The sequence below is a fragment of the Triticum dicoccoides genome, chromosome 5B (assembly GCF_002162155.2).
Source record: "Triticum dicoccoides isolate Atlit2015 ecotype Zavitan chromosome 5B, WEW_v2.0, whole genome shotgun sequence".
NCBI classification, from domain to species: Eukaryota; Viridiplantae; Streptophyta; class Magnoliopsida; order Poales; family Poaceae; genus Triticum; species Triticum dicoccoides.
The window spans coordinates 254,935,595-255,007,683 of record NC_041389.1 but is presented as its reverse complement, the minus strand read 5'-3'; the positions used below and the strand labels follow the sequence as shown (position 1 = coordinate 255,007,683).

General features: G+C 44.9%; 4 protein-coding genes across 5 annotated transcripts; 1 reads left to right on the top strand and 3 right to left on the bottom strand.

The window, feature by feature from the left end:
• Positions 1 to 45,569: 45,569 nt before the first annotated feature.
• On the top strand, positions 45,570 to 46,967 carry LOC119308279. Its single transcript, XM_037584380.1, has one exon. The coding sequence runs from the start codon at positions 45,879 to 45,881 to the stop codon at positions 46,830 to 46,832; it is 954 nt and encodes a 317-aa protein (XP_037440277.1). The 5' UTR covers positions 45,570 to 45,878; the 3' UTR covers positions 46,833 to 46,967.
• Positions 46,968 to 51,107: 4,140 nt separating this feature from the next.
• Positions 51,108 to 55,216, bottom strand: LOC119305378 (stress-response A/B barrel domain-containing protein At5g22580-like). Of its 2 annotated transcripts, XM_037581903.1 has the most exons (3): positions 55,161 to 55,216; positions 51,753 to 51,862; positions 51,108 to 51,523 (listed from the first exon to the last, which is right to left on the bottom strand). In XM_037581903.1, the coding sequence occupies exons 1-3, from the start codon at positions 55,167 to 55,169 to the stop codon at positions 51,316 to 51,318; spliced, it is 327 nt and encodes a 108-aa protein (XP_037437800.1). In that variant the 5' UTR covers positions 55,170 to 55,216; the 3' UTR covers positions 51,108 to 51,315. The 2 variants fall into 2 exon arrangements, with proteins under 2 accessions (XP_037437800.1, XP_037437799.1); XM_037581902.1 differs by lacking the exon at positions 55,161 to 55,216 and having other exon boundaries at positions 51,753 to 51,871.
• Positions 55,217 to 57,376: 2,160 nt separating this feature from the next.
• On the bottom strand, positions 57,377 to 58,382 carry LOC119308278 (stress-response A/B barrel domain-containing protein At5g22580-like). The gene is made up of 2 exons (XM_037584379.1): positions 58,129 to 58,382; positions 57,377 to 57,848 (listed from the first exon to the last, which is right to left on the bottom strand). The coding sequence occupies exons 1-2, from the start codon at positions 58,242 to 58,244 to the stop codon at positions 57,635 to 57,637; spliced, it is 330 nt and encodes a 109-aa protein (XP_037440276.1). The 5' UTR covers positions 58,245 to 58,382; the 3' UTR covers positions 57,377 to 57,634.
• Positions 58,383 to 58,974: 592 nt separating this feature from the next.
• Positions 58,975 to 61,829, bottom strand: LOC119308277 (RING-H2 finger protein ATL67-like). Its single transcript, XM_037584378.1, has 2 exons — positions 61,391 to 61,829; positions 58,975 to 59,735 (listed from the first exon to the last, which is right to left on the bottom strand). The coding sequence occupies exons 1-2, from the start codon at positions 61,804 to 61,806 to the stop codon at positions 59,324 to 59,326; spliced, it is 828 nt and encodes a 275-aa protein (XP_037440275.1). The 5' UTR covers positions 61,807 to 61,829; the 3' UTR covers positions 58,975 to 59,323.
• Positions 61,830 to 72,089: the final 10,260 nt, after the last annotated feature.

The window sequence follows — 72,089 nt, the reverse complement described above, 5'->3', positions numbered from 1 at the left end:
AAACCCCATCTTTTTATCCTCAATGGCAACAATACAATACGTGCCTTGCTGCCCCTGCTGTCACTGGGAAAGGACACCGCAAGATTGAACCCAAAGCTAAGCACTTCTCCCATTGCAAGAAAGATCAATCTAGTAGGCCAAACCAAACTGATAATTCGAAGAGACTTGCAAAGATAACCAATCATACATAAAATAATTCAGAGGAGATTCAAATATTTCTCATAGATAAACTTGATCATAAACCCACAATTCATCGGATCTCGACAAACACACCGCAAAAAGAGTTACATCGAATAGATCTCCAAGAAGATCGAGGAGAACTTTGTATTGAGATTCAAAGAGAGAGAAGAAGCCATCTAGCTAATAACTGTGGACCCGAAGGTCTGTGGTAAACTACTCACAACTCTTCGGAGAGGCCTTGGAGATGATGTAGAGGCCCTCTGTGGTCGATTCCCCCTCCGGCGGAGCGCCGGCAAAGGCTCCAAGATGGGATCTCGCGGATACAGAAGGTTGTGGCGGTGGAATTAGGTTTTCGTGGTGCTCCTCGATGTTTTCAGGGTACGGGAGTATATATAGGCGAAGGAAGTACGTCGGTGGAGCAACAGGGGGCCCACGAGGGTGGGGGCACGCCGGGCACCCTCGTGGCCGCCTCGTTTGTTGCTTGGCGTCCACTCCAAGTCTCCTGGTTTGCATTTGTTCCAAAAAGGTCGCTCTCAAAGGTTTCATCCCGTTTGGACTCTGTTTGATATTCCTTTTCTTCGAAACACTGAAATAGGCAAAAAAAGCTATTCGTGTTGGGCCTCCGGTTAGTAGGTTAGTCCCAAAAATGATATAAGAGTGTAAATTAAAGCCCATAAACATTCAAAACGGGTAATATAATAGCATGGAACAATAAAAAATTATAGATACATTGGAGACGTATCAAGCCCTCGACGGCGGACACCTTAGCCTTCATATCAACGGGCGTGGAAGTAGGCTTGCAATTAAGCATGCCGGCTCGCCCCAGAAGCTCGTAGGCATACTTCTGCTGGTGTAGAAAGAAGCCAGTGGCACGACAAACGACCTCGATGTGGAGGAAGTAGTGGAGAGCCCCCAAGTCCTTGAGGGTGAACTCGGTGCCAATATGAGCGGTGATCTGCTGAAGTAGCGCTGGCGAGGATGCAGTCAAGATGATGTCGTCGATGTACAGGAGAAGGTACAAGGTAGCGGTGCCCTAGTGATAAACAAACAGGGAGGCATCATACCGTGTGGACCAGAACCCATGCTGCTAAAGGAAGGTTGCAATCCGCTGGTACCAGGCCCGAGGTGCCTGCTTCAACCTGTAAAGGTAACAGGAGAGCAAGCACATGTGGTCCCGATAGGCGGTGTCGATGAAACCAGTGGGCTGCTAAAAAAACACCTGCTCGTCGAGATGACCATGCAAGAAAGCATTGGACACGTTGAGCTGGTGAACTGGCTAGGAGCGAGAGACAGCCAGCTGAAGAACAGCGCGAATCGTGCCCGGTTTGACAACCGGGGTGAAAGTGTCGGTGAAGTCCATGCTGGCGCGCTGCCGGAAACCGCGCACCACCCAATGCGCCTTATAGCACTCAAGTGAACCGTTGGGGCGAGTCTTGTGGCGGAAAACCCACTTGCTAGTGATAACATTGGCACGGGGAGGCCGCGGGACAAGTTGCCACATACGGTTACGCCGCAGGGCGTCGAACTCCTCACGCAACACAGCAAGCCAGTCCGGATCCCGAAGGGCTACGCGAGCAGAGGTGGGCAGGGGAGACAGGGCCGAGGTAGACACGGCACGCGTACTCTGATACATCTCCATTATGTGTACTTTTCCAAATTCTTTTGCCCTTGTTTTGGACTCTAACTTGCATGATTTGAATGGAACTAACCCGGACTGATACTATTTTCAGCAGAATTGCCATGGTGTTATTTTTTGCAGAAATAAAAGTTCTCGGAATGACCTAAAACTTCACGGAGATGATTTTTGGAATTAATAAAAAATATTGGCGAAAGAATCAAGTGAAGGGGGCCCACACCCTGGCCACAAGGGTGGGGGGCACTCCCAACCCCCTAGGGCGCGCCCTCCGTCCTTGTGGGCTCCCTGGACCTCCACCGGCCTCAACTCCAATTCCATATATTCACGTTCAGGAAGAAAAAGAAGGGAGAGAAGGATTCGCTGCATTTTACGATACGGAGCCGCCGCCAAGCCCTGTTCTTCCTCGGGAGGGGAGATCTGGAATCCGTTCGGGGCTCCGGAGAGGGAATCCGTCGCCATCGTCATCATCAACCATCCTTCATCACCAATTTCATGATGCTCACAGCCATGTGTGAGTAATCCCATCGTAGGCTTGCTAGACGGTGATGGGTTGGATGAGATTTACCATGTAATCGAGTTTGTTTTGTTAGCGTTTGATCCCTAGTATCCACTATGTTCTAAGGTTGATGGTACTATGACTTTGCTATGCCTAATGCTTGTCACTAGGGCCCGAGTTCCATGATTTCAGATCTGAACCTATTATGTTTTCATGAATATATTTGTGTTCTTGATCCTATCTTGCAAGTTATAATCATCTACTACATGTTATGATCCGACAACCCTGGAGGGACAATAGTCGGGACACTTCCCGGTGATGACCGTAGTTTCAGGAGTTCATGTATTCACTAAGTGCTAATACTTTGGTCCAGTACTCTATTAAATGGAGGCCTTAATATCCCTTAGTTTCCAATAGGACCCCGCTGCCACGGGATGGTAGGACAAAAGATGTCATGCAAGTTCTTTTCCATAAGCATGTATGACTATATTCTGAATACATGCCTACATTATATTGATGAACTGGAGCTAGTTCTGTGTGACCTGATGTCTACTACACAACCTTCTTCTTGTAGACGTTGTTGGGCCTGCAAGTGCACAGGTTTGTAGGACAGTAGCAAATTTCCCTCAAGTGGATGACCTAAGGTTTATCAATCCGTAGGAGGCGTAGGATGAAGATGGTCTCTCTCAAGCAACCCTGCAACCAAATAACAAAGAGTCTCTTGTGTCCCCAACACAACCAATACAATGGTAAATTGTATAGGTGCACTAGTTCGGCGAAGAGATGGTGATACAAGTGCAAAATAGATAGTAGATATAGGTTTTTGTAATCTGAAATAATAAAAACAGCAAGGTAACTAAAGATAAAAGTGAGCGTAAACGGTATTGCAATGATAGGAAACAAGGCCTAGGGTTCATACTTTCACTAGTGCAAGTTCTCTCAACAATAATAACATAGATAGATAATATAACAAGCCCTCAACATGCAACAAAGAGTCACTCCGAAGCCACTAATAGCGGAGAACAAACGTAGGGATTATGGTAGGGTACGAAACCACCTCAAAGTTATTCTTTCGGATCAATCTATAAAAGAGTTCGTACTAGAATAACACCTTAAGACACAAATCAACCAAAACCCTAATGTCACCTAGATACTCCATTGTCACCTCAAGTATCCATGGGCATGATTATACGATATGCATCACACAATCTCAGATTCATCCAACCAACACAAAGTACTTCAAAGAGTGCCCCAAAGTTTCTACCGGAGAGTCAAGAACGTGTGCCAACCCCTATGCATAGGTTCCCAATGTCACGAAACCCGCAAGTTGATAACCAAAACATACATCAAGTGGCACATGATATCCCATTGTCACCACAGATAATCACGGCAAGACATACATCAAGTGTTCTCCTAAAATACTCAATTCGATAAGATAACTTCAAAGGGGAAACTCAATTTATCACAAGAGAGTAGAGGGGGAGAAACATCATAAGATCCAACTACAATAGCAAAGCTCGGGATACATCAAGATCGTGCCATAGAGGGAACACGAGAGAGAACATGAGTGAGAGAGAGAGAGAGAGAGAGAGAGAGAGAGAGAGAGAGATCAAACTCATAGCTACTGGTACATACCCTCAGCCCCGAGGGTGAACTACTCCCTCCTCGTCATGGATAGCGTCGGGATGATGAAGATGGCCACCGGTGATGGGATCCCCCTCTGGCAGGGCGCCGGAACGGGCTCCCGAGAGGTTTTTGGTGGCTACAGAGGCTTGCAACGGCGGAACTCCTGATCTCTCTTCTTTTCTGGAAGTTTTAGGGTACAAGAGTATATATGGGTGCAGGGGGTACGTCGGAGGAGCTACGGGGGCCCTACGAGGCAAGGGGCATTCCCGGGGGGTGGGCGCGCCCCCCACCCTCGTGAGCACCTCCCATATCTTCTGACGTGGGGTCCAAGTCCATTAGGTGGGTTTCCTTCCAAAAATAAGTTCTCTAGTTGATTTCGTTCCGTTTTGACTCCATTTGATATTCCTTTTCCTCGAAACACTGAAATAGGCATAAAACAGCAAATCTGGGCTGGGCCTCCGGTTAATAGGTTAGTCCCAAAAATAATATAAAAGTGGATAATGAAGCCCAATATTGCCTAAAACAGTAGATAAAGTAGCATGGAGCAATCAAAAATTATAGATACGTTGGAGACGTATCAAGCATCCCCAAGCTTAATTCCTGCTCGTCCCCGAGTAGGTAAATGATAAAAAAAGAATTTTTGATGCGGAGGGCTAGTTGGCATAATTTCAATGTAAATCTTCTTACATGTGATATGAATATTCAGATCCGAAAGATTCAAGACAAAAGTTCATATTGACATAAAAATAATAATACTTCAAGCATACTAGCAAAGCAATCATGTATTCTCAAAATAACATGGCCAAAGAAAGTTATCCCTACAAAATCATATAGTCTGGCTATGCTCTATCTTCACCACACAAAGTATTTAAATCATGCACAACCCCGATGACAAGCCAAGCAATTGTTTCATACTTTAACATTTTCAAAACTTTTTCGATCTTCACGCAATACATGAGTGTGAGCCATGGATATAGCACTATATGTGGAATAGAATGGTGGTTGTGGAGAAGACAAAAAGAGGGGAAGATAGTCTCACATCAACTAGGCGTATCAACTGGCTATGGAGATGCCCATCAATAGATATCAATGTGAGTGAGTAGGGACTGCCATGCAACGGATGCACTAGAGCTATAAGCATATGAAAGCTCAACAAAAGAAACTAAGTGGGCGTGCATCCAACTCGCTTGCTCATGAAGACCAAGGGCATTTTGAGGAAGCCCATCATTGGAATATACTAGCCAAGTTCTATAATGAAAAATTCCCACTAGTATATGAAAGTGACAAAATGAGAGACTCTCTATCATGAAGATCATGGTGCTACTTTGAAGCACAAGTGTGGTAAAAGGATAGTAACATTGGCCCTTCTCTCTTTTTCTCTCATTTTTTATTTTTTTTATTTGGGCCTTTTCTCTTTTTTTATGGCCTCTTTTTTCTCTCTCTTTTTTTTCATCCGGAGTCTCATCCCGACTTATGGGGGAATCATAGTTTCCATCATCCTTTCCTCACTGGGACAATGCTCTAATAATGATGATCATCACACTTTTATTTTCTTACAACTCAAACAATTACAACTCGATACTTAGAACAAAATATGACTCTATATGAATGCCTCCGGCGGTGTACCGGGATGTGCGACATGTATGAAAGAATTATGAACGGTGGCTTTGCCAAAATACGATGTCAACTACATGATCATGCAAAGCAATATGATAATGATAAAGCATGTCATAAGAACGGAACGGTGGAAAGTTGCATGGCAATATATCTCGGAATGGCTATGGAAATGCCATGATAGGTAGGTATGGTGGCTGTTTTGAGGAAGATATATGGTGGGTGTATGATACCGGCGAAAAGGTGCGCGGAGGCTAGCAATGGTGGCAGGATGGGAAAAAGTGCGTATAATCCATGGACTCAACATTAGTCATAAAGAACTCATATACTTATTGCAAAAATTTAGAAGTTATCGAAGCAAAGTATTACACGCATGCTCCTAGGGGGATAGATTGGTAGGAAAATACCATCGCTCATCCCCGACCGCCACTCATAAGGAAGACAATCAATAAATAAAGCATGCTCCGACTTCATCACATAACGGTTCACCATACGTGCATGCTACGGGAATCACAAACTTCAACACAAGTATTCTTTAAATTCACAACTACTCAACTAGCATGACTCTAATATCACCATCTTCATATCTCAAAACAATTATCAAGCATCAAACTTATCTTAGTATTCAACGCACTCATAAGAATTCTTACAAATCTTGTATGCTTAGCATATTAGGATTATTTAAGCAAATTACCATGCTATTTAAGACTCTCAAAATATTATAAGTGAAGCATTAGAGTTCACCTATTTCTCCAAAATAAAACTACCACCATGCTCTAAAAGATATAAGTGAAGCACTAGAGCAAATAACAAACTACTCCGAAAGATATAAGTGAAGATCAATGAGTAGTCGAATAATTATACAACTATGTGAAGACTCTTACATTTAATAATTTCAGATCTTGATACTTTATTCAAACAGCAAGCATAGCTAAAGAAAACTACATTGCAAGGATAGCACAACTCATGTGAAGAAGCAAAAACTTAGGCTCAACCGATACTAATCGATAGTTGTTGAAGAAGAAAGGTGGGATGCCGACCGGGGCATCCCCAAGCTTAGATGCTTGAGACTTCTTGAAATATTATCTTGGGGTGCCTTGGGCATCCCCAAGCTTGATCTTTTGTGTCTCCTTAATTCCTCTCATATCATGGTTTCTCTTTTTATCAAAAGCTTCATTCACAACAAACTCAACAAGAACTCATGAGATAGGTTAGTATAAACCAATGCAAAACCTTAAAATTTTCTACTATAACAAATCACTTAAATAATTATTCAACATTGAATACTAAATGCCTCTACATATTTAATACTCCTATCCTCAAATAGAATCATTAAACAAGCAAACATATGCAAACAACGCAAACATAACAGCAATCTGTCAAAACAGTACAGTCTGTAAAGAATGCAAGAGTAACAATACTTCCCTCACTCCAAAAATTATGAACTAAAATTTGCACTGTAATAAATTTATCAGAGCTCATTATGAAAAAGGTTTCATAATTATATCATACTCTTACTTTTCTTGGGAATTTTTGCAACAGCGGTAAACTTTCTGTTTTCAAACAGCAACATGCATACTAGCAAAATAAGCATGGCAAAGGCTATCCTTGACTTTTTTATTGAAACTAAAGGTGCAAAACATTATTCTAAATAATATAAAGAAAATTCTAACAAAATAAAATGATGCTCCAAGAAAAACACATATCATGTGGTGAATAAAAATATAGCTCCAAGTAAAGCTACCGATAGACGAAGACGAAAGAGGGGATGCCTTCCGGGGCATCCCCAAGCTTAGGCTCTTGGTTGTCCTTTAATATTACCTTGGGTGCCTTCGGAATCCCCAAGCTTAGGCTCTTGCCACTCCTTATTCCATAGTCTATCGAATCTTTACCCAAAACTTGAAAACTTCACAACACAAAACTCAACAGGAAATCTTATAAGCTCCGTTAGTGAAAGAAAAGAAAACCACCATATTGGTACTGTAATTAACTCATTATAAATTCATATTCGTGTAATATCTACTGTAATCCAACTTATCTATGGTTCATACCCTCCGATACTACTCATAGATTCATCAAAATAAGCAAACAACACATAGAAAACAGAATCTGTCAAAAACAGAACAGTCTGTAGTAATATGTATCAAACGTAAACTTTTGGAACTCCAAAAATCCTACCAAATTAGGAAGTCCTAATCAATGCGTGTACCAATCCAGAGAAAAAAGAATCAGATCAGAAGCACGTTTATGTGAATTAAAAAAACTAATTTACTAGGTGCAAAAGTTTCTGATTTTCAGCAGGATCAACACAACTATCACCGTAAGCCATCCTAAAGGTCTTACTTGGCACTTTATTGAAACAAAATCTATTAAACATGATTACTACAGTAGCATAATCATGTGTACACACAAAAACAGTAAGGATAAATATTGGGTTGTCTCCCAACAAGCACTTTTCTTTAATGCCTTTCTAGCTAGGCATGATGATGGCAATGATGCTCACATAAAAGATAAGAATTGAAACATAACGGGAGCATCATGAAGCATATGACTAGAACATTTAAGTCTAACCCACTTCCTATGCATAAGGATTTTGTGAGCAAACAACTTATGGGAACAAGGATCAACTAGCATAGGAAGGTAAAACAAGCATAGCTTCAAAATTTTCAACACATAGAGAGGAAACTTGACATTATTGCAATTCCTACAAGCATATATTCCTCCCTTATAATAATTTTCAGTAGCATCATGAATGAATTCAACAATATAACCAGCACCTAAAGCATTCTTTTCATGATCTACAAGCATAGAAAATTTACTACTCTCCACATAAGCAAAATTCTTCTCATGAATAATAGTGGGAGTATCATAAGAGACTTGAACACTAAAAATTGTTTCCACATTGAAAGAGTAATGTTCAGAAAAAGGGTAATCATAATCATGACAAGATTTGTAAATATAATCATCACTACTTTTTATAGCATAAGTTTCATCACAATAATCATCATAAGTAGCAACTTCGTTCTCATCATAATCGATTGAAACCTCTCCCAAGATAGTGGAATCACTAAATAAAGTTGACACTCTTCCAAATCCACTTTCATATTCATCACAATAAGATTCAACATCCTCCAAAATAGTGGGGTCATTACTTCCTAAAGTTGACACTCTTCCAAACCCACTTTCATCATATAACCATCATAAATAGGAGGCATGCTATCATCATAACAACTTTGCATATCAAAACTTGGGATGCTAAAAATATCGTCTTCATTAAACATAGCATCCCCAAGCTTGGGACAAACATTAATTCCAGCAAATATATTCTCAAATATTTCATCCTCATCAAACATAGCTTCCCCAAGCTTGGGCCCTTTCATATCATAAGCATAATCACCCTCATCATTAAAAATATTGATAGCACCAATAGTATAGCAATTATCATCATCACAAGTAGTAGTAGGAGCAACATCATTTGGGAGGGATACCTTTTTACCTTAGTTGCTCCTTCTTTTCTTTTTCTTCTTCACATTATGTGTGGGTTCAACCTTCCTCTTTGAGCTCCTTATTGATGAGATTGGTTGGATAGAAGACTCCTCCTCTTTACCTGATTCATCATAAGAAATAATAGGAGGATATTGGGAAGTCTCTTCCCTTTCGTTAGCATTCTCTTCATCTTCTTTTTTTTCTATTCTTTATGTAATTGACAATATAAGGATTTTCAATGCAATTCACCGCACAATACATATAAATATTCTCTAGATCAAAATCAAGATATCTATCAAGATTAAATTTTGGAATACCCTCAATTATACGTTTCATTTCTTCATAACCCAAAAGAAGGCTAAGCTCTTTATGATTCTCAAGGGTAATCAAATTATCACAATATTTGGAAACAACTTGATCATGAAACAAATAGCATTGGAGCTTTAAATGACCATGTTCATTGCAAAGTTCACAAGGGGCGTGAAAAATATTGAATCTTTCAGCACATTCGTCTAGCTCTTCTTGCAAAAATTTGGTTTCTAAGTACTTATGCCTCTTGCAATAAATATCTTCTATATTTGGTGTGTTCATGCAAACATGCACTCCACAAAAGTTGACATGCTCATAAGAGATATTTTCATCATAACTAGTGCAATCATCATTAGCATCATGGATATTCAAAGAATTCGTACTAACAACATTGCAATCATGCTCATCATTCAAAGATTTAGTGCCAAACAATTAGAGATTTCTTCTTCTAGCACTTGAGCACAATTATCCTTTCCATCATACTCACCAAAGATATTAAAAAAGTGAAGCGTATGAGATAAACTCAATTCCATTTTTTTGTAATTTTCTTTTATAAACTAAACTAATGCTAAAACAAGAAACAAAAAGATTCGATTGCAAGATCTAAAGATATACCCTCAAGCGCTAACCTCCTCGGCAACGGCGCCATAAAAGAGCTTAGTTGATGGGGTGTGAGTGAGTGCCCTTTACCTAGCCTCCCCGGCAACGGCGCCAGAAAAGAGCTTGATGTCTACTATACAACCTTCTTCTTGTAGACGTTGTTGGGCCTGCAAGTGCACAGGTTTGTAGGACAGTAGCAAATTTCCCTCAAGTGGATGACCTAAGGTTTATCAATCCGTAGGAGGCGTAGGATGAAGATGGTCTCTCTCAAGCAACCCTGCAACCAAATAACAAAGAGTCTCTTGTGTCCCCAACACACCCAATACAATGGTAAATTGTATAGGTGCACTAGTTCGGCGAAGAGATGGTGATACAAGTGCAAAATAGATAGTAGATATAGGTTTTTGTAATCTGAAATAATAAAAACAGCAAGGTAACTAAAGATAAAAGTGAGCATAAACGGTATTGCAATGATAGGAAACAAGGCCTAGGGTTCATACTTTCACTAGTGCAAGTTCTCTCAACAATAATAACATAGATAGATAATATAACAAGCCCTCAACATGCAACAAAGAGTCACTCCGAAGCCACTAATAGCGGAGAACAAACGTAGAGATTATGGTAGGGTATGAAACCACCTCAAAGTTATTCTTTCGGATCAATCTATAAAAGAGTTCGTACTAGAATAACACCTTAAGACACAAATCAACCAAAACCCTAATGTCACCTAGATACTCCATTGTCACCTCAAGTATCCATGGGCATGATTATACGATATGCATCACACAATCTCAGATTCATCCAACCAACACAAAGTACTTCAAAGAGTGCCCCAAAGTTTCTACCGGAGAGTCAAGAACGTGTGCCAACCCCTATGCATAGGTTCCCAATGTCACGAAACCCGCAAGTTTATCACCAAAACATACATCAAGTGGCACATGATATCCCATTGTCACCACAGATAATCACGACAAGACATACATCAAGTGTTCTCATAAAAGACTCAATTCGATAAGATAACTTCAAAGGGGAAACTCAATTTATCACAAGAGAGTAGAGGGGGAGAAACATCATAAGATCCAACTACAATAGCAAAGCTCGGGATACATCAAGATTGTGCCATAGAGGGAACACGAGAGAGAACACGAGAGAGAGAGAGAGAGAGAGAGAGAGAGAGAGAGAGAGAGAGAGATCAAACACATAGCTACTGGTACATACCCTCAGCCCCGAGGGTGAACTACTCCCTCCTCGTCATGGATAGCGCCGGGATGATGAAGATGGCCACCGATGATGGGATCCCCCTCCGGCAGGGCGCCAGAACGGGCTCCCGAGAGGTTTTTGGTGGCTATAGAGGCTTGCCGCGGCGGAACTCCCGATCTATCTTCTTTTCTGGAAGTTATAGGGTACAAGAGTATATATGGGTGCAGGGGGTACGTCGGAGGAGCTACGGGGGCCCTACGAGGCAGGGGCGCGCCAGGGGGGGTGGGCGCGCCCCCACCCTCGTGAACACCTCCCGTATCTTCTGATGTGAGGTCCAAGTCCATCAAGTGGGTTTCCTTCCAAAAATAACTTCTCCAGTTGATTTCGTTCCGTTTTGACTCCGTCTGATATTCCTTTTCCTCGAAACACTGAAATAGGCATAAAATAGCAAATCTGGGTTGGGCCTCTGGTTAATAGGTTAGTCCCAAAAATAATATAAAAGTGGATAATAAAGCCCAATATTGCCTAAAACAGTAGATAAAGTAGCATGGAGCAATCAAAAATTATAGATACGTTGGAGACGTATCTTCACCCTACGTTATAACTGTTGCATGATGAATGCCATCCAACATAATTATCCATCATTGATCCATTGCCTACGAGCTCGTTTCATATTGATATTCGCTTAGTTACTTTTCCATTGCCACTGTTACGATTGCTACAAAACTACTACTGTTACTTCTGCCACTGTTACCGTTACTTCCATACTACTTTGCTACTAAATATTTTGCTACAGATTAAGTCTTTCAGGTGTGGTTGAATTGAAAACTCAACTGCTAATACTTGAGAATATTCTTTGGCTCCCCTTGTGTCGAATCAATAAATTTGGGTTGAATACTCTACCCTCGAAAACTGTTGCGATCCCCTATACTTGTGGGTTATCAAGACCCTTTTTTGGCGCTGTTATCGAGGAGCATAGCTCTATTCACTGAGTCACTTGAGATTTATATATGTTGATCACTATGAGGAATTTGAAAGATCAAAGAACTAAGATTTTTCCCTCAACTACGAGGGGAGGTAAGGAACTGCCATCTAGCTCTGCACTTGATTCTCCTTTTTTGAGTAAACTTGCGACACCTACGCCTGCTATTGATTCTGATATGTCGCATGTTATTGATGATGCCACTTCTGCTATGCATGATGCTTATGATTAAACTACTTCTATGCTTGATAATACCGTGCCACTAGGTGAATTTCTTGATGAACAACTTGCTAGGGTTAGAAAGAATGAAATTACTAAAACTGGTGATATTATTAAAAGTGAAGATTATGATTCTCCCCCTAGATATGAATTTCCTGTGTTACCTGAGGGTTATGTTATGGATGAAGAAACTGCTAGAGACTTCTTTGCTTGCAATGATAGAGAGGATCTTAAGAAGCTGTTAGCTAAGCTGAAAGAAAAAAATCCTTGAATGCTAGAATGAAATATGATCCCGCTTTTGCTACTTCACCTATCTTTGTTATTGATAAGGATTATGAATTCTCTGTCGACCCTGAGTTAGTTACTTTGGTTGAATCTGATCCTTTCTATGGTTATGAATCTGAAACTGTTGTGGCACATCTTACTAAATTAAATGATATAGCCACCATATTTGCTCATGAGGAAAAAATTCGCTATTACTATATTCGTAAGTTGTTTCCCTGCTCATTAAAGGGCGATGCTAAGTTATGGTTTAATTCTCTTGCTCCTGGTTGTGTGCGTAGTCCCCAGGATATGATTTACTCTGCAAAATATTTCCCCGCTCATAAGAAACAAGCTGCTTTAAGGGAAATATTTAATTTTGTGCAAATTTAAGAAGAGAGTCTCCCACAAGCTTGGGGGAGGCTTCTCCAATTACTTAATGCTTTCGCGGTCATCCTCTCAAGAAAAATGAAATACTTGATATCTTTTATAATGGACTAACCGATGCTTCCAAAGACCACCTGGACAGGTGTGCTGGTTGTGTTTTCAAGGAAAGAAACTATTGAGCAAGATGAATTGCTATTGAATAATATTTTGAGTAATGATAATGGTTGGACACTTCCTGAACCAACTCCTAAGCCAACTCCGAAGAAAAGGGGTATTCTATTTATCAGTCTTGAAGATATGCAAGAGTCAAAGAAATCTATGAAAGAAAAAGGTATTAAAGTTGAAGATGTTAAGAATCTACCGCCTATTAAATATATACACGGTCTTGATAACCCGACACAGGTAGTAGAGGTAAACTCTCTCCATAGATTTGATGAAGGTGATATTCCTCATAATAAGTCTGCTAGTCAATGCTTGGATGAGTTTGATAATTTTATTGTTAAACAAGAAAATTTCAATGCTTATGTTAGTAGACAATTGAATCATAATGCTTACATGCTTGACCACTTGGATGATTATATGAATAGAACTGTTAATGATCTTAAGCTTATTAGTAAACATGCTTCCATGGTTACAACTCAAGTAGAACAAGTACTTAAGGCATGGGATGATTTGCTCATTGAGTTGAATAGTAAGAATAATGATAATGTTGTTAGGGTTATGACTAGAGGTGGTAAAATGACCCAGGAACCTTTGTATCTTGAGGGCCATCCTAAGAGAGTTGAGCAAGATTCTCAGAGAATTAATACTGATGCACCTAGTCCTAGTAATAAAAAGAAAAAGAAAACTGATAGGACTTTGCATGATAGTGAACCTGCTATAGACACACCTGAGAATCCCAATGATATTTCTATTTTTGATGCTGAGACACAATCAGGTGACGAACATGAGCCTAGTGATAATGTTAATAATGATGTTCATGTTGATGCTCAACCTAGTAATGATAATGATGTAGAGATTGAACCTGCTGTTGATCTTGATAACCCACAATCAAAGAATCAACATTATGATAAGAGAGACTTTGTTGATAGGAAACATGGTAAAGAAAGAGAACCATTGGTTCAGAAACCCATGCCCTTTCCTCCTAAGCCATCCAAGGAAAAGGATGATGAGGATTTTGAGCGCTTTGCTGAAATGATTAGACCTATCTTTTTGCAAATGCGTTTGACTGATATGCTTAAAATGCCTCCTTATGCTAAATATATGAAAGATATTGTTACTAATAAAAGAAAGATATCAGAAGCTGAAATTTCCACCATGCTAGCTAATTATACTTTTAAGGGTGGAATACCAAAGAAACTTGGAGATTCAGGGGCACCAACTATACCATGCTCCATTAAAAGAAACTATGTTAAAACTGCTTTATGTGATCTTGGAGCCGGTGTTAGTGTTATGTCTTTCTCTTTGTATCGTAGACTTGAATTGAATAAGTTGACACCTACTGAAATTTCTTTGCAAATGGCTGATAAATCAATTGCTATACCCATCGGTATTTGTGAGGATGTTCCTGTTGTGGTTGCAAATGTTACTATCTTAACGGACTTTATTATTCTTGATATTCCCGAGGACGACAGTATGTCGATTATCCTTGGTAGACCCTTATTGAATACTGCAGGGGTTGTTATTGATTGCAAAAAAGGCAATGTCACTTTTCATATCAATAGTAATGAGAATATGGTACACTTTCCAAAGAAACAACCTCAAGTCCATAATATCAATTCTATTGGAAAATTTCCAACTATTACTATTGGAGGTTTTGAATTCCCTCTTCCTACTGTCAAAAACAAATATAATATTCTTATTGTCAGGGACATGCATATCCCCGTTCAGGTAACCTAGTGTTATTCGAAAATTCTCCGGTTTCATGTCATCTAGAAGAAGTTTATTAATAAGACTTGATCAACCTTGTTAATGGATTCCTTTTGAGGAGCATGAGATGGATGAATTTAGAAGGCACAACTCTCTGTACCTATCTTTTACTTTCTGTTATTTAGATTAAATAAAGCAAAAATAGATTTTCTGTCTGTTTTCTGAATTATCCATGCAATTAAAAATGTCCCAAAAATAAAACTTCTCCAAATGCCCTGAAAATTTAGTATGATTTTTTTATAGAATACTTGAGAATTTCTGGCACTGAACACACACCAAGGGGCTCACTAGCTGGCCACAAGGGTGGAGGGTGCGCCTTACCCCCCTGGGCGCGCCCCTGTCCTTGTGGGCCCCACATGGCTCCCCTCCACTTATTCCAGCACCCATCCACTCCTTCCTCCAGAAAAAATCATTCCATAGCTCAAACTCGTGTTCTTGCTCATTTTGCTGCCATTTTCGATCTCCTTGCTCAAAGCTCCATTCACAAAACTGCTTTGGGAGATTGTTCTTCGGTATGTGACTCCTCCAATGGTCCAATTAGTTTTTGTTCTAGTGTTTTATCATTGTAAATTTTTGCTGTTGTGGTGACCTTGTTCTTGAGCTTGCATGTCAAATTTATATGGTCCAAAGTATTTTTGGTGCATAATATAGCCTCTAGGCACTTGTAGGAGTAGTTGCTATAAATCTTGTTGAGTTTGGTTCACTTTTATTTTGAGTCACTAAAAATTTCAAAAAAAATTCAGAGGAAGAAAAATGTCTAAGAGAATGTACCAAGGTGGTTCTTCAAGGAAGCAAGCACCGAGGCTCGCGATACGTGTGCCGGACCTTGAACCACCAAGGGGAGCTCAAGTGAAGCCTTGTGAATGGCCATCGAATGAATTTATGGTTCGTGCAGGTTCCAAGGATGAATTCGATGCATACGTACAAAATGCCAGGCTTGAGGACTTCTTGTCAGACAAGTGCTTACAATATTATTATCTCACTGAATCCTTTGTGCAGAGGTTTAAAATTTTCATCTAAGCATAACACTCATATTGTCCTATTTGATCTCTATGATAAATCTTATACCATGGACTTAGAAGATTTTTGCGATGCACGCAAAATTCCACAATGGGGTAATCTTAGTGAGCCTCACAAATCTGAATATAATGATTTCCTTGCTAGCATCACCGTGGGAGAAACTAGAAATATCACACAAGCCACTATAGGGAGCATTGACTTTCCTGCCATACATTATTTTGCTCTCTTTATAGGTAGATGCATTAACGATAAGCATGAGCATTGCCACCTTTGTGTTCCAGATCTTAGTGTCCTTAAGTGTGCAGTGTTAGGTGATAAGCGATATAACTTGGGGGCTATTATTGCAACGAGGTTACATCTTAATGATAAAGATGAAGATTTATTTGGTGGGATTTATGCAACTCGTTTAGCTAATTATTTGGGCATACCCATAAGAGGGTATGATATTGAGTTGCCATGTGCTTTTCTTGATTATAATGCTATGGTATGCTACCAGTTTCTTGAGAGGAACGGACAGTCCCTCCATTACCGATTAATCTTTGACAGACGATGTGCCTTCCATATTACCCTTCCTACGCCTGCCTTCTTTAACTTTTAGGTAAATGGGAGATATTTTATAACTAGAGAGGAGGCAAACGAGTATGAGAGGGAGTCGGAGGCCGCTCGCCTCCATGCTGCAGCCATTCAGGCAGTAGCTGCTGCATCTCAGTACAACCCCGACTACGACTTTGGATATCCGCCAGGCTAGCCGTGGCCTTAGACCAACTTAGGCCAAAAGCCTAAGCTTGGGGGAGTACGTATTTCTCACCGACATTACATTCATGTTCACACACTCATTTCAGTTGTCGGTGTTCATATTTTTTTCATTGTATTATCCATGTTAGTTTATTTCTTTTTCCTGCTTTCTTCTTGTGTGTTTGAAGAACCTTAAGAAAGACAAAAAAAATTAGTTGTAGTTAGTTTACCTTCTATGCATGCTTAGTTGTAATATTAAAAGAAAACCCAAAAAGATTTCTTGTTCTTATTTTGCTTGTTGGGAGCTTTCCCGTGTAAATAGTTTTTCTCGTTCTTGTTTTACTTTCTTCAGAAAAATAAAAACTCCAAAAATATTTCAGTGTGTTCTTTGAAAAAACATTCCTTTCTTTGGGGTCGAGAGGAGAAGACCATGATGAAAATGTGGAGTGGCTCTCATATGCATTATTGTTGATCTAACAAAGAGCCCATATTACCTTGTCTTCTCCTTCGAATGAATATTTGCATATTCCAGCTTAGTCCAATGCACATGCACTATTATTATTATCCACACCGTTCGGTCATGCAAGTGAAAGGCAATAATGACGATATATGATGAAATGATTGAGATGAGGAAAAGCTGGTATGAACTCGACATATCTTGTTTTCGTAAATGTGATTAGTTCATCATTCCTGGTTCAGCCTATTATGAATGAAATATGTTTGCAATGACAATTAGAGATTGTAGTTACTCATGCCATGCTTAATTAGCTAGGAGTTTATAATGGTTTACCTTGCGTGCCAACATGGAAATTAAAATGGTTGTGATGTAGTATGATAGGATGGTATCCTCCTTTGAATGATTTGAGTGGCTTGACTTGGCACATGTTCACGCATGTAGTTCAAACAAAATCAACATAGCCTCTACGATATTTATGTTCATGGTGATTTATATCCTACTCATGCTTGCATTCAATGTTGGTTAATCTCAATGCATGTTTATGACTGTTGTCGCTCTCTAGTTGGTCGCTTCCCAGTCTCTTTCTAGTCATCATTTGTACTAAGCGGGAATACTGCTCGTGCATCCACTTCCATAAACCCAAAGTTGTTCCATATGAGTCCATCATACCTTCCTATATGCGGTAGTTACCTGCCGTTTCAAGTAAATTTGCAAGTGCCAAACTCTAAACGTTCAAATGATAATCTGTTTTGTATGCTCGAATCGCTCATGTACTAACTAGGGTTGTCAATATCTTCCATGCTAGGTGGGTTATTCTCACGATGAGTGGACTCCGCACATCATTCATGAGAAAATGGCTGGTAACCGAGATGCCCAGTCCCATGCTAAAATCAAATCAAAATAATTGCAAACGAAACTCCCCAGGACTGTTGTTAGTTGGACGGTACCTGTTGTTTCGGACCAGCCGTGGACTGTGCTTGTTGGTGGTGGGGGAGTATAAACTTTATCATTCTGTTTGGGAACCACCTATAATGTATGTAGCAGGGAAGATACCGAGATCTCTTGCTTGTTATGTTGACAATGAAAGCATACCGCTCAAAATATTACTTATCTTTGTTTTAAAAACTCGAGCTCTGGCACCTCTACAAGTCTCTGCTTCGCTCTGCGAAGGACCTATCTATTTACTTTTATTGCCGAGTCATCATCCTCTTATAAAAAGCACCAGTTAGAGAGCACCATTGTCATTTGTATGTGTTGCTATTAATTTATATTGAGTATGACTATGACTGGATCTCTTTTACCATGAATTACAATGTCTAGTCAGTCCTTGATCTTCAGGGGTGCTCTGCATTTATGTTTTGCGGTCTCAGAAAGGTCTAGCGAGATACCATCTTGTTATACCATATCATGATTGTTTTGAGAAAGTGTTGTCATCTGAGATTTATTATTATTGCTCGTTAGTTGATTATGCATTTGATATGAGTAAATGTGAGACATAAATGTTATTGTGAATATGGTTAGTTCATAATCTTTGCTGAAAACTTGAATGCTGGCTTTGCATATTTCAACAACAAGATCAGTTTGTAATTGTTTTTCTTTATCACTTTCACTCTGTCAACTGAATTTCCTAAGGACAAGCAATGGATTAAGCTTGGGGAAGTTGATACGCCTCCATCATATCTACTTTTCCAAACTCGTTTGCCCTTGTTTTGGACTCTCACTTGCATGATTTGAGTGGAACTAACCCAGACTGATGATGTTTTCAGCAAAATTGCCATGGTGTTATTTTTGTGCAGAAATAGTTCTTGGAATGACCTGAAACTTCATAGAGATGATTTTTGGAATTAATAAAAAATATTGGAGAAAGAATCAACTGAAGGGGACCCACACCCTGGCCACAAGGGTGGGGGCGTGCCCACCCCCCTAGGGCGTGCCCTCCGTCCTTGTGGCCCCCCTGGACCTCCACCGACCTCAACTCCAACTCCATATATTCACGTTTGGGGAGAAAAAAATCGGAGAGAAGGATTCATTGCGTTTTACGATACGGAGCCGCCGCCAACCCTATTCTTCCTCGAGAGGGCGGATCTGGAGTCCATTTGGGGCTCCGGAGAGGGGAATCTGTCGCCTTCGTCATCATCAACCATCCTCTATCACCAATTTCATGATGCTCACCGCCATGTGTGAGTAATCCCATCGTAGGCTTGCTAGACAGTGATGGGTTGTATGAGATTTACCATGTAATCGAGTTAGTTTTGTTAGGGTTTGATCCCTAGTATCCACTATGTTCTAAGATTGATGTTGCTATGCCTAATGTTTGTCACTAGGGCCCGAGTGCCATGATTACATATCTGAACCTATTATGTTTTCATGAATATATTTGTGTTCTTGATCCTATATTGCAAGTTATAGTCACCTACTACGTGTTATGATCTGGCAACCCCGGAGTGACAATTGTCGGGACACTTCCCGGTGATGACCGTAGTTTCAGGAGTTCATGTATTCACTAAGTGCTAATGCCTTGGTCTGGTATATTAAATGGAGGCCTTAATATCCCTTAGTTTCCAATAGGACCCCACTACCACGGGAGGGTAGGACAAAATATGTCATGCAAGTTCTTTTCCATAAGCACGTATGACTATATTCGAAATACATGCCTACATTATATTGATGAATTGGAGCAGTTCTGTGTCTCCCTATGTTATAACTGTTGCATGATGAATGTCATCTGACATAATTATCCATCTTTGATCCATTGCCTATGAACTCGTTTCATATTGATCTTTGCTTAGTTACTTTTCCATTGCCACTGTTACGATTGCTACAAAACTACTACTGTTACTTTTGCCACTGTTACTGTTACTTCCATACTACTTTGCTACTAAATATTTTGCTGCAGATATTAAGTCTTTAAGGTGTGCTTGAATTGACAACTCGGCTGCTAATACTTGAGAATATTCTTTGGCTCCCCTTGTGTCGAATTAATAAATTTGGGTTGAATACTCTACCCTCGAAAATTGTTGCGATCCCCTATACTAGCGGGTTATCATACTCGTCGGAGGTGTAGCATGTGTTAGGACGAAACGTCCCAGTTTGGGCCCGAGTGACCACACCGGTGAGGGGTGTAGCCATCGCCGGCGAAGCCGAAGGGGAGACCGGCGATGAGGAGGTCGAGTCGATCTCCGATGACATCGAGGCGGAGACCATGGCGGCGGGGGCACCCGAGGGGGCGCCGGAGGCTTCGTTGGTGGGGGCGCCCGAGGGGGTGGCCTCACCTGAGGACGCGGGGCACTTCTCGGTGAAGGGGGAGGCCCACCAGAGGTGGTGGCAGGGGAGAGTGGAGCCGCGGGAGGCGCTGAAGTCTGCACAGGGAGGGACAGTACCTGCTGAAAAGGGAACACCAGCTCATCAAAGTACACATGACGTGATGTATAAACACGGTGGGACACTGGATCATAGCATCGGTAACCTTTGGTGTTGGGAGGGTAATCGAGAAAGATGCAAGGAACCGACCGGGGAACGAGTTTGTGATGAGTGGTGGACGCGGTGCTATGATAACAAAGACACCCGAAGATGCGAAGGCCATCATAAGATGGGGCCGCACCAAAGAGAAGCTGGTGAGGAGCATAGTTCCAGCGAGGGCGGCACGAGCGGATGTTAATGAAGAGGCTGGCGGTGGCGAGAGCATCCGGCCAGAACCGAGGGGGCACGTTGGAGTGGAAGAGCAACGTGCGGACGTAGTCATTAAGAGTGCGAATGACACGCTCGGCTCGGCCATTTTGCTGGGATGTGTAAGGACAAGTGAGGCGAAAGATGGTGCTGTGAGAAGCGAGGAGGTTACGGACGGCGACGTTGTGAAACTCTTTCCCGTTGTCAGTTTGTAGGGCAAGGAGCGACCGAACTGTGTGGTGACGTAGGAATAAAATGCGGTGAGTGTGGCGAGGGCGTCGGACTTGCGACGGAGAGGAAAAGTCCACACATAATGAGAAAAATCATCCAATATCACCAAATAGTATAGATAGCCCGTGTTGCTTGCAATCGGGGACGTCCAAACATCACTACGCAATAACTGAAATGGAAAAGTGGAAATGTTTGTAGACTCGCTAAAGGGAAGATGAACGTGCTTGCCAAGGCGGCATGCCTCACAAGTATGGTTGTCAACCTTATTACATGAGAATAAAAAACTCTGAAGAATCTGACACAAAACTGTGGTGTTGGGACGACCGAGACGAGCGTGCCAAAGGTTGACACTAGCAGCGAGGGCGGCTGGATGGATGGCGATGGTGGTGGAGGGATGCACTGGGTAGAGCTCGTCGGGGCTATCACATCGGTGGAGTACCATCCATGTACGGGTGTCCTTCACAGAAAAGCCAACATCGTCAAATTCGACAGTAATATGATTCTCACGAGCAAGGCGGCAAATAGATACAAGGTTTGTGAGTAAGTCAGGAGAGATAAGAACATTAGACATGTTAATCGGAGTGGAAGTAGAAGGAAACGACATATGACCGACATGTGTAATGGGTAAAGAGGAACCATTACCAACGGTGATGCGAGTGGGAGTATGAACGGGAGTGGAAGACGTGAGGTTACCGGGATGAGATGTCATATGAGCAGTGGCGCCCAAGTCCATGTACCAGTCACCTCCGCCACCATAGTTGCTAGGTGACGGAGCCGAGTGCAGGGCGGCGAGAAAGACGGGATCCCACGGCAGCGGCACCTGGGGCGGGTAGAACCCACCATAAGCAGGCACGGGAGCGGCGCTGTAGCCGCCCGTGGCCTGCGGCTGCTGCTGGGGAGCAGCGGGAGGGGCGGGGGCCGCGGGCGAGAGGGGGTAGAACCCCGGGGGCACAGGGGGCGACGGCTGCTGTCGCGGGGCACCGCGAGAGGTACCGGCGGCGAGGGCATGGTGTTGCACGCGCTTCTTCACCCCCTTCATCCGACGCTCCTCCAACCACAAGTACGCCACAAACTTGGGGAAGGAGAGCTCCGGCATCAAGGCGAGGTTGGCGGCGGCATTGCCGAAGTCCTCGTTGAGGCTGGCAATGAGCATGTTGAGGAGGAGGTCGTCATCAACCTTTTCGCCGATATCACGGAGTTCATCTGACAACGTCTTGAGGCGGCGGCAGTAGTCATCGATGGACTGATCATCCTGATGACAGTCAAAAAAATTCCTGCTACATAAAAACACGACGTTGAAGCTTGTTGTCGGTGAAGTGGTCGTTGAGCTTGACCCACACAACGTGGGCGTCATCACCATTGCTCACGACCGTGTGAAACAGGTCCTTGGAGATGGTGGCGAAGAACCACCGGATGAGCGTAGCTTCGATTACGGTCCACTTGGATTTGCCCACTATGGCGCGAGAGTCGATGGTGCCGTCAACATGATCCACGAGATTATTCTCGCGGAAGAGGAGCGAGAAATAAGTCTTCCACGCAAAGTACATGGAGTCGTGGCATCGAGGACCACGGGAACACGGTCATGGATGTTGATGTCGCGGATGTCAGTGGGGTCCGGCCCGGTGAAGGGGTTGGAGTAGGTTGAGGCGCTCAAGGACATGGTGGCGACGCGCGTGGAGATTGGGAGAGGTGGCGGCTAGGGTTCGGAGGGGAGGCGGCGGCGCGGCAAGAGGGGCGGCGCGGCGGGTGGTGGAAGGCACGACTATAGGAGGGGGAGGCAGTGGCGTGGGGAGGTGGTGGGGGCGGCAGCGGCTTAGGGTTGCGGAAGTGATCAGGAAAGGACCGATACGATATCTGATACCATGTAAATTTTGATTGTGTGCATCGATATTCTCATTGATCGTGCACTAGGCGCATATATAGGTATAAGGGGTGCGACCGGTATCTTGTCACCCAGGATACAAGTAGATACATGGGGAGAGAGACAGTACAGGTGCAGCATACAAAACTCGGACCTACATACGTAAATACATGTTCAACAGGCTCCGCTTACCCCGTGCACACGGGGCTGCCTGTGTGCAGTTGTTGTGTTTGCCCATGTATTTACAGTTACACCCCTCCTTACTCCTTCATTGCCTAGGACTATATATATACTCCTCCTTCATTTGGGGATAGCTAATATTAGATCTAGATATTGGAGCTTAGCTCATTGTCAACATTCTGGGAACGGGGGTACCCAGACTGGCTGACTCCCGAGGAGCGGAGATTTCTATGCAAGCTTCACCTCGCGAGGTTTGGATGACGTGAGCCATGACGACAAAGGCCAGGAGGGCGCCAGCGGGCGCAGGACAGCAGTTTCCCCTTTGGTGCTAAGGAGGCAAGCGCAGGCGTAGAGTCTCGAGAAATCAGCCAAAGGTTTCCATTCCCATGCAACAAGACCAAGACCACCAGGGCAGCACGACGGAGGTCATCACCGAGCCCACCACGGCGTCACGACCAGAGGCTTTGCAGGCGAAGGCTACTTTTGTCAGGATAACATGTACTAGTTGTCTCCTTTCGAATTTGGCCGTTGTGGGATCCCTTCCTACCTCCATTTTGTGGGAAGAGGACCAAGGTCACTATAAATAGGACCTAGCCACCACCGTAGAGAGGGACGGATCATTCAGATCATCCTCTTCCCCGCCAGCTCAAGAACTCACCTCGTGAGGTCGTTCTTCCACTGTACTAGTTCATCCTCAGCCCATCAAGGTCAATCCACCACAAAGCAGGAGTAGGGTTTTACACCGTAAGGTGGCCCGAACCTGGGTAAACTGCCTTGTCCCCTTTCCTTCCAGTTCGTCGAGCTAGGCTGTGAGATTAGCGAATAGGCAGACTGGAGCGGTTGAGTTCTTCGCACGCACCCCAGAGCTCGAATCTATCCAGGGTTTGCAGAGCCCGAAATCCGACACTCATGTATCTCCCCTTGCGCGATTCCTCTTGAGAGAGAAGATCCCTAGTGGATATCAAGACCCCTTTTGGGGAAGGATCCATCTAGATCATCAAGACCGCATCTCCTCTTGGATTTGGGATGAACTCTACCTTGTATCTTTGTTCCCTTTGATTATTCATGTACCTTGTGGATCTTATTTGCTTGTTAGTCTAGTGGATGTGTGATTGGACTTGTTCTTGAGTGTTCCTCTTGTGGTTTCTCCTCGTTTCCCGTTTCCCCCTATTGTCCGTCGTGTTGGTCGTGTTCTCCCTCGAACTCACCTCCATTTTGTGAACATCGGGACAAATTGGGGCACTTTGGCTCGTGCCCTAAAACACGCAGCCATCGCCATTGAACCCTTGAATAGACCTGAAGCAACTGGCACCAAATCTCGGAGTAGCGCAGACACAACAAGAAAACTTGTCCTCACCGCCCCAAGGAGACGGTAGGAACCTACACTAGTGCTCCACCGACTATGTTAGGATGGACGAAGTCGAGATGGATCAGAGCCCCTGAAGAGAAACTTGAAGAAGAAGCGTCGTCATCCACCCGAGTGCCGCACCCGCAAGAACTAAAGTACCCTAACCTAAACTACTAGTGGGAGCGAATGCATTGGGATTCCCCTCCCCGTCACCGGCCGCCAGAGCGGCAAGCAGTGGGGCGAATTTGTGAATCCATGGGCTCGCAGGCGAAGCTTCAAGGGGAGATTTTGCCCTAGCCGCCAAGGGGAAGGGAAGAAAACACTTGAAGAAAAAGCCTTCGAAATAACTTATTGTACTTTTTTCTGCATGCCTCTACTTTTTTCGGCAATGCTATTTAGCTGAAGTTTACAGGAAGGCGATGGCAAATCAAATGTTTTTTATGGCATTCATATTGTCATGAGGAAGACAAATTTAGATTATGCACGGTAAATTCTGCCAAAAAGCTGAACTAAGACGGTAGACGGATTTGTCATTCTTGCTAAATGAATTTGGCTTCCTCAACCAACACAAGTTGCCTTAAAAAAATTACAATTGTCATCTCCAAGCGAAGGTTTGATGTTTAAGTTGATCTAGATTTTTTTAAAGCACGATGAAATGAGAGCTTCCGAGTATGAAAAGGGCTCACGCGCACTTGTTCTCTGATTGATTAGACGGCTTGTAGTGTGAGATGACCAGACCCTCTTCTACTAGCCATATAAAATGAGAGAAATCATAGCAGGTCATGTCTTCCATCTTTATGTTACTTTCTTTAATTAATCATGCTTTGTATGGCTTTTAGGTCCCGTTTTCCTCATTAACTGCAAACTCTCTTTTCCTTAATGGCATTGCAGGACCCATGTATACTCTCCAAAAAAGATATGTTTTTTGCACCCCCAACGAAGGTCATATTTTAACTACACGTAACATTGTAACGGGATATAAATATTCTAATATGCTATCTTCTGATACTTGTCTATGTTAATATGATTGTGCAAATAAATGTTTATCAATCCTATTTATAATTTACCTTATAATTTGATCAGAAGTTTGGTAACTAGACTAAAATGAAATTAGTTCCGAAGGTAAGTAAATTAAGATGATTATTATATCATATAGAAAGTTGAACAAAGAGTTGATGGAAATAAAAGTAAAAGATGGAACCTTAGGGCATCTTCAACGCTGGCTCTCAAATCATCCGCAACCGTCCGGACCACGCAGCCCAGACGTGTTGTGCCATCCAATGCGGTCCTGCATCGGTCAGCGGGGCATCCAGACAGCACCCATGCCTGCTTCTGACACCAAGGCCACCCAAAACCCTCCCCTCCTTGCCCGCGTGCGTTCCCGACAAGCGCTAGCTGCCCGCTTTCATGCCACTGTAGAGCGGCCGCTCCATATTGGCGCTGGCCCAGACTGGACGTGACCTCTCACTGGCTCCACCTTTGAATGGGGCGTCAGCCAAGGGCGCAGCCCGCCATGCGTTCCTGGTGTCGCGCGTGTTCAATGCCAAAGACACGTTACTAGACGGGACGTGACGGGTATCTATCATGCCCGTTCAATGCCATGTCCGTCAATATGCTGCCATTAAGTAGGCTCGCCGGCCGAGATACCCACTCCGGCGCCGCACATTCACGCACCTGAATGCCTAACGTCACCAGAATCTGCTATTTAAAGGTGACCACACCCGGCTAACTTCACGCCACAACGCAAGCCGCTCCACATCCTCTCTGCTTGCACCACATCTGCCATGACTACAGGCGGCAACACTCTGTGGGAGAGCCTTTCCACGGAGATGGAGCACGAGGTGGCTGCCCTTGTGGCCGCCTGGAAGAGCGTCGTGCTAGGCGGATCAAGGGCGTCATGCCGACCAGCTTGCCCGAGGTCTCCGGCGACTTGGATGACGCCACGATGGAGACGAGCTCCAACGACACTGCACTGGAGCCCGCACCTGTGCATGCCGGCTTCACCGTGGAGCAAGTGCAAGCGCACTTCAATGCCGCAATGCCGGAGGAGCAGTCTGATGAGGAAACAGACCTAGGGTAGGGTCATAGGCCTGACCTATATGTCCTACCCAAGGTCATTACCCTAGAAGGTCTTCCTACCTACTGTCACTCGACCATCCAGAGAATGACTCAACCTACCGAAGACCAGGAGTCACTCAGCATTACAACGAGCAGGCTCTTTCTTCCACCTCTCTCTCTTTCTCACCATTTAGCTCAGGCAGGGAGATCCATTCTCCCCTATCTCTCAAATACACCATGTAACCCCGTGTTCATGACAGATAAACAAAGCCTCTCCGGAGCACAAGACGTAGGGTGGTTATCTCCACCGTGAGAGGCCCGAACTCGCTAAAACCACTGTGTCACCCATTTGCATCTCGATAGATCATGCTCCGTTACCCTATCCCTTATTATTGTCGGAATCGTTCCCACGACATAGCCTGCGTCGGCGCCTATGTTGGTGTTTCAGCAGGCGCAAGAGGAACAACGGTACAACCTATTCCTCCTCGAGCAACACTGACTGGCGGAGGGCCAAATCGACGGCGAGCGCGTGAGCGAGTAGGCCGTGGCAGCCATGGCCGTGACGAACTCCAACTTCGTCGCGGAGTAGTGTGTGATCTATGAGGCCACCCGCGCTCAAGCCGCTACTCGCCAGGAACAGGCCGCCGTCGACGCGCAGCTACAGGCGATCGCGGACGAGAAAAATGTCAGATGTGCGTCCTACGCGCCGCCGATGAACTTTCTAACGGCCCAGTGGAACGACGAGAGCGTCGGCGCCTCCATTTCCATCGTGGACCTCACGTCCACCGGCGATGGACAAGGCGCGGACTCCTTCAAGGATGAGTAGGAATGGGAGGCGATAGAGCCTTGTGTCCCATGTGGGTTGGTCCGTCTGCCATGCTCTACTATTCTTCGTCGAAGACTGCCCCTTCACTTCATCGAGTTTATTGTTGAGGAACGTAGTAATTTCAAAAAAATTCCTATGCACACGCAAGATCATGGTGATGCATAGCAACGAGAGGGGAGAGTATTGTCCACGTACCCTCGTAGACCGTAAGCGGAAGCGTTATGACAACGCGGTTGATGTAGTCGTACGTCTTCACGATCCGACCGATCCAAGTACCGAACGTACAGCACCTCCGAGTTCAGCACACGTTCAGCTCGATGACGATCCCCGGACTTCGATCCAGCAGGGTGCCGGGGATGAGTTCCGTCAGCACGACGGCGTGGTGAAGATGATGATGTTCTACCGGCGCAGGGCTTCACCTAAACTACGCGACGGTATGACCGAGGTGGAATATGGTGGAGGGGGGCACCGCACACGGCTAAGGAACGATCTTGAAGATCAACTTGTGTGTCCTAGGGTGCCCCCCTGCCCCCGTATATAAAGGAGCAAGGGGGGAGGCCGGCCGGCCCTAGGGGGCGCACCAAGGAGGGGGGAGTCCTCCTCCTAGTGGGAGTAGGACTCCCCTTTCCTAGTCCCGCTAGGAAGGAGGAAGGAGGAAGGAAAGAGAGGGAGAGGGAAAGAGGGGCCGCGCCCCCCTCCCCTAGTCCAATTCGGACTCCCCATGGGAGGGGGCGCGCCACCTCCTGGGCTGCTGCCCTCTCTCTCCCCTCAGGCCCACTAAGGCCCAATACTTCCCCGGGGGGTTCCGGTAACCCCTCCGGCACTCCGGTTTTCTCCGAAATCACCCGGAACACTTCCGGTGTCCGAATATAGTCGTCCAATATATCAATCTTTATGTCTCGACCATTTGGAGACTCCTTGTCTTGTCCGTGATCACATCCCGGACTCCGAACAAACTTCGGTAGATCAAAACTTATAAACTCATAATAAAACTGTCATCGTAACGTTAAGCGTGCGGACCTTACGGGTTCAAGAACTATGTAGACATGACCTAGAACTATTCTCGGTCAATAACCAATAGCGGAACCTGGATGCTCATATTGGCTCCTACATATTCTACGAAGATCTTTATCGGTCAAACCGCATAACAACATACGTTGTTCCCTTTGTCATCGGTATGTTACTTGCCCGAGATTTGATCGTCGGTATCCAATACCTAGTTCAATCTCGTTACCAGCAAGTCTCTTTACTCGTTACGTAATGTATCATTCCGTAACTAACTCATTAGCTACATTGCTTGCAAGGCTTATAGTGATGTGCATTACCGAGAGGGCCCAGAGATACCTCTCCGACAATCGGAGTGACAAAACCTAATCTTGAAATACGCCAACCCAACATGTACCTTTGGAGACACCTGTAGTACTCCTTTATAATCACCCATTTACGTTGTGACGTTTGGTAGCACCCAAAGTGTTCCTCCGGTAAACGGGAGTTGCATAATCTCATAGTTACAGGAACATGTATAAGTCATGAAGAAAGCAATAGCAATATAGTAAACGATCAAATGCTAGGCTAACTGAATGGGTCGTGTCAATCACATCATTCTCCTAATGATGTGATCCCGTTAATCAAATGACAACACATGTCTATGGTTAGGAAACATAAACAACTTTGATTAATGAGCTAGTCAAGTAGAGGCATACTAGTGACGTTATGTTTGTCTATGTATTCACACATGTATCATTTTTCCGGTTAATACAATTCTAGCATGAATAATAAACATTTGTCATGATATGAGGAAATAAATAATAACTTTATTATTGCCTCTAGGGCATATTTCCTTCAGTCTCCCACTTGCACTAGAGTCAATAATCTAGATTACACAGTAATGATTCTAACACCCATGGAGTCTTGGTGCTGATCTTGTTTTGCTTGTGGAAGAGGCTTAGTCAATGGGTCTGCAACATTCAGATCCGTATGTATCTTGCAAATCTCTGTGTCTCCCACCTGGACTTGGTACCGAATGGAATTGAAGCTTCTCTTGATGTGCTTGGTCCTCTTGTGAAATCTGGATTCCTTTGCCAAGGCAATTGCACCAGTATTGCCACAGAAGATCTTCATTGGTCCCGATGCACTAGGTATGACACCTAGATCGAAAATGAACTCCTTCATCCAGACTCCTTCATTTGCTGCTTCCGAAGCAGCTATGTACTCCGCTTCACATGTAGATCCCGCCACGACGCTTTGTTTAGAACTGCACCAACTTACAACTCCACCGTTTAATAAAAACACTTATCCGGTTTGCGATTTAGAATCGTCCGGATCAGTGTCAAAGCTTGCATTGACGTAACCATTTATGACTAGCTCTTTGTTGAAGGGGAACATAGTAATTTCAAAAAAATTCCTACGCACACGCAAGATCATGGTGATGCATAGCAACGAGAGGGGAGAGTGATGTCCACGTACCCTCGTAGACCGTAAGCGGAAGCGTTATGACAACGCGGTTGATGTAGTCGTACGTCTTCACGATTCGACCGATCCAAGCACCGAACGTACGGCACCTCCGTGTTCTGCGCACGTTCAGCTCGATGACGATCCCCGGACTCCGATCCAGCAGGGTGCCGGGGATGAGTTCCGTCAGCACGACGGCGTGGTGACGATGATGATGTTCTACCAACGCAGGGCTTCGCCTAAGCACCGCTACGATATGACCGAGGTGGAATATGGTGGAGGGGGGCACCGCACACGGCTAAGGAACGATCACGAAGATCAACTTGTGTGTTCTAGGGTGCCCCCTGCCCCCGAATATAAAGGAGGGAGGGGGAGGTGCGGCCGGCCCTCTAGGGTTGCGTCTGGAGGAGTCCTACTCCCACTGGGAGTAGGACTCCCCCCTCTTGCCTTGGTGGAGAAGGAAAGGGGGAGGGCAAAGAGGAAAGGGGGCGCCGCCCCCCCCCTTCCTTGTCCTATTTAGATTAGGGGGAGGGGGCGCGCGGCCTGCCCTGGCCAGCCCTCCTCTTCTCCCTCATGGCCCATTAAGGTCCATTAACCCCCGGGAGGGTTCCGGTAACCCTCCGGTGTTCCGGTAAAATCCCGATTTCACCCGGAATCATTCCGATATCCAAATATAGGCTTCCAATATATCAATCTTTATGTCTCGACCATTCCGAGACTCCTCGTCATGTCCGTGATCACATCCGGGACTCTGAACAACCTTAGGTACATCAAAACTTATAAACTCATAATAAAACTGTCATCGTAACGTTAAGCGTGCGGACCCTACGGGTTCGAGAACTATGTAGACATGACCTAGAACTGTTTCCGGTCAATAACCAATAGTGGAACCTGGATGTTCATATTGGCTCCTACATATTCTACGAAGATCTTTATCGGTCAAACCGCATAACAACATATGTTGTTTCCTTTTGTCATCGGTATGTTACTTGCCCGAGATTCGATCGTCGGTATCCAATACCTAGTTCAATCTCGTTACCGGCAAGTCTCTTTACTCGTTCCGTAATACATCATCCCACAACTAACTCATTAGTTACAATTCTTGCAAGGCTTAAGTGATGTGTATTACCGAGAGGGCCCAGAGATACCTCTCCGATAATCGGAGTGACAAAACCTAATCTCGAATTACGCCAACCCAACATGTACCTTCGGAGACACCTGTAGAGCACCTTTATAATCATCCAGTTACGTTGTGACGTTTGGTAGCACACAAAGTGTTCCTCCGGTAAACAGGAGTTGCATAATCTCATAGTTGTAGGAACTTTGTATAAGTCATGAAGAAAGCAATAGCAATATACTAAACGATCAAGTGCTAGGCTAACGGAATGGGTCAAGTCAATCACATCATTCTCCTAATGATGTGATCCCGTTAATCAAATGACAACACATGTCTATGGTTAGGAAACATAACCATCTTTGATTAATGAGCTAGTCAAGTAGAGGCATACTAGTGACATTATGTTTGTCTATGTATTCACACATGTATCATGTTTCCGGATAATACAATTCTAGCATGAATAATAAACATTTATCATGATATGAGGAAATAAATAATAACTTTATTATTGCCTCTAGGGCATATTTCCTTCAGTCTCCCACTTGCACTAGAGTCAATAATCTAGATTACATAGTAATATTCTAACACCCATGGAGTCTTGGTGTTGATCATGTTTTGCTCGTGGAAGAGGCTTAGTCAACGGGTCTGCAATATTCAGATCCATATGTATCTTGCAAATCTCTATGTATCCCACCTGGACTTGGTCCCGAATGGAATTGAAGCGTCTCTTGATGTGCTTGGTCCTCTTGTGAAATCTGGATTCCTTTGCCAAGGCAATTGCACCAGTATTGTCACAGAAGATCTTCATTGGTCCCGATGCACTAGGTATGACACCTAGATCGAAAATGAACTCCTTCATCTAGACTCCTTCATTTGCTGCTTCCGAAGCAGCTATGTACTCCGCTTCGCATGTAGATCCCGCTACGACACTTTGTTTAGAACTGCACCAACTTACAGCTCCACCGTTTAATATAAATATATATCCGGTTTGCGATTTAGAATCGTCCGGATCAGTGTCAAAGCTTGCATCGACGTAACCCTTTACAAGAAGCTCTTTGTCACCTCCATAAATGAGAAACATATCCTTAGTCCTTTTCAGGTATTTCAGGATATTCTTGACCGCTGTCCAGTGATCCACTCCTGGATTACTTTGGTACCTTCCTGCTAAACTAATAGCAAGGCACACATCAGGTCTGGTACACAACATTGCATACATGATAGAGCCTATGGCTGAAGCATAGGGCACTCCTTTCATTTTCTCTCTATCTTCTGCAGTGGTCGGGCATTGAGTCTGACTCAACTTTATACCTTGTAATACAGGTAAGAACCCTTTGTTTGCCTGATCCATATTGAACTTTTTCAAAACTTTATCAAGGTATGTGCATTGTGAAAGTCCAATCAAGTGTCTTGATCTATCTCTATAGATCTTGATGCCCAATATGTAAGCAGCTTCACCGAGGTCTTTCATTGAAAAACTTTTATTCAAGTATCCTTTTATGCTATCCAGAAATTCTATATCATTTCCAATCAACAATATGTCGTCCACATATAATATCAGAAATGCTACAGAGCTCCCACTCACTTTCTTGTAAATACAGGCTTCTCCAAAAGTCTGTATAAAACCATATGCTTTGATCACACTATCAAAGCATTTATTCCAACTCCGAGAGGCTTGCACCAGACCATAAATTGATCGCTGGAGCTTGCACACTTTGTTAGCTCCCTTAGGATCGACAAAACCTTCCGGTTGCATCATATACAACTCTTCTTCCAGAAATCCATTCAGGAATGCAGTTTTGACATCCATCTGCCATATTTCATAATCATAAAATGCGGCAATTGCTAACATGATTCGGACAGACTTAAGCATCACTACGAGTGAGAAGGTCTCATCGTAGTCAACCCCTTGAACTTGTCGAAAACCTTTTGCAACAAGTCGAGCTTTGTAAACAGTAACATTACCGTCAGCGTCAGTCTTCTTCCTGAAGATCCATTTATTCTCTATTGCTTGCCGACCATTGGGCAAGTCAACCAAAGTCCACACTTTGTTCTCATACATGGATCCCATCTCAGATTTCATGGCTTCAAGCCATTTTGCGGAATCTGGGCTCACCATCGCTTCCTCATAGTTCGTAGGTTCACCATGATCTAGTAGCATGACTTCCAGAATAGGATTACCGTACCACTCTGGTGCGGATCTTACTCTGGTTGATCTACGAAGTTCAGTAACCACTTGATCTGAAGTTTCATGATCATCATCATTAGCTTCCTCACTAATTGGTGTAGGTGTCACAGGAACCGATTTCTGTGATGAAGTACTTTCCAATAAGGGAGCTGCTACTGTTACCTCATCAAGTTTTACTTTCCTCCCACTCACTTCTTTCAAGATAAACTCCTTCTCTAGAAAGGATCCATTCTTAGCAACGAATGTCCTGCCTTCGGATCTGTGATAGAAGGTGTACCCAACTGTCTCCTTTGGGTATCCTATGAAAACACATTTGGGTTCGAGCTTATCAGGTTGAAGCTTTTTCACATAAGCATCGCAGCCCCAAACTTTCAGAAACGACAACTTTGGTTTCTTGCCAAACCATAGTTCATAAGGAGTCGTCTCAACGGATTTTGATGGTGCCCTATTTAACGTGAATGCGGCCGTCTCTAAAGCATAACCCCAAAACGATAGCGGTAAATCAGTAAGAGACATCATAGATCGCACCATATCTAGTAAAGTACGATTACGACGTTCGGACACACCATTACGTTGTGGTGTTCCAGGTGGCGTGAGTTGCGAAACTATTCCGCATTGTTTCAAATGTAGACCAAACTCGTAACTCAAATATTCTCCTCCACGATCAGATTGTAGAAACTTTATTTTCTTGTTACGATGATTTTCAACTTCACTCTGAAATTCTTTGAACTTTTCAAATGTTTCAGATTTATGCTTCATTAAGTAGATATACTCGTATCTGCTTAAATCATCTGTGAAGGTGAGAAAATAACGATATCCGCCATGAGCATCAACATTCATCGGACCACATACATCTGTATGTATGATTTCCAACAAATCTGTTGCTCTCTCCATAGTACCGGAGAACGACGTTTTAGTCATCTTGCCCATAAGGTATGGTTCGCAAGTACCAAGTGATTCATAATCAAGTGATTCCAGAAGTCTATCAGTATGGAGTTTCTTCATGCATTTTACACCGATATGACCTAAACGGCAGTGCCACAAATAAGTTGCACTACTATTATCAACTCTGCATCTTTTGGCTTCAACATTATGAATATGTGTATTACTACTATCGAGATTCATCAAAAATAGACCACTCTTTAAGGGTGCATGACCATAAAAAATATTACTCATATAAATAGAACAACTATTATTCTCTGATTTAAATGAATAACCGTCTCGCATCAAACAAGATCCAGATATAATGTTCATGCTCAACGCTGGCACCAAATAACAATTATTCAGGTCTAAAACTAATCTCGAAGGTAGATGTAGAGGTAGTGTGCCGACCGCGATCACATCGACTTTGGAACCGTTTCCCACGCGCATCGTCACCTCGTCCTTGGCCAGTGCTCGCTTATTCCGTAGTCCCTGATTCGAGTTGCAAATATTAACAACAGAACCAGTATCAAATACCCAGGTGCTACTGCGAGCTCTAGTAAGGTACACATCAATAACATGTATATCACATATACCTTTGTTCACGTTGCCATCCTTCTTATCCGCCAAATACTTGGGGCAGTTCCGCTTCCAGTGACCAGCTTGCTTGCAGTAGAAGCACTCAGTTTCAGGCTTAGGTCCAGACTTGGGTTTCTTCTCTTGAGCAGCAACTTGCTTGCTGTTCTTCTTGAAGTTTCCCTTCTTCTTCCCTTTGCCCTTTTTCTTGAAACTAGTGGTCTTGTTGACCATCAACACTTGATGCTCCTTCTTGATTTCTACCTCCGCTGCTTTCAGCATTGCGAAGAGCCCGGGAATTGTCTTGTTCATCCCTTGCATATTATAGTTCATCACGAAGCTCTTGTAGCTTGGTGGCAGTGATTGGAGAATTCTGTCAATGACGCTATCATCCGAAGATTAACTCCCAGTTGAATCAAGTGATTATTATACCCAGACATTTTGAGTATATGCTCACTGACAGAACTATTCTCCTCCATCTTGCAGCTATAGAACTTATTGGAGACTTCATATCTCTCAATCCGGGCATTTGCTTGAAATATTAACTTCAACTCCTAGAACATCTCATATGCTCCATGACGTTCAAAACGTCGTTGAAGACCCGGTTCTAAGCCGTAAATCATGGCACACTGAACTATTGAGTAGTCATAAGCTTTGCTCTGCCAGACGTTCATAACATCTGGTGTTGCTCCTGCAGCAGGCCTGGCACCCAGCGGTGCTTCCAGGACGTAATTCTTCTATGCAGCAATGAGGATAATCCTCAGGTTACGGACCCAGTCCGTGTAATTGCTACCATCATCTTTCAACTTTGCTTTCTAAGTTCAATTAATCATATTACTTAAGAACTCCCACTTAGACAGACATCTCTCTAGTCATCTAAGTGATCACGTGATCCAAATCAACTAAACCATAACCGATCATACGTGAGATGGAGTAGTTTTCAATGGTGAACATCACTATGTTGATCATATCTACTATATGATTCACGCTCGACCTTTCGGTCTCCATGTTCCGAGGCCATATCTGCATATGCTAGGCTCGTCAAGTTTAACCTGAGTATTCTGTGTGTGCAAAACTGGCTTGCACCCGTTGTAGATGGACGTTGAGCTTATCACACCCGATCATCACGTGGTGTCTAGGCACGACGAACTATGGCAATGGTGCATACTCAGGGAGAACACTTCTTGATAATTTAGTGAGAGATCATCTTAAAATGCTACCGTCAATCAAAGCAAGATAAGATGCATAAAGGATAAACATCACATGCAATCAATATAAGTGATATGATATGGCCATCATCATCTTGTGCTTGTGATCTCCATCTCCGAAGCACCGTCATGATCACCAACGTCACCGGCGCGACACCTTGATCTCCATCGTAGCATCGTTGTCGTTACGCCATCTATTGCTTCTACGACTATCGCTACCGCTTAGTGATAAAGTAAAGCAATTACAGGGCGTTTGCATTTCATACAATAAAGCGACAACCATATGGCTCCTGCTAGTTGCCGATAACTTCGGTTACAAAACATGATCATCTCATACAATAAAATATAGCATCACGTCTTGACCATATCACATCACAACATGCCCTGCAAAAACAAGTTAGACGTCCTCTACTTTGTTGTTGCAAGTTTTACGTGGCTGCTACGGGCTGAGCAAGAACCGTTCTTACCTACGCATCAAAACCACAACGATAGTTTGTCAAGTTAGTGTTGTTTTAACCTTCGCAAGGACCGGGCGTAGCCACACTCGGTTCAACTAAAATTGGAGAAACAGACACCCGCTAGTCACCTGTGTGCAAAGCACGGCGGTAAAACCAGTCTCGCGTAAGCGTACGCGTAATGTCGGTCCGGGCCGCTTCATCCAACAATACCGCCGAACCAAAGTATGACATGCTGGTAAGCAGTATGACTTGTATTGCCCACAACTCACTTGTGTTCTAATCGTGCATATAACATCAACGCATAAAACCTAGGCTCCGATGCCACTGAAGGGGAACGTGGTAATTTCAAAAAAATTCCTACGCACACGCAAGATCATGGTGATGCATAGCAACGAGAGGGGAGAGTGATGTCCACGTACCCTCGTGGACCGTAAGCGGAAGCATTATGACAACGCGGTTGATGTAGTCGCACGTCTTCACGATCCGACCGATCCAAGCACCGAACGTACGGCACCTCCGTGTTCTGCACATGTTCAGCTCGATGACGATCCCTGGACTCCGATCCAGCAGGGTGTCGGGGACGAGTTCCGTCAGCACGATGGCGTGGTGACGATGATGATGTTCTACCGACGCAGGGCTTCGCCTAAGCACCGCTATGGTATGACCGAGGTGGAATATGGTGGAGGGGGGCACCGCACATGGCTAAGGAACGATCACGAAGATCAACTTGTGTGTTCCAGGGTGCCCCCTGCCCCCGTATATAAAGGAGGGAGGGGGAGGTGCGGCCGGCCCTCTAGGGGTGCGCCTGGAGGAGTCCTACTCCCACTGGGAGTAGGACTCCCCCCTCTTGCCTTGGTGGAGAAGGAAAGGGGGAGGGGAAAGAGGAAAGGGGGCGCCGCCACCCCCCCCCCCTTCCTTGTCCTATTCAGACTAGGGGGGAGGAGGCGTGCGGCCTGCCCTAGCCGGGCCTCCTCTTCTCCCTCATGGCCCATTAACCCCCGGGAGGGTTCCGGTAACCCTCCGGTGTTCCGGTAAAATCCCGATTTCACCCAGAATCATTCCGATATCCAAATATAGGCTTCCAATATATCAATCTTTATGTCTCGACCATTCCGAGACTCCTCGTCATGTCCGTGATCACATCCGGGACTCCGAACAACCTTCGGTACATCAAAACTTATAAACTCATTATAAAACTGTCATCGTAACGTTAAGCGTGTGGACCGTACGGGTTTGAGAACTATGTAGACATGACCTAGAACTGTTTCCGGTCAATAACCAATAGTGGAACCTGGATGTTCATATTGGCTCCTACATATTCTACGAAGATCTTTATCGGTCAAACCGCATAACAACATACGTTGTTCCCTTTTGACATCGGTATGTTACTTGCCCGAGATTCGATCGTCGGTATCTAATACCTAGTTCAATCTCGTTACTGGCAAGTCTCTTTACTCGTTCCGTAATACATCATCCCACAACTAACTCATTAGTTACAATGCTTGCAAGGCTTAAGTGATGTGTATTACCGAGAGGGCCCAGAGATACCTCTCCGACAATCGGAGTGACAAAACCTAATCTTGAATTACGCAACCCAACATGTACCTTCGGAGACACCTGTAGAGCACCTTTATAATCACCCAGTTATGTTGTGACGTTTGGTAGCACACAAAGTGTTCCTCCGGTAAACAGGAGTTGCATAATCTCATAGTTGTAGGAACTTTGTATAAGTCATGAAGAAAGCAATAGCAACATACTAAACGATCAAGTGCTAGGCTAACGGAATGGGTCAAGTCAATCACATCATTCTCCTAATGATGTTGTATTCACACATGTATCATGTTTCCGAATAATACAATTCTAGCACGAATAATAAACATTTATCATGATATGAGGAAATAAATAATAACTTTATTATTGCCTCTAGGGCATATTTCCTTCATTTTTCACCTCCATATACGAGAACATATCCTTAGTCCTTTTCAGGTATTTTAGGATGTTCTTGACCGCTGTCCAGTGATCCACTCCTGGATTACTTTGGTACCTTCCTGCCAAACTTATTGCTAAGCACACCTCAGGTCTGGTACACAGCATTGCATACACAGCATTGCATACATGATAGGGAACATCTTTCATTTTCTCTCTATCTTCTGATGTGGTCGCGCATTGAGTCTAACTCAATTTCACACCTTGTAGCACGGGCAAGAACCCTTTCTTTGCCTAATCCATATTGAACTTTTTCAAAACTTTATCAAGGTATGTGCATTGTGAAAGTCCAATCAAGTGTCTTGATCTATCTCTATAGATCTTGATGCCCAATATGTAAGCAGCTTCACCGAGGTCTTTCATTGAAAAACTTTTATTCAAGTATCCTTTTATGCTATCCAGAAATTCTATATCATTTCCAATCAACAATATGTCGTCCACATATAATATCAGAAATGCTACAGAGCTCCCACTCACTTTCTTGTAAATACAGGCTTCTCCAAAAGTCTGTATAAAACCATATGCTTTGATCACACTATCAAAGCATTTATTCCAACTCCGAGAGGCTTGCACCAGACCATAAATTGATCGCTGGAGCTTGCACACTTTGTTAGCTCCCTTAGGATCGACAAAACCTTCCGGTTGCATCATATACAACTCTTCTTCCAGAAATCCATTCAGGAATGCAGTTTTGACATCCATCTGCCATATTTCATAATCATAAAATGCGGCAATTGCTAACATGATTCGGACAGACTTAAGCATCACTACGAGTGAGAAGGTCTCATCGTAGTCAACCCCTTGAACTTGTCGAAAACCTTTTGCAACAAGTCGAGCTTTGTAAACAGTAACATTACCGTCAGCGTCAGTCTTCTTCCTGAAGATCCATTTATTCTCTATTGCTTGCCGACCATTGGGCAAGTCAACCAAAGTCCACACTTTGTTCTCATACATGGATCCCATCTCAGATTTCATGGCTTCAAGCCATTTTGCGGAATCTGGGCTCACCATCGCTTCCTCATAGTTCGTAGGTTCACCATGATCTAGTAGCATGACTTCCAGAATAGGATTACCGTACCACTCTGGTGCGGATCTTACTCTGGTTGATCTACGAAGTTCAGTAACCACTTGATCTGAAGTTTCATGATCATCATCATTAGCTTCCTCACTAATTGGTGTAGGTGTCACAGGAACCGATTTCTATGATGAAGTACTTTCCAATAAGGGAGCTGCTACTGTTACCTCATCAAGTTCTAATTTCCTCCCACTCACTTCTTTCGAGAGAAACTCCTTCTCTAGAAAGGATCCGAATTTAGCAACGAAAATCTTGCCCTCAGATCTGTGATAGAAGGTGTACCCAATAGTTTCTTTTGGGTATCCTATGAAGACACATTTCTCCGATTTGGGTTCGAGCTTATCTGGTTGAAGTTTCTTCACATAAGCATCGCAGCCCCAAACTTTAAGAAACGACAACTTTGGTTTCTTGCCAAACCACAGTTCATGAGGCGTCGTCTCAACGGATTTTGATGGTGCCCTATTTAACGTGAATGCGGCCGTCTCTAAAGTATAACCCCAAAACGATAGCGGTAAATCAGTAAGAGACATCATAGATCGCACCATATCTAGTAAAGTATGATTACGACGTTCGGACACACCATTTCGTTGTGGTGTTCCGGGTGGCGTGAGTTGCGAAACTATTCCGCATTGTTTCAAATGTAAACCAAACTCGTAACTCAAATATTCTCCTCCACGATCAGATCGTAGAAATTTTATTTTCTTGTTACGATGATTTTCCACTTCACTCTGAAATTCTTTGAACTTTTCAAATGTTTCAGACTTGTGTTTCATTAAGTAGATATACCCATATCTGCTCAAATCATCTGTGAAGGTGAGAAAATAACGATACCCGCCGCGAGCCTCAACATTCATTGGACCACAAACATCAGTATGTATGATTTCCAACAAATCAGTTGCTCGCTCCATAGTTCCGGAGAACGGCGTTTTAGTCATCTTGCCCATGAGGCACGGTTCGCAAGTACCAAGTGATTCATAATCAAGTGATTCCAAAAGCCCATCAGTATGGAGTTTCTTCATGCGCTTTACACCGATATGACCTAAACGGCAGTGCCACAAATAAGTTGCACTATCATTATCAACTCTGCATCTTTTGGTTTCAACACTATGAATATGTGTATCACTACTATCGAGATTCAATAAAAATAGACCACTCTTCAAGGGTGCATGACCATAAAAGATATTACTCATATAAATAGAACAACCATTATTCTCTGATTTAAATGAATAACCGTCTCGCATCAAACAAGATCCAGATATAATGTTCATGCTCAACGCTGGCACCAAATAACAATTATTTAGGTCTAAAACTAATCCCGATGGTAGATGTAGAGGTAGTGTGTCGACCGCGATCACATCGACTTTGGAACCATTTCCCACGCGCTTCGTCACCTCGTCCTTAGCCAATCTTCGCTTAATCCGTAGTCCCTGTTTCGAGTTGCAAATATTAGCAACAGAAGCAGTATCAAATACCCAGGTACTACTGCGAGCATTAGTAAGGTACACATCAATAACATGTATATCACATATACCTTTGTTCACTTTGCCATCCTTCTTATCCGCCAAATACTTGGGGCAGTTCCACTTCCAGTGTCCAGTCTGCTTGCAGTAGAAGCACTCAGTCTCAGGCTTAGGTCCAGACTTGGGTTTCTTCTCTTGAGCAGCAACTTGTTTGCTGTTCTTCTTGAAGTTCCCCTTCTTCTTCCCTTTGCCCTTTTTCTTGAAACTGGTGGTCTTGTTGACCATCAACACTTGATGCTCCTTCTTGATTTCTAACTCCGCGGCTTTTAGCATTGCGAAGAGCTCGGGAATAGTCTTGTCCATCCCTTGCATATTATAGTTCATCACAAAGCTCTTGTAGCTTGGTGGCAGTGATTGAAGAATTCTGTCAATGACACTATCATTAGGAAGATTAACTCCCAGTTGAATCAAGTGATTATTATACCCAGACATTTTGAGTATGTGTTCACTGACAGAACTATTCTCCTCCATCTTGCAGCTATAGAACTTATTGGAGACTTCATATCTCTCAATCCAGGCATTTGCTTGAAATACTAACTTCAACTCTTGGAACATCTCACATGCTCCATGACGTTCAAAACGTCGTTGAAGACCCGGTTCTAAGCCGTAAAGCATGGCACACTGAACTATCGAGTAGTCATCAGCTTTGCTCTGCCAGATGTTCTTAACATCGTTAGTTGCATCAGTAGCAGGCCTGGCACCCAGCGGTGCTTCCAGGACGTAATTCTTCTGTGCAGCAATGAGGATAATCCTCAGGTTACGGACCCAGTCCGTGTAATTGCTACCATCATCTTTCAACTTTGCTTTCTCAAGGAACGCATTAAAATTCGACGGAACAACAGCACGAGCCATCTATCTACAACAAACATAGACAAGCAAAATACTATCAGGTACTAAGTTCACGATAAATTTAAGTTCAATTAATCATATTAATTAAGAACTCCCACTTAGATAGACATCCCTCTAATCCTCTAAGTGATTACGTGATCCATATCAACTACACCATGTCCGATCGTCACGTGAGATGGAGTAGTTTCAATGGTGAACATCAATATGTTGATCATATCTACTACTCCCTCCGTCCCAAAATTCTTGTCTTAGATTTGTTTAGATACGGATGTACCTAATACTAAAATGTGACTTGATGCATCCGTATTTAGACAAATCTAAGACAAAAATTTTGAGACGGAGGGAGTATATGATTCACGCTCGACCTTTCAGTCTCCGTGTTCCGAGGCCATATCTGTTATATGCTAGGCTCGTCAAGTTTAACCTGAGTATTCCGCGTGTGCAACTGTTTTGCACCCGTTGTATTTGAACGTAGAGCCTATCACACCCGATCATCACGTGGTGTCTCAGCACGAAGAACTTTCGCAACGGTGCATACTCAGGAGAACACTTCTTGATAATTTAGTGAGAGATTATCTTAAAATGCTACCGTCAATCAAAGCAAGATAAGGTGCATAAAGGATAAACATCACATGCAATCAATATAAGTGATATGATATGGCCATCATCATCTTGTGCTTGTGATCTCCATCTTCGAAGCACCGTCGTGATCACCATCGTCACCGGCGCGACACCTTGATCTCCATCGTAGCATCGTTGTCGTTACGCCATCTATTGCTTCTACGACTATCACTACCGCTTAGTGATAAAGTAAAGCAATTACAGGGCGTTTGCATTTCATACAATAAAGTGACAACCATATGGCTCCTGCCAGTTGCCGATAACTTCGGTTATAAAACATGATCATCTCATACAATAAAATATAGCATCACGTCTTGACCATATCACATCACAACATGCCCTGCAAAAACAAGTTAGACGTCCTCTACTTTGTTGTTGCAAATTTTACGTGGCTGCTACGGGCTTAGTAAGAACCGTTCTTACCTACGCATCAAAACCACAACGATAGTTCGTCAAGTTAGTGCTGTTTTAACCTTCGCAAGGACCGGGCGTAGCCACACTCGATTCAGCTAAAGTGAGAGAGACAGACACCCGCCAGCCACCTTTAAGCACAAGTGCTCGTAACGGTGAAACCAGTCTTGCGTAAGCGTACGCGTAATGTCGGTCCGGGCCGCTTCATCTCACAATACCGCCGAACCAAAGTATGACATGCTGGTAAGCAGTATGACTTGTATCGCCCACAACTCACTTGTGTTCTACTCATGCATATGACATCTACGCATAAAACCAGGGTCGGATGCCACTGTTGGGGAACGTAGTAATTTCAAAAAAATTCGTACGCACACGCAAGGTCATGGTGATGCATAGCAACGAGAGGGGAGAGTGTTGTCCACGTACCCTCGTAGACCATAAGCGGAAGCGTTATGACAACGCGGTTGATGTAGTCGTACGTCTTCACGATCCGACCGATCCAAGTACCGAATGTACGGCACCTCCGAGTTCAGCACACGTTCAGCTCGATGACGATCCCTGGACTCCGATCCAGCAAAGTGTCGGGGATGAGTTCCGTCAGCACGACGGCGTGGTGACGATGATGATGTTCTACCGGCGCAGGGCTTCGCCAAAACTACGCGACGATATGACCGAGGTGGAATATGGTGGAGGGATGCACCGCACACGGCTAAGGAACGATCTTGAAGATCAACTTGTGTGTCCTAGGGTGCCCCCCTGCCCCCGTATATAAAGGAGCAAGGGGGGAGGCCGGCCGGCCCTAGGGGGCGCGCCAAGGAGGGGGGAGTCCGGCCGGCCCTAGGAAGTGGGAGTAGGATTCCCTTTCCTAGTCCCACTAGGAAGGAGGAAGGGGGAAGGAAAGAGAGGGAGAGGGAGAGGGAAAGAGGGGCCGCGCCCCCCTCCCCTAGTCCAATTCGGACTCCCCATGGGAGGGGGCGCGCCACCTCCTGGGCTGCTGCCCTCTCTCTCCCCTCAGGCCCATTAAGGCCCAATACTTCCCCGGGGGGTTCCGGTAACCCCTCCGACACTCCGGTTTTCTTCGAAATCACCCGGAACACTTCCGGTGTCCGAATATAGTCGTCCAATATATCAATCTTTATGTCTCGACTATTTTGAGACTCCTCGTCATGTCCGTGATCACATCCGGGACTCCGAACAAACTTCGGTACATCAAAACTTATAAACTCATAATAAAACTGTCATCGTAACGTTAAGCGTGCGGACCCTACGGGTTCGAGAACTATGTAGACATGACCTAGAACTATTCTCGGTCAATAACCAATAGCGGAACCTGGATGCTCATATTGGCTCCTACATATTCTACGAAGATCTTTCTCGGTCAAACCGCATAACAACATACGTTGTTTCCTTTGTCATCGGTATGTTACTTGCCCGAGATTTGATCGTCGGTATCCAATACCTAGTTCAATCTCGTTACTGGCAAGTCTCTTTACTCGTTACGTAATGTATCATTCCGTAACTAACTCATTAGCTACATTGCTTGCAAGGCTTATAGTGATGTGCATTACCGAGAGGGCCCAGAGATACCTCTTCGACAATCGGAGTGACAAAACCTAATCTCGAAATACGCTAACCCAACATGTACCTTTGGAGACACCTGTAGTACTCTTTTATAATCACCCAGTTACGTTGTGACGTTTGGTAGCACCCAAAGTGTTCCTCCGCTAAACGGGATTTGCATAATCTCATAGTTACAGGAACATGTATAAGTCATGAAGAAAGCAATAACATACTAAACGATCAAATGTTAGGCTAACTGAATGGGTCATGTCAATCACATCATTCTCCTAATGATGTGATCACGTTAATCAAATGACAACACATGTCTATGGTTAGGAAACATAACTACCTTTGATTAATGAGCTAGTCAAGTAGAGGCATACTAGTGACGTTATGTTTGTCTATGTATTCACACATGTATCATGTTTCCGGTTAATACAATTCTAACATGAATAATAAACATTTATCATGATATGAGAAAATAAATAATAACTTTATTATTGCCTCTAGGGCATATTTCCTTCATTTATCACCGGTGCTCATGGAGATGGCGGATGGGGGACGCGGTTGCAAGAAGGGAACAACAAGGGCTCGACCACCGATGTAGGATAGGTTTTTTTTTCTAAATGTTCGAAATGTAATGAAAATCCACCGTGTTTGCATGAATGTCATCCGGATTATATGAAATCCTTACACCAAGTTCGTTCGGTTTATATGAAATATGTCGTGTTTGCACAAGTTTTGTCCGGTTAGTTCCAACAGTTGTTGAAATGAATGCGGGCAGCGTTGGATGGCAGCCTCCGGCATTAGTATACGGCAGACTGGTCCCCCTATCAGCGCACAGATGCCGGAGCAAATTTGCGGGTCAGCGTTTGAGATACCCTTATATTCTTTTTTAGTATAGTATAGATAATAAAGATTTTTGTTCCAAGAGAAAGAACAAATTTATATGCCTCTTTTATCTAAAATAATTACAGCTATCAACCGTGTTTCGAAAACACATGAATGTTACTCCCTTGACCCGTATTACTTGTCGTTCAAACGGCATATTACTTGTCATAGGGAGTATGATTTATTAAAAAAAATCAATGGGATACTTTTATTCCTATATAACGTACGTAATTTTGAAATATCTGAAGCGAACTTTGTCCTTTCTCCAAATACCAATTTGAAAGTTTTGTTTATGTAGAATGAAGTTTCACACATTTTCTTCTACAAATCTTGGCATAATAATAAACCTGTAATATAAATATACATACAGGCCCAGACAAAAACTGGTAGGATCGGACGGCTCGTGCGCTCCCGTTCCTGATCGGACGGCGGGATCCGCGGGCGGGCAGACTTAAAGCGGAAGGTTCCTCCTCCTCCGGCTCGTCGCCACCTCCGCTCCGGCAGTTACCGGTTCGCTGCTGCGTGCTGCGCTGTGCCTGCGCGCGTGCCACCCTCACCGCCGGGTTGCCATTATGAGTTGAGTTGGAGCCCGATCTCCCCGTCCCCGTTGCGTTAGCCCCACCACCTTCTCACTCATAACTCCCTCCCCTCCCCCTCCCCCGCCTCCTCTCCTCCCTCGCTCCTGGCGCGGCACCCGCACGCCGCAGTGCAGATCTCCTTCCCCGAGGAGGAGGAGGAGGAGATGGTGAGCGCGTCCAGCCTGCTGCTGCCGTCCTCCATGCGCGACTTCGCCTCCTGCATCGGCGACGGCGCCGTCCGCGTCGCCTGCGCCAGCCCCTCCTCCACCCTCACCTCCGGCGGCGGCTCCGCCTCCGGCTCCACCCTCGCCGTCACGGCGTCCTACCGTGCCACGCTCCTCAACTCTAACGCCTCCTCTCCGCCGCTGCTGTTTCGCCTGACCTGGGCCCACTCCCCGGTGGGCCCCACACTGTCTTTTGCTCCATCCGCCGCTGCGCCTTCCGTTCTCCTTCGCAGGCGCAGGGGCACCCGCTCCTTCACTCTCGCGGACGGCGGCGGCGATGCGGATGATGCGGAGGCGGGCTCGGAGCCCCCCGTGCTCGCCCTCTTCTGGGACCTCACGGCGGCGCGGTACGACCCCGGGGCGTCGCCGGAGCCGCTCTACGGCTACTTCGTCGTCGCCGTGGCCGGCGCAGAGGTCGTGCTCGCGGTGGGCGACCTGGCCGCGGAGTTCGTCAAGACCAAGTTCGAGGGCCAGATCTCCAAGGCGCGGTGCCTGCCGGTGTCGCGCAGGGAGCGCGTCGTGGTCGCCGACCCGGCGGCAATGCACACCGCGAGGGTGCGCTTCGCGGAGGGCGGGCCGGAGCACGAGGTGAGCGTCGGGTGCGCCACGAGCTCCGGGGGAGGGGAGGAGCTGTGGGTCAGCGTCGACGGGAAGCGAGCGGTGCAGGCGCAGCGGCTGCGGTGGAACTTCAGGGGCAACCAGACGGTGTTCGTCGACGGCGCGCCGGTGGACGTCATGTGGGACCTCCACGGGTGGTGGTTCCGGGACCCGCCGGGCTGCGCGGTGGTGATGCTCCGGGCAAGGAGCGCGCTGGAGAGCCGGCTGTGGCTGGAGGAGGAGGGGGCGGCGCCGGGGTTCTCGCTCGTCGTGCAGGCCTTCAACGCCCCGCCATGATGTCCATGATGAGGTTCCCGCTCGCCCCTCACTCTGGCTATGGCTGCTCTACCTCTACCTGCCCATTTGGGAAAAGGTAGCTGATTGAATTTAGCAAAACCAAGACGAATGCGATGTTTGGTTGGTTGGTGTTAATTTACAGCTCTAGACATATGTAGCTTGTTTTTGGAGGGACAATAAGCTCGGGATGAAAGTGAAACATAATTCAGGGATCATTTTAGGTGGTATAGAGAGAGAGAGAGAGAGAGAGAGAGGATCAAATCAACATTCCAAAGATAAACTATGAAGACAAATCAATGTTGAAGACAAATCAGCTTTCGGGTTCCCACAATCTGAGATCCATCAAAGCATCTAGAACCCAAGTGTGCAAATTTGACCCCTTATATATCTTCGGACGCAACCGGTCACCCCTCATTTGTCTGTCACCGGAAGAGCATTTACAGCCGGACTTGGCAAATCCAATCCATCAAACATCCGTGGACGTGCCCGGGCGTGTCCGCGGACAGTGACCGGCCACCTCTCAGAAAACGCATTCCACATCTAGATACCTCAAATCCATATTATTACAAGCAACGTGAATCCTAATCTACGCGGAGTTCGTCCGGTTCCGCTCCCCGCTCGCCCGGCTTCGCCCTGGCCATGTCCGGCGGCCGGCTGCACTCATCAGAGTGCTGGGCCGGTCACCGGCAAGGTAGAGTAGGGCATGGGACACGAGCTGGCTAACGGTACTCAAGGCCCCGCCGTCTCCCATGCCCTACTCTTCCTCGTTGGAGACCGGAACCCGAACGGTGCCGGTGGACGTCAGATCGATGAGGATCCTTCCGGGGACGAGCCGCTGACGTCCATCATGATGCGCTTGCGGCGCCCGGACTGATGCGACATACGGGGCACCGGAGAATGCGACTCCGCCTCGCCGACATCCGCCGTCGTGAGGGCTGTCGCCGCCTCCCGCGCCCGGTGGCTTGCACGGCGGGCACGCTGTGCCATGGCCTCGTTGAGGCCAATGGTCTGTCCCGATGCTCGGTGCGCCACCGAAGGGGTTTCGCATCCGCCAGCACGTTCGGGCGCCAGACGGACCGCACGGCCTCCGGTGAGGCAGCTATGGTCGGCCTAATGCTGGATCCATGCCCTATTTGGGCAGAAGCAATGGATTCCCGACGGATGGAGTCCGAGCGCAGCCGTCCACGAGCCATCTCCTTGGTGCCGCGCGGGATGAGCTCGAGGTCGACGGATTTGGAGGTGAGGACTCAGATCTGCTGCCCGCCATGCCGGAGAGGACCGAAAGGAGCCAGAGACGAGCTTGGCTGACGGAGGGGAGTGAAGTGGCTAGGGTTTGGTCTGGTGAGCAGATGGGAAGGATTTTATGTGGGGTCGGATGGGCCGGGCCCGACGTGGCAGGTGTGCCCCGGCGTGCCCGGGCACGCCCGGGCGCCCCCGTATCCGCCCCAATATGGGACGGATATGGGGGCGCCGGTCAGCCGGGACGTTTGAGGGTCGTTTGAGAGCCCCGTTTGGGTCAGAAAACCGTGACTTGGCAGTGACCGGGCGGCCTGCCCGGGCGTTTGAGACTGGTTTGAGGGGTCCAGTTGTAGGTGCTCTAACCACACACCTCATTTGCAAACCCCTATTTCCATACTCATCCATGCAACTTCAAATTCATCATACATAAATAAAGGAGCTACATTAGACTATCCTACCTTTACTCATTGTCATGGGAGATGTAGATGCCCCTCTCGCCGGAGCCGCTGTGCTTGTGGTCATTGGCGGCTGGGTGAAGCTCCAGCGCCTCCTTGTCGTCCTCGTTCGTTACAAGCCGCTCCCGCCTCCGTCGGCGAGGTAGATATGCGGTGGTTCGCCACCACCTCCCGCTCGGACTGGAACGACTCCAAAGATCGCTTGGTTTTCGGCCACGAAGATGGGATTAGCGACGCAATGCGGCATTGCCTGCTTGCTCCGCCTCCAACGGTCACTCCACTACAAGTTGCGCTGGAACTCCGCCTCCTTCATGCCAAATCCATCGGGCTCTATGCCTGGTGCCATCTCCTCTGGCCCCTCCATGTCCGCCTCGTCCTCCTCCTTCATAAGGGGTGCAACGTTCCTCTACCTCGCACACCTCCGCGTGATCTCCGCTCGACGCTCGGACGTGAGCATTTTGCAGTGTGTGATCTTCCGTCGGACCATAGGAGGTCAGAGTTGGAGTGGAAGTAGACGGGGGAAGCGGTGGCGGTGCGGGCGGGAGGGAAACGGGGACAATTAGTGTTTATCCTCGCCTTCCGGCTTAAATAGCCGCGCGTGTTCCGACCGTCAGTCTGACATTGCAGACACGTGTGAGCGTTCGCATATTCGCCCCACATATGAACTGGACATGTGGGGCACCGGACAACCCAGACGTTTGGACTGGGTTGGGGGTGGGGGGAGGGGGAATCCATCGAGTGGCGTTTTTTGTTAGTAGGAAAGTGAGGGGTTCGGTTGTAGATTTCTGAATTTATTCAAAAGTGATTCGAGATTGTACACCCTTTTCTTATTTGATGCTCTCACAGTCACAGTCACAGGTGAGGTCTATCAACCTAGAACCGCCATGTCTTGCAGCATGCTGTTCTCACTCTCTTGTCATGTAATTTGTACGGCACATTGGACCTACTATACTTGTCCACATTAGTAATTTGTCATGTCACCCCCCTCATGGGAACTTCCTTTTGGTGTGTCACTCTACTGTATAGCTGGTGCTGGACAATTGCACATGGTCTTGGACATAGTACAATAGTGGTAGTATAATCTAGAGTGGAGTGTGTTGATTTCACATTGGTCCCAGCTGCCCCAGGATAGGAGGTAGTAGTGAGTAGTGACTGTTTCCCTCCCCTCGCGCGCGCGCACACACACACAGTCCAACTCGCCACTCGTGAGATTCTCGCTTGCTTTGCTTTCTTTCTGCCGCTGCTGCTTCTCACGGGAGAATTATGTGTGTCATGCATTCCTTGGTTGTTGACGTTTGTTGTGTCTTGAATGTTTGTTGCGCCTTTTCCCATTCGGTGCCAAGTTGCCAGCACAAGGCACACAGCACCCCGCGTGTGAGGCGTTCGTCGCCATCATCGTCTCTACACTACACTTCACTCTGCTCGCCAAGCAATCACGCTGACACGCATAAATTGCCACGCCTTTGTCACCTCCTCTATGCCGTCCTCGTAGGCTTGCCACAACATCAGCATTCTGTTGCAATGTTGCACGAGTCCCTCGAGAGATTTTTCTTTTTGTTGTCGTTGCGGAGTAGATTTCGTTGCTTTGCTTTTGGGTAACATTGGACACCCTTGTATAGCTGCGCGATTGTAGTATGCTCTTCTCAACCATTTGTGACCTGGACGTATGCGTTAAAGTGGCAGGGCTATCGCTCCATTTCTCCATTGCTGCACGTCTAAGAAAGTCGATAGATGGGGAGAGCCACCACCAGGTTTACGCTTGCAAGTCTTGTCAACCCTCCGCTCTGCCTCTACGTGGATGATATCTGCAGGCAGGTATGATGCTGACGGGTGGCTTGTGGGAAGCTGAAAGTAACGACCTCGTTCGCCCTGGTTTCTCCCCGTCACCTGGAGTCCGAGTATCAATTGTTGGAGGATCATTATCTTTATCTTACTACCGGTTGCATATACTCCCTCTGTTCCTAAATATTTGTCTTTCTAGAGATTTTAATAAGTGACTACATACGGAGCAAAATGAGTGAATCTACACTCTAAAATATGTCTACATACATCCGTATGTTGAGTACATTTGAAATGCCTAGAAAGACAATTATTTCAGAACGGAGGGAGTATTTGGCAAATCCACAGACACGGTTGAAAAACATGAGAACTCTAGATGACGGCTGCATACACACGCCATTCATTTCACCAGTTTACTCATGGCCGGCATCCATGTCTAACACGGATACACTGGCCGTCGGAATTCAGCACTCGTTATGCGTTTCTAAATGCTGGGACGACTTTTTAGGCATTGACACCGTCAGGAAGTTTCAGCGCGCACGCGCTTGGTAAGCTCTGCAGTTGTCTCCTCTGAAGGCTTAAGTAGAAAGATAGCTCCCCAGCATCTCCCGAAAGGAAAAGCGAGAAAGATAGCACCGCTTCTGAAGGACAGCAAGTTAACTGCCAATGTAAATGGCTTCACATGAATGTACTCACGCGCATCCCACTGCCCAGTGTTCACCACTGTGCTACCAGTATAGTAGAGATCCATCAAGCGTACGTCATGAAGGCCGAAATGTCAAGAAAAGCAAATGAAAATCGCAGAAGTTTATTCAAGGGTGGATAACCAAACAACTTTTCAACGGAACACGCGGCATTACAGTCTCACTGGCAGCTGCACCAGCTAAACACTGAAGCAGAGAAAGGAGGCTCAGGTACTCCTACACTGCACCAGAGCTGAGCTGCAGCAGATAGATAGTTGGCACACCTATGCTTGGTGATAGCTGTTGGTCGAGGGTACTGGAGGCGGATCAGGCAGGCGGCGGCGCCGGCTTGACGAAGACCAAGGGGAAGTCCATGACGACGACCTTGTCGAGCGCGGCCATGAAGGTGGCGGCGAACGCAGAGTGCTTCTCATGGCCCATGCACGCCGCCAGGTCCTCGGCGCTGGCGAAGGTCATCACGAAGACGTGGGTGAAGCCCTGCGTGAGCGCCTCTTGGTTCAGCACGTCCTTGCCCCTGCAATATGCATGGTGTCAAGTGCTAGTTGAAGAAATATCGATGAATGAAGTATGGTACACGCAATCTTGATCTTTTACTGACGGCTGGCCTTAAAAAAAAGCTTTGGTCACTGGTTTATAGCACAAAGTTCTTCAGAAGAAATGCAGCACTAGATTTAGATACATTAAAGTGCACTGCAATTACTTTTCACAGCACAAGCTAAGGAATGCAAAGTATTTATGCGTACCAGCCGAAGTATTTGACGGTGTCGAGCTCCGCGGCGAGCTTGGTGAGCTCCTGGATGATGTCCTCCACCACGACGCCTTCCTTGAACTTGGCCATGCAAAGGTGCTTGAACTCCGCCATGGCCCGACCTTTGAGAAACTTGACCGTGTGCTAGCTAGTGTCGAGTGGGAACAGAAGTTTCCCCTGGTAACGGTGCAGGCTTTGACTCGAGGTGTCTCGGATTATACACCGCTATTAGTCGATTCCGGAGTTCAAAATTTCATGGGTAACAAGAACTTTTTCTCGTTTGAACTTGCCTGGTTTGAAAGAGAAGGGTTCCTCGAGTTGTTAGCTAGAGAGTGGGCTATGGACTCGGGAGGTAGGACACCTATCGACAGATGGCAATCCAAGATTCGTCATCTCCGTCGTTTCCTTCGTGGCTGGGCTAAGCACACGCATGGGATTTATAAGGTGGAGAAGGACAGACTTCTTCTAATCATTCAAAATTTCGAAGCTAAAGCAGAAACCTCTATCTTGGATTCCAATGAGTTGGCAACAAAGATAGATGCAGAGATGCAGCTTAAAAAGCTTCTCCGTGAGGAGGAATTGAAGTGGGCATTGCGAGGTAAGGTTCGCAAAATCGTAGAAGGCAAGGATAACACTTAATTCTTTCACATGATTGCGAATGGGAAGCATCGTAAGAAGAGAATTTTCCAATTAGAACAAGATGAAGGGACGATAGTTGGTCGGGATAATCTCAAAGAGTACATTACCAATTATTACAAACAGTTGTTTGGTACCCCGGTAGAGACATTCGTGTCGTTGGATGAGTCTAGGGTTGAGGATGTGCCTCAACTTGAGACTGCCGAGAATGAGCTCTTGACTGCTCCTTTCTCGGAGAAAGAGGTGTTTGAGGCTATTAATCAAATGGAGAACAACAAGGCTCCAGGTCCGGACGGATTTCCGGCGGAGTTTTATAAGAAGTGTTGGCATTTTATCAAGGGAGACTTGATGCCCATGTTTCAAGAGTTTTTTGAGGGGCAGCTTCAATTGTTCAAGCTAAATTTTGGGACGATTACTCTTCTGCCTAAGAAGACTGAGGCTGTTCGGATTGAGCAGTTTCGACCCATTTGTTTGCTAAATGTGAGTTTCAAGATCTTCACTAAGGTGGGGACAAATAGACTTACACAAATAGCACACACAGTAGTTCAGCCGTCCCAGTCTGCTTTCATGCCGGATAGAAACATCCTGAAAGGGGTTGTTGTCTTGCATGAAACGCTCCATGAAATCCACTCCAAAAAACTAGATGGCGTAGTTTTTAAAGTGGATTTTGGAAAAGCATATGATAAAGTCAAATGGCCTTTCCTTCAACAAGCATTGCGTATGAAAGGTTTTGATCCGGCCTGGAGAAACCAAATTGACTCTTTAACGCAAAAAGGGAGTGTCGGGATTAAGGTGAATGATGACGTGGGTCATTATTTCCAAACACACAAGGGGCTACGGCAAGGAGACCCTATGTCATCGATCCTGTTTAACATAGTGGCTGACATGCTGACTATTTTAATAGGTCGGGCAAAGGATGCAGGACAGGTAGGTGGCCTGCTTCCACATCTAGTAGACAGCGGGTTATCCATTCTCCAGTATGCTGATGATACTATCATATTTATGGAGCATGATATGGCGAAAGCAAGGAACATGAAGCTGCTGCTTTGCTTATTTGAACAATTGTCCGGGCTTAAAATCAACTTCCACAAGAGCGAATTGTTTTGCTTTGGAAGAGCTAATGATGACCGGGACTCGTATCAACAATTGTTCGGATGTGATTTGGGTTCTTTACCATTTACGTATTTAGGTATACCCATTCATCATCGTAAGCTAACCAATGCTGAGTGGAAATGTATTGAGGATCGTTTTGAAAAGAAACTGAGCTGTTGGAAAGGAAAGCTCATGTCATATGGAGGTCGATTAATTCTGATTAACTCGGTCCTTACTAGTATGCCTATGTTTCTGTTATCCTTTTTCTTGGTTCCGGTCGGAGTTAGGAAAAGGTTAGATTTCTATCGATCTCGATTCTTTTGGCAAATTGATGAGCTTAAAAGGAAGTATAGACTTGCGAAGTGGGATATTATCTGCAGACCTAAGGACCAAGGTGGCCTAGGTATTGAAAATTTAGAAATCAAAAATATATGTCTCCTTAGCAAGTGGCTTTTTAAGTTGTCATCTGAGACGGAGGCCACTTGGGCACAGATTTTACGCAATAAGTATCTTTTTGCTAAAACCTTGGCCCAAGGTGTCTGTGAGACCTTCAGACTCGCCCTTTTGGAAGGGTCTGATGAGAGTTAAACAAATATTTTTCAATAAGACTAAATTTATTGTTGGGAATGGTACCACGACGAGGTTTTGGGAGGATACGTGGCTTGGGGAGACCCCACTAGCACTTCAATATCCTTCTTTGTATAACATAGTCCAACGTAGAGGTGCCTATGTTACTACTGTTTTACAGTCCGTTCCCCTCAATATCAACTTTAGGCGGACGCTTGTTGGTAATCGTTGGGAGGCCTGGCTCCATCTGGTTCGTCGTTTAATGGATGTCCGGTTGTCTGCTAACCCTGATCAGCTGCATTAGAAACTTACTAAGAACGGTGTGTTCTCGGTCAAATCAATGTATCAGGCTGTCATTAACTCTACTGTCATCCCTACCTCTTTACATGTTTGGAAAGTTGAGGTACCCTTACGTATTAAAGTGTTTATGTGGTTTGTACATAAACAAGTCATTCTGACTAAGGATAACCTTGCAAAACGTAATTGGGTAGGTCCGTCTCGATGTAGCTTCTGTGATCATTCTGAAACCATCAAACACCTCTTTCTCGATTGTCCGTTGGCTAAGATTCTGTGGCGATCGGTTCATATTGCTTTTAATATCAGTCAGCCCACCTCTATTAGTATGTTATTTGGAACATGGCTAGATGGGATGGATTCTGACATTGCAAGACACATTTGGGTTGGCGTTTGTGCACTTTTGTGGGCAATATGGAATTGCAGAAATGACTTAGTCTTTAACCGATCAACAAACATTCACTTTTTGCAGGTTATCTTCAGGGCCACGGCGTTCATCCGTATGTGGTCGCTACTCACTCCGACGGAGGCCAGGGAGCGTTTGGTTACTGCGTCTACCCGATGGGAGATGGTAGCTCGGGATATTTTCAACCGGTTTGGATGGCGGTCATGTAATAGGATAGACATGTAGTGATCCTATTGTTTTGCCAGCCGGTTGTGGCTTTGGGCTTTTCTTATTTACAGATTTTGTTATAGTTTGTACTATGACCTTTCAGTACTTTGCGACTGGTTTTTCCTATTAATAATATAAGCCGTATGCATCTTTCTGATGCAGAGGCTGGGACATGTCCCCTTTTCTAAAAAAAAAAAAAAACTCCGCCATGGCCCAAAGACAAAGGCAGCTAGCTTTCTCTTTTCTCTCTTCCCTCCGGCCGGTGGCTTTGCTTGCAGTGGCAGAGGCCGCTATGATCACGCCGTTTTAAAGCCGGGAGCGGGGGGAGAGCTCTGGCCAGATTTGCTCACGGTGACGGTGAGGGCCACCACCGCCCACAGGAATCACTCACTCAGTCTAAAGCTTGCTAGGCATTTTTCTTCCTTTTTCTTGCCACTAGACTCGACTTAATCATTTCAGCACAGGGGTCAGGAGGTGAAGGCCGACCATGCTGCTGCTGCATTGAGCACAGCACAGCACACTGTTAGATCTAGCTCGCATGGCTGCATGAGCCTCTCAAGTCTGAACCATGATTGTACCCGATCCGAGCGACATCGGCATCGGCGCGCAGGCCCCACCGGGATCTGCATGCCTGCTTTCAGAGCAGAATGAGATGTCAACATTCTGGAGTTCCATTTTTGTGATCTTGAATCTTGGATCAGGGTTGCTTAGAATTATGCGTGTTAGATGATGCTTGACCGATTCATCTCATCAGACCAGTTAGGCCGCTCACTCACCAAGACCAAGGTAACTTGACGAAGAATAGACACTGAATCCAGGTAGATGGAAACAAGATGGCACCTAATGTTGATGGAGATTGCTAACCACGTGTGCCATGCGGTGATGTTGATGCTAATCAATTCTTGTGCTGATGTATCAGTGAGACATCTTCAATCTTTCAGTCCGAGCAATATCTATCTCCAAGTCTCTACTACAGGTCACCAATTTTACCAACTCCTTATCCGGCCAAAAGGTGGTAAATTTAGCTTTTTTTCTCCCCTAAACCGCACCTAGCCGATCCCTTATAACCGTTAGTGGTGTAAAATTTTTACTCCAACCCTATTCTTCTCTCTATATTTACTCCTGCTCGCGCCGGCTGAGTAAAATTTCCTCACTCTCTCTTCTCTCCCCCGCCTCCTCTCCCCCCGCCCCGATCCGCCGCCCTCCCTCCTCCCTGATGGCCCGACGCGGTGGCCGTCGGTCCCCTCCGCTGATCCGCAGCGCGGATCCGCGCCGCCACGCCCGCAGGTCATCGTCCGCGGCTGCTTCTTCGAGCCGCCACCGCCGTCGAACCGCTCGGATAGCGCGGGAGGACCGGGAGGCGAGGGAGCCCCTCGAGGCCGAGGCCACCGACGAGGCCTACATGGATGAGCTCCGCCAGTAGTACCCGGAGCTAGTGGAGGCGGAGCGGGAGATCTTCGCCATCAATGACGGCGAAGTTATCATTATCTCCGACGATGAGGGCGGCAACAACAATGGCAACGCGGGTGGCGAGGTGGGCGGCGACGACGAGCTCGACGTTTAGGAGTGGCGGGGCATCTTCCCCGACTACGACGACGGCACCGGCCCGGACCCAGCTCTCACCGAGGGTGGCCTCACCCGAAAGGATTGACTTGACCTCCACTTCGGCCGAAAATAGTTTAAGTTTAGTTTTAGTTTAAATTTATGTTTAATGTTCGGTTGAGAGAACTTTATGTGTTGAACTTATGTTTAAATGCATCATCTTTCGGTTCAAATCTGATTGAATTTGTGCAAATTTAGTTATACTCCGCTAATTTTAGCGGACCGGTTAGGTGTGGCAAAATCCTAGTGGAGTATATATACTCCACTGAGGTTAGTCACTAACTTTTAAGGGATCGGTTAGAAATGCCCTAAGCACATACAAATCTGTGCAGTGCAGTGCAGCTTCCATTGTTGCAGTTATCTTATACACATGTTTTCGTTTTTTTGTAAGCAAACCCCATTTATCGTCCATCTTTTTCCCAAGGAAAAACTAGTATTTCATGGAGCCCCTCGATCACTTTTGGTCTCTTCTTTCAATTCGACAGTATTACCATTTGACAAAGTCTGCAGTAACTCCAGACATTTCGACTATTAACAAGATGGCATGGTTGTGTGCATGGGGCCGACCCTCATTCTTGGTAATAATGAAGGAGAACGCAAGAAAGATAGCACCGCTCAACCACCCCAGGGGCAGCAATTGAAACGGCCAATGTTTATCAATGCCCTCACATGAAAATTCTGACATGTTACTGTTGATCAATGCCTTCAGCTTCATTGATGAAACTCACATTGCCAGAGTTTAGTGTTTATGCAATAGTGGCAAGCATGAGTGAACCATTACAGATATCCATCAATTCATCATGAAGACCGAAAAGTAAAGCAAAACCAGCGATGTTTATTCAAGGGTGATAACCAAGCAACTTTTGAACTGAATGCACGGAATAGAGTTACACCGGCCGGAGGCTTTACAGGCTAGACGGTTAACAAACGCCGTAGTAGCAGGACAAGCAAGCAAAAAAAAGGAGGCTTTAGGTACATCACAGCTGCAGCCTTCAGATAGATGTAGGCACCTTACAGTGGCTGCCGATGGTAGATGCTTACTTGCTTAGTAACAGACAGGTGGGGAGTATCATTCAGGCGGCCTCAGGCGATGGCGCCGGCTTGGCGACGACGAAGGGGAAGTCCAGGACAACCACCTTGTCGAGCACGGCCATGAAGGTGGCGGCGAAGGCAGAGTGCTTCTCGTGGCCCATGCACGCTGCCAGGTCCTCGGCGCTGGCGAAGCTCATGGAGAAGACGTGGGTGAAGCCCTGCGTCAGCGCCTCCTGGTTCAGCACGTCCTTTCCCCTGCACCCCCAACACAAGGAACAATCAAGCAATGATATGCTCCTATCTCTTGTCTTGTCAGATAAACTCTAGATAGATAGAAGCACTTATGAAGGGCGATGCCTAATCTTGATCTTCATCTGGTGTTGCTGACTTAGACTTTGAGATAGTTTTGGTCATCGGTGCAAGATTTTAGGGTTCTTGAAAAAAAAGATGGGGCGGACAGTTTGAAGTGTGCTGTGCAGTAAAGTTGGAATCCCTTTTCCGGAACAAAACAAATGAAATGCAAATGCATGCATACCACCCAAAGAATTTGACGGTGTCGAGCTCCGCGGCGAGCTTGGTGAGCTCCTCAATGATGTCCTCCACCACCACGCCCTCCTTGAACCTCACCAGGCACAGGTGCTTGAACTCCATGGCTCAACAAGTCACAAGTCACAAGTGCAAAGCTGAGCCAAGCTTTCTCCTCTGGTGGCTTTGCACTTTGCAGCGGATGCGTATCATCATGCCACGGTGCTGGCCGTTTTATGGACGGGATGAGAGCTCTACTCCGGTGAGGGCCACCACCACCACCACCGACAGGAATCACTCACTGTAAATAGCCTTATCTTTCCTTCTTCCTGGCAGTACACTTGTAGTTGTAGACAATGCCCCCCTGCTGTTGGTTTTGAGCACTATTAGATCTACCACGAGCCATGAGTGGACCCCACTGGACCGACATGGATGTGTGGGACCCACAGGGGTCTGCTTTCAGAACAAGCATCATTATCATTCTGGAGTTAGATGTTGTGATCCCGAATTCTGGATCAGAATTATGCAGCACTGTACTGCTTCCAGTTCCCTGCAGTGTAGGTCAGTTAACCTCAAACCAGCCAATTGCAGTTAGGTCACTTAACCATGGTGACTTGGAGAAACTAGACACTGAAGCAAGCAGCACGCTGCTACTTCCAAACGGATGCAAACAGGAGGACACCAGCTAATCTTGATGCTGTTCATGAAGAATTCTCTTATGGATGCATGAGCGCGACATCTTCAATATGTTTGTTAGCTCATCAGTTCTTCATCTGCATTAAAACAGTCATCTCAACCAGCAAATCAAGATGCCCTACCCATCCTGTTTGTTAGCTCATCAGTTCATTCATCTGCATTAAAACAGTCATCACAATCAATATGTTTGTAGCTGTTTGAATTGGTACATGCACTGATGATGATGTTCCTACAACAATTCTCTGTGGGCTACCATAGATGGATACAATGGACTGTTTTCAGTCAAATTATCGAGCAAATGTGGCTTTTCGACAAGAAACCCAAAGATTTCTCATATTTACATCGGACCCGCGGAAATCTAATCTATAACAGACATCCGTTCACCCACATGGGCAGATGTTTCCAAGTTTACAGGTTGTTCACAAAAGAAACTCCAAACAGCTACTTGCCGGAGCTTAGCTGGGGAGATCACGACCTGCTGAGTACACGAGGACTCTCCATGTGCTGTTTTACTGTTTGCTTGTTATTTCGCCAGGAGAGGTAACCTCAGACAACGTCAAGTCGTCTGGCCCATCCAAGGATGGACCGGGTACTGTCCGATTCGCCTGGTCGGATTCATTCTGAAGAACCTCTGATGCCCTTGACGAATGGCCCGTGCCGACAAACAGGCAATGGCACGGATCCGATATTGATGCTTCAGGGGAATAAGGAGGTATAGGTATAGGTATCACCACTGCACTTGGTAAAGGAGGCGCAATTTGCTTGCTATCAGGATAGTCAGACAGTGAAATTCTACAGACTGGGCATGTTGAGTGCTGCTTTAGCCAAGCATCTATGCACACCATATGGAAATTGTGGCCACAGTAAGGAAGAGTGCGGAGCACATCTTTGTCCTCGTATTCTGCAAGACAGACAACACACCTGCGAGCGAAGACACGAACAGTTCAGAGTCTAGATTTTGGTGTAATCAGAAAGAATTGCTAGAAAAACCTAGCACAAGAAAATGGAAATACAGAATAGAACAGACTAACAGATGCACATACTGAGGTCTAATCCTCTTTTTTCCTAAACCAAACCGAGAAAAACTGCGGTTTTTAGAAACTGAAGTGTTCATTGCCCATACTGAGCTTAGATTACTACAGTTTTGGAAAAACTGTGCTGCCAAAGGCTAGCTGCGAAACTGGATGGAATGTAGTGTTTGTTACAAGATACAGTACTAAACACAAAAGTGAATCACACAATTGGTGCAAGTAAAAATTACTCCCTTCATCCCATAATATAAGATGTTATTGCAACCATTGTACTCATATATTGGTTGTAGTAACATCTTATATCGCGGAATGGAGGGAGTAGTAAATGATGTGCATCCAACAAAAGACTTGTTAACCTAACAGTGAAGGATTAGATTGGACAAGCCAGTCCTAGCCTCCCTCTAATTAAGCACATGTGAGTACTCAATATACTTAATTGCGATGCCCCATTATTCCTCAGTACGATTTTATTCAGGGGCAGCTCAAAGATATTTGTATTCCAATTATATGTTATTAATTGAGTGGTCTTATCTGTCCAATGAAAATGAAATCTCAGGAACCTCATGGTTCAATAGTCAATCCCCGTTAAACACCGTAATCAGGACTCTTGTACTAAAAAGGTCAGATAATTTATCTTAGGCACCAACATGCCCAAGGACATTACCTATGGTACTAAAAGAATCTAAAAACACTCTCAAGGACAGCTTCATAACTACAAGAGAGGATCCATCTCCCCATGTGGCATTGCTACTTGAAGATTTTTCAGTAGTATTTATCTATGGCTATACATTGACATGATCAAACACTCATGCTGAGAAGTGGTCAGAAGAATGGCAGTACTTGCCAAAGATTACTGAGGACAATGGTGGGTGGTATATACATAGGATAATTACCCTTTTAGGCAGTATGTTTGTAACAACAAACGCTGAGCAAAGCTCAACAATTCTTTATCCATATAGTATAGTCTATGGTAAAGTCGTTAACAAACACCAGAAGCATGAATTTTCGTATGAATAAAATCAGAATTCATATTAGCTAATAATGTGTTACCAGCTTACATTATTCAGCAAGCTGGAACTGAACCATGGCATTTCCCAGTCCCAGTCCCACCTCCGTACTAATATTAGAACTCTAACCAAAAAGCAAGCATTTCGCATGTCTGTGAGGATTCAGTGGCTGCTCACAGCACTAGTAGTATCCAAAAGAACCCAACTAGACAGTGACAATGGCACTAATCTTGGCCTTACAATAATAATAGTGAGATCCCTCTTTCGCCACTCACTGAGTGCGGACTCACAGCTAGAAGCTCCTAATTGCAGCGTTGGTTGCCCCAAATCAGTGGCCTAACTAAGGATCAACTAAAACCAGCGCGACCGAACAGCAATTCCAATGAATACGAGGGATATACCCACTAAATGGCGCTGCACAGTGGAGTAGATTCCAAGTTTAGACGGCAGGCAACGCAAGGAAGCGCACGGCACGGCACGGGGACAAATTGGAATCGGCGATGGATGGAGCAAAGGCAGATCGAGGAGGAGCACTTACTGCGGGGCCGCGTCTGAGGAGTCGGAGTCGGAGGAGGCGGCAGCTGCGAAGGCGCGGGTGGGGAAGGAGGCGACGGCGGCCAGGTCCAGCCCCCCGGCACAGGGGCCAGCCGCGGCCTGGGCTCCCAGGCCGTCGACCTGGACGGCGAAGAAGTAGTTGGCGGCGAGGGGCGGGAAGCCCGGCGGGAGCGCCGAGGCGCGGGAGCGGCGGCGGCGGCGGCGCACGAGCGCGCAGACGAGCCTGGAGCAGACGAAGACTATGAAGAGGACGCTGACGCAGAAGCCGAGCAGCGTGAGCACCATGCTCGTGGACACCCCCGACGCCATGGCGCGGCCGGCGGATGGGAGTGCGGGTGCGAGTGTGGGCGCTGCGCTGCTCTGCTCGGTGTTAATAAATGGGATCTGCGTCTGCTGCATCTCCCGACAGGTTGTATGTTAATCTTGCTGCTATAATGTTCGTATCATCGGCCAACAAGCTATCATATAACTACTTCAATGGATTGTATTTAAATTGTCCAATAGATGATAAAAAATAAATGTGATTGCTTTTTATTTTATCTTGGAGCTTGTGCAAAGGTTGTTGGTTAATCTACATAATACTTCCTCCGTTTTTATTTACTCTGCATATTAGAGTTGACTGAAGTCAAACTTCGTAAAGTTTGACCAAATTTGTAGAAAATAATAAATCTATACGATGTGAAAGTACATCCAATAATAAATCTAATGTTGTTGATTTGTTATTGTATCTTAATATTTTTGTTTATAAACTTGGTCAAAGTTTGTAAGCTTGACTTTGACCAAAACTAATATCCTAACTAAATAAAAATGAAGGGAGTACTACTTTACTCTCCCTCCGCATTTATTACATGCCACATCATCATTACGTTTTAGGTGGCAAATTTACCAACGCCTATTCCCTCTGTCCGCGAATAAGTGTACTTCTAACTTTTGTCCTAGGTCAAATTTTTAAACTTTGATCAACTTTATAGGGAAAAGTACTAGCATTTATGACACTAAATTAGTATCACTAGATCTATTTTGAAATGTACTTTCATAATATATCAATTTGATGTCATATATGTTATGACTCTTTTGTATATAGTTGGTCAAACTTTTAAAACTTTGACTTAAGACAAAAGCTAAAAGTACACTTATTCGCGGACGGAGGGAGTATCTTACAACTGTTGGAGATGCCCTTAGAAAGTTGTTTGCATGTCGCGTGGATTTTTATCCACCCGGGAACGTGAATGGGAAGGGGATGCCATGCGGTGGTGGGGGCGGATCCCGATCGGTGGCTGCAGCGAGCGGGGCCGTGACAGCATCGCACGCGCAATACGGCTGGTCGTAATGATAGTATCATAGCATGCCAACTAGGCAATTTTGATGAGGTGTCATAGACTTAATGAAGAAAGAAAAGATTGAGTATCATATCATGATACCGTATCATAATAAATGCTCTGCTACTATGTGTCATGCATGACAATTAGGCTGGCCATAGTGGGGTAACATAATTAATATCATATACTTGGACTCGCAAACATGCTTACGTGCCAGGAAATTAAAAAAGAGAGAGAGGGTCATAGTAACATAGGTATCTACTGTAACATAATAAATGTTATGCTACTATGTGTCATGCATGGCAATAAATTAGACCACATATGATACTACTTTATAATACTATGCACTATGGATGTAGTATCATACACTAGTATCATATGCATGATACTAGTATATGTTACTCCCCACTATGACCAGCCTAAATAGAGTACTGCATGATACTAATATATGATACTCCCTCTGTAAACTAATATAAGAGCATTTAGATTACTAAAGTAGTGATCTAAACGCTCTTATATTTGTTTACGGAGGGAGTACTATGCATTAGACTGCCCACAGTAGATGGTAACATCACACTTATCTAGGCAAAATAGATGATGTGGCATGTAATTAATGAAGAAAGAGAGACACGTGATAACATAGCTAGTTACTGTAACATCACACATATCAAAAAAAGATAAGTCTACAATGTAATAAATGAAGTAATGCACGACACAACACATATGTTATTACCCGGCAAAACGACAAATTTGACTTATGAACGAAACAATATCACAAAATGAACCGTTGATGAAAAAAATCCATCTGACTAACCCTTTTGTGTAGCGTCTGACAGTTAAGCGCCACACTATACTGTATAGCGCCTGTCTCTCAGGCGCTACATGCCTAGACAACGTCGTATCCTAAAGCACATAAAAAATACTAAGTCAGTGTGCGACGCCTGAGAGCTAGGCGCTACACTATGTAGTGTAGCGCCTATCGTCAAGGCGTTGCACTACTGGCCTGATGCAACTAGCGCCACGCGGGGCCAGGAGCAATCATGCTCGAGCAGCGGCAGCCGAAGATTCGTCTTTTTCTTCTTTTTTTTTAATTCTGTGCATGGATTACTGCTTGTCTCCTATTCCCTCCGTTCTAAAATTCTTGTCTTAGATTTGTCTAGATATAGATGTATCTAATACTAAAACATGACTTGATGAATCCGTATTTAGACAAATCTAAGACAAGAATTTTGGGACGGAGGGAGTACTATATTACTACTAATGCAAATGAGTTGGTGTTGCAGCACAGTCTCCCAAATCCAGTCAGCGATTCTAGTAATTCAACTAGTACCAATACTTCCACACGCGGACACATCAATATGGACTGATCGGCCGGCCAGAAAAACACCAAAGCTTGATTTGCCACTCTTTTTTTGAAAGGAAAGGTAGATCATGATCTACCTTATGCATTCAAAACGGGCGAGGCCCGGCTGGTTAGAACCAGATTACATGAAGGTGGCGTAAACGCTGCGACAGTGCAGCTAGCCGTCACCAAGCCTAAAAAAAGGTAGAAATAGGGGTATGGAAAAGAGCAGCAAGATTACACAGCTTAAGCCTATCCTCATTGTTATTCGCACGATTACTCCACAGACGCAGCAGGTCTGCAATCGTGCTCAACACCTTGCCAGCGGACCATCGTGTGCGTTGGAAGACCTGCTCGTTCCTGGCAGACCAGAGAGACACGGCACAGGCTGCAAAAACAATATGCCAGAGGTTGCCATATGCAGGGGGTTCCGTGGCGAGTAGAAAATCTTGGAGATCATTGGATCTTCTTGCTTTGTCCTGTACGCCTGCCCGCTCCCAAACAGCATCAGCAAGTCTGCATCTGAGGATGATATGGCTGCTGTTTTCGGTTGCAGGGCACAGGTCGCAACCATTGTGTGTTGTGATTGACGTCCAGCCTTTCTTGAGAATATTATCCCTTGTGTTCAGTCTACCTCGCAAAGCCAGCCAAAGGAAGACCCGATGTCTGTTGGGTATCAAAGTGTCCCATATCTTTGGAGCAACTGGGCAAAGGATCCCCCTGAAAGTGAGCAGCTCATAGAAGAATGCAGTGGTGACCTTTCCAGATTTCATAGAAGGGTTCCTCTGATCTGTGTCTGCGTGAGAAGGAGATGGATGCACTCCAACTAGAATCGTCAGTAAGGCCTCCATTTCTCTTGTGGCTGTCATAGTTAGATTCGCATGTAGCTTGATGTTCCATTGTCCATCAGTGAACTGCGAGGCAACAGTGCAATAAGGTGATTGTGCAAAGGTGAAGAGAATCGGGAAAGAGAATTTCAGTCTTCCACAATTCAGCCACCAGTCGTGCCAGAAGGAGATTTTGGATCCATTTCCCAAGGTACATCTCGTTGAGTCTATAACTGTCTTGATGGCTGATGCCAGGCAATTCCAGGTAGCAGTGTCTCTATGATGTTTATCCATGGGGATAGTATGCTGACAGTGTTGCTGAGCGAACCAGTCATAGCACGGTATTCCACTTGATTGCAGAACGTTGTATGCAAGTTTGCATATCATGGCAAAGTTATGAGCCCTGAGGTCTCTGATTCCCAAGCCGCCATTGGCCTTTGGCAAAGTAACATAGTCCCAGGCAACAAGACACTGTCCACCAGATGCTTTATTCTTGCCTTGCCATAAGAAGCCTATGAGAATTTGTTCTAGTCTGTCCAAGGATTGTTTCGGCCAGCGGAAGCATGCCATGATTTGCCACTCTAGCTAGCTCTGCGGTGTGAAGCACCGAAATCTCATGGATCCACTATAGTGCAACACCTAGACCCTAGGCGCTACACTGTATAGTGTAGCGCCTAGATTTTAGGCGTTACACATTGACTTAGTATTTTTTTAACAAGTTCAAGATGCGACGATGGCCAGTCGTGTAGCGCCTGTCAATCAGGCGTTGCACAATGTAGTGTGGCGCATAGATGTCGGACGCTACACAAAAGGGTTAGCCGAGTGAAATTTTTTCGTCAACAGTTCATTTTGTGATATTGTTTCGTCCACAGGTCAGAACAATGATTTTTGCCTTATTACCCACTATGGAGGTAGTAATATAGACTTGTAACATATATATGTTACCACTCTAAGTTACTCCTTACTATGACTAGTCTTAGAGAGTTAGTATTATACACTAATATCATATACATAATATGATACTCCACATTACAAAACAGACTATGGCGCCAGCAGCAGATAGATAGAGATGAATGGATTTGCAAGCGAAGCGACGGATGGGCGGAGCGGCGCAAAAGAGAAAGATACCGCGTCGACTTGATCACGCAGGGCGAGATTGATGATGAGACGTGAGGTTTCAAGCCACGCAGCGAGTCAGCGACCAAACCAAAGGCTGGCCAAGCATCGAGTCAGCCACCAAAAGTTGACAAGGATTTTTCAAAAAAAGTTTTAGAGATGCGGGGTATCGATCCCCGTGCCTCTAGCTGTCTAGCATGCTAAGCGAGCGCTCAACCATCTGAGTTGTACGATGTGGCAAGAGGTAGGCCAACTCTAACGCTAGATCTGAAACGGACGTCCGCTTTTGTCCGTTTAGGCCGTGAATTGGGCGGCGTTTGGCGGGTGGACAGGGATGGGAGCATTTGTGCCTAGCGCACGAGGCGCCCTAACCCTAAATGGATGTGCCCCGCCCTGCCCTGAGCCCCTCCGCCTCGCCATAGCGCCGCCCCGCCCAAGCACGCAGACGCTCGCAGGTGACACACTGCATTGTCTCTTTTCCCGTAGAATCGTTTTTCAAAATATATTATCTCTTAAACCGTGCGTACAAATCTCATATCATTTTCATCATTAGATTTCTCGCGTTGATATTTTCGAAACTAGATCCCATGTTTATAGATTTGACGAACTTCTCATGAATAACACCGAAAAAATGAAAATAAATAAACAAAAACATATAAAAATGAAAACTGAAAAAACTAGCAACTAAAAATATTACAAAAAAAGGAAGAAAAACTGAGGCCGAAAGCATTGCAGAAGCAAATTTGTGCATCCACGGGAAGAAAATATGTGCTTCTCTTGAAAGTACAATTTCCCTTTTGAGTTATGTTCTCGTGGAAGAAAATTTGTGCCTCCACGAGAAGCAAATAAGCGCTCCTTGTGGAACCACGATTTTTTACTCGAGAAAGCGCAATTGTGCTTTTCGAATAAGCAAATATGTGCCTTCATGAGAAGTAAATAAGTGCTTCTTCTCAAAGCACGATTTTTTACTCGAAAAAGCACAATTTTGCTTTTGAAAGAAGCAAATATGTGCCTGCACGAGAAGCAAACACGTGCTTCTAATGGAAGCATATCTTTTCTCTTTCTGAGAAGCACTCACGAAAGTAAATCTATGCCTACAAGAGAAACAACTTTGTGCTTCTCGTGTAAGCAAAGATTCTTTTCCTTTTTCGAGAAGCACATCATGAAAACAAACATGTACCTTCACTAGGGGAAAATGTGTGCTTCTCAGATTTTTTTTCCACGCAAAAATATACCCACAAATCGGACAAAAACTGAAAACCAAAAATGAAAAAGAAATTGATCTAAAACCTCAAACGCATATAGAAAAAAAAAATCCAGAGAGCCAGCACACGACATGTGGCAGCGGCTAGATGCACCACTTGACATGTCCCAGGACATCAAAAGTGAACCCTCGAGGTCCCCGTAAGGGGTAACCTCCAATTAGTTGCTTCCATGATGTGAAGTATTATTTTTCTTCACAGCTCCTATTTTGTGAGAGCTCCATTTCTTCACGCAAGACGGAAGCTGCTTACGCTTATGGCGCAGTGCCAGAGGGTCGACCCATTAGACTAGGACTCGCTCGCGGTAGGTTTTCTTCATTTTTTCTTTGGTTCTTTTTTTATCCATCTTTTCTTTTTTTCTTCATTATAATTTTAGATTTGTTTTGTTTTTCACCGGTCTTCTTCGTGTTCTTCTTGGTACTCACAGATTTTTTGTTTTCTTTATCTTGATTTTCTTTGTTTCTTTCTTGGTATTTTTGGTGTCCTTTTATTTTTTGCACCATTTTTTCTTTAGTTTTCTTGTTCCCTTTTCTCTTTGGTTTTCTTTCTTTCTTTACTTAGTTTCCTTATCTTCTTTTCTTTTTAATTTTTTAACACATGTCTACATTTTTTGTTACACATTTTTCGTACATGTCAAGAACATTTTCTGATACACATTTAACATTTTCTGATACACATTTAACATTTTCTAAATAACTTTTAAATAAATGTTCTGATGTCAATTGTTTTTATATACATTATAATTTTTAATATGAATCTAAAACATTTTCTAATAAAGGTTTAACATTTAATTAAATATTTGCATGACCTTTTCAATATATTTTTTGATGTCTAATATTTTCGCGTGCACATCGTATATTTTTCTTATACATCTGATACATTTTTTATACATGTTTAACATTTCATATATACACATTTAATATTTTACATATACATGATTAATATATATTTTTAAACATATACTTTTGGATGATCTACCTTTTTCTATACACATTATCATTTTTTAATATACATCAGGAACATTTTTAAATGCATGATTAATATTTTTCAAATGTTTTCTGTAATGTTTTTTGTAGTATATATATTTATAATATTTCGAAGTATAAATAAAAGTAAAAAGAAAAGAAAAAAGGGGAAAAAGAAGGTTGTATCCTCGCGTGTGCTTGGGCGTGCATCTCGCGGTCGCCTTTAGGCGAGGCTGCCCTGCGTCTCACATCAAGCAAGACATAGGTGTGCCCCTCCTATTTGGCGTGTAGGTCGCTGGGTAGCGACCAAACGCGTACCCTCGCAATCGCTACATTTCATATTGGGTTGGCCGATGTAGGCTTGCACGCCAGACTCCCTATTCTTGTTTTGGAAGGTTCTACGAAATCAATATTTAAGGGGTACCCATTACAAGGCTCACTTCCACACATTCTCTGGTTTGACAGATGCCACACTACATGTGCACGGCATATCACTACCTACGAGTTTTCATTTTTTTTGTAGATTCATTTTTTCAAAATATTTTATCTTTTTAATGTGCACCCAAATACTGAATTTTTTTCACCGTTAAATTCCTCACGTCGAAATGTTCGAAACTGGATAACAGTGACAGGCTCCTGTACCAAGGGTGGCCAATGCCAAGGAGCCCGGCCTCATCTACCACAAGGGGGCCCACTAGGCCCAGAACACGGTGCAAACCCTAGGACACGAGGAAGACCTTGGTGATTCCAAGACTAGAGGACCGCGGTGCACCAGATCGCATCTACCATGTAAAACCTAGAGCTCTCCTGCCTATAGAAAGGGAGGACTAGGGTACCCATTGATCATCTATCCACATATAGGAAAACTTTCGATAGCGACCTCATTCACCATTGTAACCCCTCGCAGGAGGTATCTCTCCATTATGAATCATCAACATGACGTAAGGTATTACTTTCCGGAGGCCCAAACCTGAATAAACCCCTTGTGTGACCTCCGATCCATGACTTCCAGCTGCGCTTGGACCCCTAGCAATGGATATCGCTTCGTCGCACAGTCAAATAGGCATCGCCGAACTTTTTTTAACAAAAAACAAAGACAAAAAAAATCCAAAAAACAAAAACTAAAACAATCAGTTTGTGCAAAAGAAACAAAGAAAAATAGAGCCTGGAAGCATGATTGCGTTTTCCACTTTTTTTTGGCTTTTCCTTTTGTAGAAACAATTGTGTGCTTATCGTGGAAGCACATATGTGTTTCCCACGTAAAACCAAATATGTGATTTCCCGAGAAGCAAATCTGTGCTTCTTATGAAATCAGGGATATATTCTTCCGACAAGCACACCACGATAAGCAAATATATGTTTCTTGTGGAAGTTGAGCTTCTTGCAGAGCCAAATTTGTGGTTCTCGTGGAAGCACATATTTTTTTCTCTTCCTCGTGATAGCAAACATGTGCTTTCACAAGAAGCAAAATATGTGCTTCTTATGAAATCACATTATCTTTTTCCTGAGAAGCGTACCATGAGATACATATATTTGTTTCCGCGAGAAGCATGTTTCCTGCAGAAGCAAAATTGTGCTTTTCATGGAAGCACAATTTTTTTCCAAGAAGTGCAACTGTGTTTTGCAAAAACCAAATCTCCAAAATGTATGGAAAACCAGGCGAAAATTAAAAAGCCGAGAAAACCATCTAAGCTACATCCTCGAATCAGGAGAGCTCCTAACCGGCGCCTTAACCGTTGGTTCAGGCAGCTGGTGCTCACACTCCGCACCGCATGGGCCGGCCCACCGCGCGCAGTAGAAGGAAAAAAATCTCGCGAACAGAACACACAAAACAAGCGGTTACAGCCACTCGAACTCACGCCTTACACGAGAACCGTTTTGCTAACCACTACAACCTGTGAGCACCAGCACTACAAGGAACGCGAACTATTTAAGACCAATGCATTAGCGCTATTAATTAGATTTGTGAATTATTAAAAATTTTAATGTATTTTTCGTTTTTTGTTGATGATTACAAAACGTGTTCATAGTTTTCAAATTTATTCACTTTTTCAAAGTTTGTTCAAAATTTTAAATTGTTCAGTGTACATAAAAAAATGTTCAATGGGTATTTAAATGGGTTTTCAGCGCATATCACAAAATTGTTCAATGTGTAGTTAAAAATTGTTCAGATTATATTACAAAAAATGCTCAATGTATAAAATTTGTTCATCTTATATCAAAAAAATGTATAAAATGTTTTAAATTATTTCAATGTATATCACAAAAATGTTCGCTGTGTAGTTAAAAATTGTTTATCATATACCGAAAAAATGTTCAGTGTATATTTGAAAATCTCTAGTCGTATATAAATTTTTGTTCATGTTCTCAATAATTGTTCACGTCTTAAAAAGTTCATGGAATTTTAAAATTTTCATTGAATTTTAAAAAAACTTCATCTATTTGATAAAAGTTCATTCAATTTTAAAAATTTCACGAGTTTTACAAAGAAAATAAAAAGGAAAATGAGAAAAGAAAAAGAAAAAACGAACCAGAAAAAAAAGAAAAAAAGCCCAGAAATCAGCAAGCAGTGAAAGCTGGTTTGGTGGGCTCTCGCGGTAAGTAAAAGAACGAAAATAAGTAAAAGGACACAATTGGTACGGTGGTTTGTTGGTTAGTGCGCTGGTGTTTCAACTGAGAGATTGCGAGTTCAAGCCCTCACAGTGGAAATGCTGAGGTATGCGCCCGTTTGCGGCAACAGAAGAAACGGGCGCTTAAGGCGCCCGTTAGGAAATGCCCCGAATCAGTTCACGTTTCATTTTCATGCTAATTGTCTCCTACGGTGACATTTCACTTCTTCCAGGGCCATGAGCCCAAGCGTGTGGTGGGGGCGTTCTTCCAGGCCCATGAGCCCATGTCTTAAATTGTACAGCTAATCAATATTCTGTGCACTCTTTTTGAGGAGTTTTTCTACCCTCTCGTTTAGGGTTTTCGCCTCTGGCGGCGGCGATCTAGTCGTCGTCTAGATTTCTTTATCCCGATCGATCGCTGGCTAACCCTGTCGATCCTTGTTGATCTGCGGGGACACAAGGGGGCTAGGGCTCATCGGTGCTGGTGTTGTTTTCTCCCGGAGTCGCCGTTGTAACCCAGATGGAGGGCCACGAGGGGTCGTCGTCTTCGGCGGGCCTAGCAGGGAGGAACTTGGAGGAGATGCTGAAACACCTGGACTTGCAGGAAGATGAGCTTGATGATGTTGTGGTGGGAGAAGAAGAGGTGAAGAAGTATGTAGCAGATGCGAGGTGGCTTGCGATTGGGAAGGTAAACACGATAAGGCAGTTTAGTGCATCGGCGATGTTCGAGACGCTGAAGTCGGTCTGGAGGCTTGCTAATGTGCCAACTTATCGCGAGGCGGGTGAGAATCTCTTCATCTTTCAGATGTTTTGTCTGGGTGATTGGAAGAAGGTTGTACATGGAGGTCCATGGCTGTTTAGGGGGATGGGAATGCTTATTGAGGATTATGATGGCAAGCAGGAGCCGTCCTCTGTCGTCTTTGATGGTCTGTTTGTTTGGGCTCAGATACACAACATCCCAGAGTTGTACCGTAAAGCGGAAGTAGTGGATCAACTTGCTCGCCACATTGGTCGCGTGAAGGAGACACAACTCTCGCCTCGCCTCTTTTATGAGGGTGACTATGTTAGGGTTCGAGCGAGGATTCTGGTCAATAAACCGCTGACGAGGGTGACGCCCCTGAATGTTACTGGTGAGGGGAGAAAATTTCTTCCGGTGAAGTATGAGAAGATCCCTTTCTTTTGCAAGGTTTGCGGTCTCATGGGTTACAATCATGAGGAATGCGGTGATGGAGTCTGGGAGGA

Bases quoted from the DNA above. Each gene is read 5' to 3' on its own strand.
- LOC119308279 (XM_037584380.1), top strand. From the start codon at position 45,879: ATGGTGAGCGCGTCCAGCCTGCTGCTGCCGTCCTCCATGCGCGACTTC.
- LOC119305378 (XM_037581903.1), bottom strand. The intron at 51,524-51,752 runs GTACGCATAAAT...TGCATATTGCAG, and splicing joins ACCGTCAAATACTTCGGCTG to GGGCAAGGACGTGCTGAACC.
- LOC119308278 (XM_037584379.1), bottom strand. From the start codon at position 58,244: ATGGAGTTCAAGCACCTGTGCCTGGTGAGGTTCAAGGAGGGCGTGGTG. The intron at 57,849-58,128 runs GTATGCATGCAT...TTGGGGGTGCAG, and splicing joins ACCGTCAAATTCTTTGGGTG to GGGAAAGGACGTGCTGAACC.
- LOC119308277 (XM_037584378.1), bottom strand. From the start codon at position 61,806: ATGCAGCAGACGCAGATCCCATTTATTAACACCGAGCAGAGCAGCGCA. The intron at 59,736-61,390 runs GTAAGTGCTCCT...CTTCGCTCGCAG, and splicing joins TCCTCAGACGCGGCCCCGCA to GTGTGTTGTCTGTCTTGCAG.